Source organism: Papaver somniferum, chromosome 6 (genome assembly GCF_003573695.1).
Source record: "Papaver somniferum cultivar HN1 chromosome 6, ASM357369v1, whole genome shotgun sequence".
NCBI classification, from domain to species: domain Eukaryota; kingdom Viridiplantae; phylum Streptophyta; class Magnoliopsida; order Ranunculales; family Papaveraceae; genus Papaver; species Papaver somniferum.
The window spans coordinates 178,148,253-178,220,341 of record NC_039363.1 but is presented as its reverse complement, the minus strand read 5'-3'; the positions used below and the strand labels follow the sequence as shown (position 1 = coordinate 178,220,341).

Below are 72,089 nucleotides of genomic sequence, written 5' to 3'. Positions count from 1 at the left end.
AGAGATATGATGAGATCTGCTTGTACAGCGATAAGAATTGCCGAAAGAGACTAGGATTTTCATTTAATGGAAGGAAATAGATCGAGATGGTGACGGTATTGAGAAATTGGTTAAGATTCTTGTTTTGGGGTTCCTAATAACAAAAATGAGAAAATGAGGGGTCGAGACTGAGACTGAGAATGAGATAGACTCACTAACAAAACAGACCCACTAACAAAACCGCCATATAGCAGATAACCATATAAGGGCTCAAACTACCTACATCGTGCGCCTGAGAACGCTATGGTTGCATCATATGAACGGTAACCGTTTTTGATCATAAGTGTCATTATAAATGGAGGTGGCGGTAATTCAAAGAACTGTTACTTATAGGTTTACACTTAGATAACAGTTATTTTATAAATCAGTTATAATAGATTAAGACTAGTAACAGTTTCATAACTGTCACTATACATCAGCGTACTGTGACCTTTTTTTACAAGAATTGTCGTTGTATAGTCATTCAGTAACAGTTTGAAAACTGTCACCATTATTTACCATTATTGGTGTGAGTTTTAGTAAGAAACTGTTACCTATATCTCATAGGTTCTTCTTTTGTAACATTCCATTAGTGAACTGTCATGGTTTCGAATATCGAACTGTCACCAAAGCCCATATTTGGACTAGTGACGGATGCTAGAAAATAGTTCTAAATTTATTTGTGCTTTCGGTTTTATATCGTAAATCTTTTTTTTTTTTTTTTTTTGCAGGATGATGAAAATAAGCATATTCGATTGCTAATGTTAAAATTAGGCCCACGGCGTAAGGTTAAATCTTTTGTGAGTCATTTTTTGGATATATATATTCGTTACTCATTGTTCCATTTGTACAATGAGTATAATGAAAATCATTAGTTGTATTTTTTGATTCTTCCCTTTAGACAATGAGTACAATGAAAATTATTTTTATTATTTAAAAAAAAATTGTTTGCATATTGCAAGTTTTTAAAAGATGGATATTTTTTATTTTAAAGATATGGGTCAAAGATTTTTTTTTTTTTTAATCTCAATGGTTGAAACATGGTTGTAACATTTATTTTTTCAATTTATTTTCTTAATGGCGCATTTTGATTTTTTCAGTTTATTAAGAAGGTTATTAATATCTCCATAATGGAAGAAGGTTACAAACTCCGAAATACTTTGCTAGAGAATCAACTAGACAGTCAGACTCAATCTAGATAAAAGTATCTCAAGGAGTTAATATCTCTCTCTTGATTTGATTTTTACTCAAGCTAAAAAAAATAGCGAGTCTTTATCAAATACAAGGAATACTTCGACGGTACCAAAGACCAATGTCCAAGGATCAATCAATATCAATCAACAACCAAAGGTTGGATTTCCAATTGATGATCACGAACACACAGCCTGTATTATTTCAATTATATAAAATATAATGCGGAAAAAGAAATAACACAGACACCAGAAATTTTGTTAACAAGGAAACCGCAAATGCAGAAAAATCCCGGGACCTAGTCCAGATTGAATACACACTGTATTAAGCCTCTACAGACACTAGCCTACTGCAAACTAACTTCAAACTGGAATATAGTTGAACCCCTATCAATCTCCCACTGATACAAGGTACAATTGTACTCCTACGCTTCTGATCCCAACAGGATACTGCGCACTTGATTCCCTTAGCTGATCTCACCCACAACCAAGAGTTGCTATAACCCAAAATCACAGACTTGATAATAAACAGATCTGTCTCACACAGAAAAGTCTATAAAAGGATAAATCTGTCTCCCACGGATAAACCCTAGGTTTTGTTCCGTACTTTGATATAAAATCAAGGTGAACAGGAACCAATTGATAATCCGGTCTTATATTCCCGAAGAACAGCCTAGATTAATCAATCACCTCTATACAATCCCTCCTGAATACACAAGCGGATTGTCGAGGAATCACAAACAGTGAGAAGAAGATGTTTGTGACTTCTTTATCTTGCCTATCGAAGAACTCTCACGATCTCAAGCCAATCAATCGATTGTACTCGTACGATTGAAGATGCAAGATCAGATCACACAACTATGATAAAGTAATACCGGTCTGGCTTCACAATCCTAATGAAGTGTTTAAGTCATTAACCTGATTTTAGAGAAGAAAATCAAAGGTTAATGAAGATGGACTCTAGCGTGCGCACTAGTAGCACACAGACGTGTGGGGATTAGTTTTGTACAATGCTAGATGTCTCCTTTATATAGCCTTCAAATCAGGGTTTTTCCTTAGTTACAAAGCAATCCTTATTCACCGTTAGATGAAAACCTGATTTAGATTCAAGCTAATATTTCTCAACCGTTAGATCGAAAACTTAGCTCGTCACACACACTTGGGTAGACGTTTACTGGGTTCGTGAAAACCATGCCCAAACGTGTACGTGTATGTTGGTTCAACATAGTAACCCAAAAGGTTAACCATATGAGCATTTCATATTAACCTTGTTCTTCTTCACCATAACTGGTTCAATTGACTCAAATGAACTAGTTAAAGAGTTGTTCAATTGCTATGAGATCTTATGTAACTACACAAGACACAGTTGAAGCAAAGATGATTCGATTCGATTAAATCGGCTCATGAACATTATAGCCACGGTTTGCATAAAGCATTCCTTAGTAATTTAATGTTTCATGTTCAGAGCACATCTTTAGATCATAACCTCTTAAGTTCACAAAAAAGTTCGCGGACTTAAGTTAATCGGTTGAGTTTTCCAAACTCAGCAGAAATTCTCGGAAAGAGAACTTCCGCCAGTTCGCAGACTGGGTCCGCGGACTAAGCACACAAACGAGTATTTGGAAAATCCCAGCTGAAATTCTCGGTCGAGAACTTCCGACAGTTCGCGGACTTGGCAAGCCAATTCCACAATCCTCCCGATTTCTCTTGATAAAAAAAGTTCGAAAACTTCGGTTCAAGAAATACATGGTTATGTAATCTAAACTCTCATTTCAACCTTTCAGACATTCTCAGAGGACGCTATGTAGCCGTTATTCATAGACCGATTCACGTCAGAGCAATTCTCAAAGTGATTGAAACTTTTCATGACTTTCGTCACTAGGTGAAGATAAACTTGATCAAAGCAAAATGCTTTACCAACACACGATTTCGATAAAAGATAAGCAATGAATGCTCAACTCGAAATGTCAAATGTGTATGATTTAGTCGATATAGCATACGACTTTTGTCTCATAAGAAGTAGGAGATAGAAGAGATAGAATTTTGAGTGATAGATAAATTCAAGTATCCACATACCTTTTTGTTGATGAAGTTCCACGGTTCCTTGTATAGATCTTCGTCGTTGTATGATGAATCGCCATGAAGTCCTTGAGATCAACTACACTTTTTTATCCTAGTCCGAAACTTATGTAGGATAGAAATCAAGACTTATAGTTTTGATCACTAACATTGACAAACATGCTTGAGATAGCAACACATGCGAGGTTGACCGATCTATGCTATAACAATCTCCCCCTTTGTCAATTTTAGTGACAAAACTATTAATACATATGGAATACACAAAAGATAAACTTTAGTGGCTCCTGTTACATAGTCTAATCTTCAACGTTCCTTGAAATCTTTGTCCTTCCAAGTACTCCAATGATCCCAAAGGTTGTAAGTTTAACACCATCGTTGTTGAAGATCCGTAGCTATAACAATGAGAGAAATCGAGATTCTCGATCATTATTATACAATGTCATAGTATTATTATATAACATCAAATTCCAATTGTATCACGACTTTAAAAATAATACTACGGTGATATGTATCACTCCCCCTTAGTCAATACTCCATATCGATCATGGAAACCACTTCCCCTTACACAATGATCCGAAAACCATATGTATTTTTTGTCAATAAAATTGGCAAAGGTACAAGAATGGGATCATAATGAAATTTCCACAAGAGATATTTCATGACCAAAAGAAAAAATACATACCAGCTTAATTTAGATGCAATCTAATAGCCGAAGCTAACAACATTCATCAAGGAGTTTTAAGATACAAGATAAACCCTATAAAATTCCACAGCCGCACTCCCCGCAAGATATTACCATTAAGCACAAGTTCAAAAGAACTCTCCCCCATTTGATGTCATTCCCGAGAGAACAACAAGAGCGACCTTAATTTCGATAGAAAAGAAGGATTTTTTATTGGACACCAAAAACCATAAGAATGATTTTCTATATCCAAATCTCAACCAAATTAACCACAAGTAAACCCATGCACTAGTACAACTATGGGCTTTGGTGACAGTATCACTACGGGAAAAATCATCATTGACGACACAAGATAAGAGCTGTAGTACCCCTACGACAACTCCATTCCATGCATTGTGGAACGGGGGTATTGTAGAAAGTCCAAGTTTTTCTACAATGGATGACAAGTGTTGTAAAGGGTGATGTGATTCATGGTTCGACAATAGTTTGTCAATGTTGTGATTCTCTTTCAATTTTTTTGATAACCTAACACAACTCTTGCTTGTATTGTAGAACAATCGTGGACAACATAAGTTGCATATCGTAGAAACATATGCAACAACAATTACCAGTATTATGAATAATATTTGCACAACACCTGTATGAATTGTCGAACTATCTTGGACAACACAAACTTATGTTGTAAAGTAACTGTTTCACTATATCTAGTTTATGTAGTTAAAAACCTTTTCACGATGTCTATTAGTATTGTGAATACTCTTCTCACTACACTTCCTTGAGTTGTATAACTATTCTGAACAACACCTGCTGATGTTGCAAGATTTCATTTTACAATGATTATGGTATGAAGTAGAAATTGTTAACACAACACTTACTAGTATTGTGAATATTACAGTCAGTACACTTGTTAGCATTGTAGAACATTTGTTTTTACAATTATTGTCATGGGTAGCAGAAATTGTTAACACAACACTTATTAGTATTGTGAATATTACAGTTAGTACACTTGTTAGCATTGTAGAAGTACCTTGATACAACTATACTATGTGTAGTAGGACTATCTTTTACAATACTTGTGAATAAGATCAAACCCATATTTCAGAATATATATTTCACTTTTGTCACTACTATTTGTGAAATGTAAAGAAACAACTAGATTAAACTGAAATGTAAATAAAAAATTGGATTAAACTGAAAGATTCATTCAAATTAAACCAAACCCAGAGTTAAAGCATTCACATACCAATGTGATATACACAAAACATACAAAAAAGTGGCAGTGATATGTTTGTTACCAGAAGTTAAGTCTCCAAAAAGATCACAGAAGATTAAGAAGTCTATTGGTAGATTATTCTATCTTTGGGCCATGTGATAAAATTTGAAACAACATCATGAAAAGTTATGACTTCTGAAGTAGCTTGGTAGACAAGAGCATCATCCACATAAGAAACCTTCACACATACAGTGTAGGCTCCAAGACCGATTGGTTTTCCATGTATCTGCTTACTTGGATCTGTTTCAGCAATTTCAGCCTCTGCAACCACCTCGTCCTCCTTGTACCAGCTTAACAACTTGCAAACTTGGAATCTCTTTGGCACTTGAACCTCATCTTGTTTCCTGACATGACTTGGAGTGATATCAGTTGAGACTCTTTCATTATAGATAACATTTATGCTAGTGCTAGCCTCATGATTGTTGCTGGGACTTAACATGTGAGAGGGTAAGACTCCATTGCACACACATTTTGATTTCGTTCCCTATATTAAGACCAATCAGCAGTATGAGGGGCATTATCGAGTTTGAGTTTATCAAGAAAAGGAGACCTAATAAAATACAAGTTAAATTCTCACCTCTAGCTGCACCACTCGATCACTCAATGCTTTATAGGATTCTTGACACTCTTTAATCATCATCTTATAGTGGGACTGCCCAACAACCTTTTTACGTGTCGCTCCAAAACCAATTCCTTTAAGTCTCCCTTTAGTTTTCTTGTCCTCACCAAAGGCCTTTGCAAGAATATCATCTGTCACGGATGATCCACAATCAGCATGATACTTTTCTCGAGCTTTTTCAAGTTTTTCCTGTGTAAGCGTGTAAAACATCAGATATTTTTGACTTTTTCAAGCACACACAAATAAAACAAAGTAACATGAGAAGATTTCTTACCAAAGCTTCTACAACACCAGGATGTGGTTTCTTTCCTTTGCGCTGTTTATGACCAACTTTCCAGATTATAGCTCTATCAATCTCTTTGGTTGTGTTTTGCTCTTTTGCTGCCAAATAAATGTATCAATACATGAGTCATCAAGAAAGCATAACAACATGGTATTATCTCAGAATATTTCTAAGATAAAACTTTGTAGAGAACTTCAAACAATTATATTTTAACGATGCAATAGCTTTCACATGGTGAATATCAAGACTGTAGAACATACCAATTTCACCTCCAATCGGGCGTAACCTTCTCGACTTATGGTATGTGGGGTGGGTGTGTTTTGAACGATTTTCTTGCATTTTTATTCTTCTGACCTGAATAGAAAAGTAAAAAAATCATTTGACAGACTTTAAAGTTTTTAATACAAATATATAGGCATTCTATATAATAGAAATTACTTACTCTGAATTCAATAGAGTCTACATGTTTCACAAACTCTTCCCACTCCCTAACTGTCATGGTCCTGGGCATTAACTTCTCCAGCCGTTTCTTTTGTTCTTCCCCTTGTAGCCGATCCAAAGCGTCGAGTACCAAACCAGCTTTCCTTGACCTTGCTTCTCTAAGATAAGTTCCCATCTTGCTGAAATAATAGTCTTTGTAATACTCAGGCACAATGAATCGGTTCTACAAATAAATTTAAATAATTGAATTAGAATACGCTATGAATTAAATAATTGTTGACTATGACTTAAATAATTATTGACGAATGAAAAGAGTTAAAGAGTTATCAATTGCGAACCGAGACTATCTTCCATATGTTTTCTTTGGCTTCATAAGGGACAAGTCTCCAATCCTTGTACGTTAATGGAAGTTTCCGAACAAGCACCCCTAGCACACTGGCAAGTTGCACAGATGGATCACCAATCGGTTGTTCATTAGCGTTGAAGGAAATTGTTCTTTTCGGATCAGCAGAATCTAACTTCAGTGCATACATCTGGGTTGGACCACGTGGAACATATTTTCTTTTCTTCTTTCTTTTCTTCACCTTCCTCATTATCATCATTACCATTATCATTTTCTTCTTCCAATTCAGGCTCATCATTACCATTATCATTCTCTTCTTCCACATCAGGCTCCACATGATCAGAGTTATCCTCTTCCACAGCTTCCTCCTCCTCTTCCTCTTCTTCTTCATCTTGAAAATCTGCGAGAGTGTCGTGTGGATCCCTAAGTTGAACATTCAGACATGGGCCTGTGCTTGTGTCAAGTTTTCGCTTTACATTCTTTCGCCCCACTCCAGATTTTTCAGTATCTCCTTCAGAGCTTTTTGATTGGGACTTTGTAGTTGTGGTCTGTGAATGTTGAGCACTTTCAGATTGCACATTCTCTTCCTAGTAGCCTGTCTCTTTGTAGTTGGTGATGACATTTCAGCACTTTCAGGTTGTAGACGACGCTTTGGAGTTGTTGCATTTAGTTAGAGAAGAAACAACACACTTGGTTCTAACTTCTTGTTCCTTTGTGATGATCGCCTACTTCCAGGTGAAAGAGATGGTTCTGCGGACTTGGTTTGAGTTGGGGGTTGCAGCTTTGAAGTGAGTGAAGCACTTTCAGTTGGGGACTGTTGAGTGTTCTGCTTGTTTTTCATCTGCAAAAAGTGTAGCTTAGTTAAAATGAGAAGGTAAGTAGTTTTTGTGAAATTGAGATGAAAAGTCTTTACCTTTATCGCAAACTTCTTGTTCCTTGGTGATGATCGCCTACTTTCAGGTGGAAGGGATGGTTCTGCAGATGGAGAACCTTTATCAGTTTTGGACTGTTTGTTTTCATCTGCAACAACAATGCATATAGGTTAGTTAAAATGATATGGTGAATAAATTTATTTACACTGAAATTGAGATGAGAAGCCTTTACCTTTATGGCCAACTCCCTGACCAGCTTTTTCTTTATTGTTTCCTTGTTGTCTTCATTATTGCAGTTATGCCTTGCAAAAATATAATCACAGTGGCTAAACTTCATGCTTTGGCACAAATATAATCAAATCATACCTAAAGAGAATAAGGCTACACCTATCAAATCACAAATTCTTACGAATTCTAAATTATACTTCATGCATCACAGTGGCTAAACTTCTTCACTAGTACTACATATCTTTGCTACTACAATTATTACACTAAAGATGTAGTCATGAGCCCATGAAGAGCACCTCCCCGTTAACATGATTTTTTATTCTGTTGCTAATGGGAATCATGGACATCTAGGGTTCTCTGTATTTGCTAATTGAAAGATGGAGAGAGGGATTGGAAATAGGAAGGAAGAAAAGGGGGGATTTTTTTGTTATAACACAAAACAAAGACCTAAAAAAAAAACTAGAACATGAGCTGCAGAGACAATCATCGAAATGAAAATCATCATAAAAAGACCTAAAATCGAAAATTCCCAAAATTAAATAGGACCCAATACCAATTTCATCATGGAAACAACAAATCCTAAATTGCATGTGAAGATCTGAACATTTATGTGAAGAAAAAAAAAACTCAAAATTACTAAAATAGAAAACTGGAACAAAGAGATCTATTTTCTTAAGATTTGAGAGTATGAGAGATTACCCCTTCGTGAAATCATTTTCTAGAAAATTTGTTAGGGTTTTCTTCAAAGTTGAAGAGCTCTGAGATTAATAGATAGTTATGGTTTTCTGAAGAGTTTGAGTGACTGAGAGATTGTTAGGGTTTCCTGATGAGAGATTGTTAGGGTTTTCTGATGAGAGATTGTTAGGGTTTTCCGATAAGAGATTGTTAGGGTTAGAGCTTCATAGTTGCAGACATGGCGAGGTGAGATATTTTTTTCTTTTTTTTTTTGGTGAGAGAGTTTTCTTATTTTTGTGAAGAGTGAAGAGACTAATGATTTTGGGCGCGTTGTGAAAATACTGGGGGGAATTAACATGGGATAGGACACGTTGCAGTGGTCAAAAATTAAATATTCTCTGAAAAATTCTTGGGCAGACACGTGACCAAATTTGGGCGGGATTTTGGGCGGGAAAGTGGAATATTCTGATTGGTCTAAGCAAAAGCATACGGATTGGCAAAGAAACACAATTTTTGACAAACAAACACAAGATTCCCACCGTTATATTTAGTAGCAGTTGCTTCCCCTAACTTTGGTACGTTGGATTAGACAAAATTACAACAACAAAAAAATTGGTGATAACACTCTAAGTAACATAGATGTAACCTGGCTCCGAGCTCGAAACCTAGCGGTAACTAGTAAGTGGACTATTCTAAGTCAGAGACTTCGTAAAAACGATGAATTCGTCTATCTATAAATAATATCGGTGCCATTAGAATATTCCTCCAACCCTTAAACCTGTCCGGTTTTGGCAACTTCGAGATATAACATGGCTCTGAGATCGAAACATGGCGGTGAGTGGACTACTCTAAGTCGGGGACTTCGTAAGAACGATGAATCTGTCGATTCATAGGTAAGATGCTTTCATAATATTCCTCCAACCCATTTTTGGCAACTGATGAGTGCCAAATATTGTATATATTTATCCCTTTTTGTTAGCATTTTAACTCATCTTTTATGCAGTAATTCTACATTTTATCCCATATTCTGTATTTTCATTGTTTTCAAGAATAAATATTTTTATTAATTAATTTTGCATTTTTAGGTAGTAAATAAAGTTCGGATGAGTCGCGGAGCGAAAAGAGCAGAAAAGTAGTGAAAAGCCGGGAGAAATTACGCAAGGAAGCCGCGAAGAATGGTGCGCACAACCTCATTTTCTACACACAAAAGCGCCTCCGTTCTCAGCCATCAGATCATTTCTCAGAAGCATCCGACGGTCGCTCCTTGCTGAGCATCAAAATCTGATGTCTCTGCCAAGCACCACAGCGCTGAAATTCCAAGCCTTCAGATTAGATGGTAGTTGAATCCAACGGTCGCTCCCTTGCTGTGCATCGAAGTTTGATATCTCCGCCTTACACTACAGTACCTAACTCCATCTGGCATCGTTGATTTTGTTGTATCATATAATCCAACGGTCGCTCATCGCTTTCCCCCGCATCACCGTCCGATCTACCAACCATCTTCGCATCTCGCAGCTCAGAGTCACAGAACATCGAAACTAGATACACCTGCCTTACACCCTAGTGACCGAGCACCACCCACCTAACCAGACACACCCCCCTTCTCTCCCAAACCATCGAGCCATACCCTCTCCACCATCTTCTCCACAGCAGAACCACCGTACACCACCACCAGAACACCACCTCTGCCACTGCCGCTTCACCACCACACCTCCACCATCATCACACCTATCCTCCACCATCATTACCCCCTTTGTTCTAGCCTCCTATTGTATAGATTTCTCCCCTAATTTCTCTCTGAAAACCTAGGGAAGAAATCAATAAAATAGGACGAGTAGAAATACGTAATTGAAGGCATGGAGTGATACAGGGGAGTCAGAGAAGGGATGGGTCGGCGTCAATTGGACGTTTAGGTGAGCTAATTTTAACTGTTGAAATTTGGGGATTTTTCTATAAACCCTAATTTTATAATTTTGAGAAATTTGGGTCTGTGACTATAAATAGCACTATGGGTTGTGTGTAATTTTCATGTTGGGATTAGCCTGCATCCAGAACTGCTAAGTTCTGTTAATTCACATGTCCTGTTAATTTTCATGTTACTACTCAATTTCAATTTCATGTTCAGTTCACTATTCAGTTCAATTTGCTGCTAATTTTCATATCCATGTTTCAGTTAAAATTCAGTCATGTTCATTGTTAATTGTTCATTGTTGATGCTTATGTTCACTGTTATGTTAAACTTGCTAAACTTGCATGCTGTTAGTAACATGTTAGTTATGAGCTAAACTTCATAGCTAAGGTTCAATGAAACCATTAGGCAAATGCTAGTCAGCTCAGTTGTGAATTGGAATGCTTGTGTGCTTGAGTGCAATAGGTTAGCTAGTTGTGCTAAGTGAACAACTACACTTGTGATTGGTTGTGCCTTAAACAGACAACCAATGCTAGGGGTGTATGAGTGAATTTAGAAGATTAGCAAACTAGTATAAAGAATCTTGGAACACTAGGAGGACTAGAATCCCAACCTTTTGTTCCTTAAGAACAAGAATTCTAAAGAATAACTAAAACTGGTTAGCTCAAGCCAATAGGTGGATTTGATGACCTTAGTTTCACTTTCTCACTATTCATCCCCTGCACTTCCCCTCCACATTTTCTTTCCTATGTTTACTTCATTTCAGTTTCTTTATCAATCCTGCCCTTGGCCTTAGGCCTTGGTTCATTTTGTGCTGTTGCTGCAACTCTGTTGCATTTCTCTTTCACTGCAGTTGTTTGCAGCTGCTGCTGCAACTCTGTTGCTGTTGCACTGCTGTGTATTTCCTACTGCTGCTGCACTGCTCATCTTGTACATTCTATTGCATTGCTGCAACTCTCTTGCTCCTGCTGCTGTGTGCCTCTGCCAAGGTTGCTGCTGCTGTTGTTGCTGCCAGGCTGCTGCTGCTGCCACTTCTTCTCCTGTGCAGTCTTGCCACTGCTGCTGCCAAGCCAAGTCCAGTTCTTTCAACAACTGAGTCCAAAGCCCAAAAGGCCTAGTTCAATAGCTAAGCCCAATACATCTCAAGCCCAAGGCTCATTTCAAACTGAAGCCCAATTCAGTCATTTGTGGGCTTAACCAAAGCCCATTTGTTTAAGACCAAAGCCCAAATTTCATTAAGGCCAAAGCCTAGTGTATTGATAGGTTAGATCTAAAGCCCAATTCAATTAATTGTGGGCTTAACCCAAAAACCTGAACTCACTTTAAGGCCAAAGCCCAATTTGCTTTTCAAAGACCAACTGAGCCCAAGCTCAGTTCATTTTATTGTAAACAAACCCAATAGTACATTAAGCCCAACACTTCCAAAGGGCTTCTAAGTCCAAAGCAAATCTAGGAACCCAAATAGCTAAAACACTTCCGAAACACACCCGATCTCTGTGGATCGACCCGTACTTGCACGAGCTACAACTGACGACCGTGCACTTGCGGTATTACTGTAGGCCCGTTTTCATTGCATCATTTCTAGACACCTTTCCGGACCCAACAAGTTTTTGGCGCCGCTGCCGGGGATTGGTGCTGTGTTTTATCTGTGTTTCTTAGCTATTTTGTATTTCATTTCATAGCATTTGCATCTGCATCTGCTTCATTTCATTTGCTGTTGGACCTGCTGATTCTGAACCTGTTTTTCCTCTGCTGGGACGCCACCAAGGAAAAGAACCAAAACCCAACTGGGTTTTTGCAACAATATCAGAGCAGCTGGGCTGTGCTAAAAAGGTAAGCCTAAATCCATTCCATTTGAGAGAACCCAACCTGTGGGCTTCCAAATTTTTAATTGTGGGCTTGTAATAATTAACCCAATTTTTTGGGCTTTTTATTTCCTCTATTTTGGGTTTGTAATAATTTATTTTTGGGCTTGTTTGTTTAATTTGTGGGCTTGTATTTATTTTGTGTGGGCTTGTTTAAATTCTTCCATTGGACTTGTATTCTGGACTCTGGTTTTAAACCCAGCTAAGCTTATAACTGATTATGGACTTGTAAGTGGACCTCGAAACCAAAGTTTTAAAACAAACGTCGGGCCTTAACCAACTGGGCCAAATTAAACTTTCAAAATTTAAAACTTGGATTTTCGTAGGCCGCAGCCTTCCTTTCATTTCATCAGAGGCTTGCACAGTGGGATCGCTCCCATTTCAAAAAAACCAAATTTTTATTTTCTTATTTTCTTAATTTTACATAAAAAAAAAAAGTTCAAAAAAAAAAAAAAATAAAAAAAAATAAAAAAAAATAAAATTTTAAAATTTTCTTTTGCTCCCAATTTTAAACCAAATTTTTCTTTTATAGCCCATCAAAACCAAAATTTTCCCATAAACCAAATTTTTTTTAAAAAAAAAAAAAAAAAAAATTTTCCCATTTAAAAACCAAATTTTGGGCTTTGTAACATAGTTGCTTAGCTTTTTGAGTCAATCATGTCTGGATTTTGGTCTGCTCCTGGAGATGGAAATAAAACTCTTAGAGAACTTGCTTATGGACAAACTTCACATTATGAACCTTCCACGGACCATGATGTCAATAGTCATAGGAATTATTATGGACATTTTCAAAGTCCCGAGCCGCAATACATGAACCCTAATGACTATTCATACATGCATCATTCATCGCAACGTGAAAATGAACATTTTGCTAGTGCCTCACTCACCCAATCATCACTTATGGATCAAATAGAAGCTCGAATCGCAGCTTTAGAAATGCAATCACATGAAGAATCTGTCACATCTAATTTTCTTAGGCAACCTGAAATCTATGCATGTCCCGCATGTGGTAGTTTAGACCACCCTGTTGAGCATTGTCATTTTTGCATAATTTTAGGCCATCAAGAGAAAATCCAATGTATGAAATGCCCATGAATTGTGAGAATGGTAGTCATTGGGACCATAATCAATCCTTTGAGGATTGCGACCAATATTTTGTAGACCCTAATGACCATGCACATGTACCATTCACCACAATTTGAACATGAAGAATTTTGTACCCCCATGAATTTAGACTCCACCACAGAAGCTTTAAGCTGTAAGCAAGATTATGATAGATCTACAGCACGAATTCATGCACATTTAGATCAGATTTTGCTTCACAGACAAAAGGAGGAAATTCATGAGGAAATGTATGTTGTCCCTAATGAAGTGTCTAGTCCCATTCATGTAAATAATGTTGAATATGAACCTAATTTAGAGGAACATGAATCGACTAATGACACCACCACTGTTAATGAGGACCATATGCATGCTACCATGATGATGATTATGATGATTATGATGATATGTTAGAAGAACATGAAAATATTGTGGAACCTGTTGGTTCAATAACATATGGCTTCTCGCCCTCGACCTTCATGAATGTTGTTCTTTCTAATACTCATTGTAATATCATATGATTTTGATATTGACATGGGATTCGTTACAATTCTTCTGTGAAGATGAGCATGACATAGGAATAGTTGATATTCTGTAGACACCAAAATGCATGAAAATATATTTGATGTGTTGATTCTCTACCTAGGTCACATTGTGATATTTCTCCTGATTTGCCAATGCATGAGAATGAATTTATTGATGATGTTGATGATTCTGAGTGTGAACTTGCTAATTTGATTGATGATTGTGAGCATGATGTGACATGTGTAGATGATTTAGGAGATTTTGATTTGATTGATAATGATATTCCTATTCTCCTACATGAGTCACAATCTGTTGGCCTTCCACCCAACCTAGATTTGGTTTGTACCAATATTGTAAAACCAATTTTTCTGAAAATTCCTAACCTAGGTTTGGAACTGTGTGCTTCCCAAGTCCTCTTGGACTATTTTGCTTCCAAATATAACACATTTGAGGAACCACAGTTGGAAATTGCATGTTTGCCCGTCCCTAGCACAGTTCATTTCGAGCTAGACCTTTTGCATGATGAACCCCCGAAACTGAGCGATTTTGTTTTCAAAACTATGTCTTCTGTAAAATCCAGGTTTGGGGGTAGCTCATTTTGTTTCACAGTTTCACTTGCGTTTCTTTCCTGTTATTATTGTGTGAAGCTGTTGAAATGTCTACACTTTGTCTTTTGGGTTGATCCTCAACTCTTTAGACTGTTAGTGTATGGTGAATATTTTTGTATATAATCCAGTAGATAAAATTTTTTTAAAAAAAAAAAAAAAAAAACCCTTTTGTTCCTTTTGTATATATTTTGCTAATCCAATATGATCTCGGCTGAAATATGTTGGATTTTTTCCTTGAATAACGGAGTTTTAATTCTGCTTTCGCCGAAATCGGGTATTCTCTCTCCTTTTACTCTACTCAGCATGTCCCTTTCCATATGTTGCATTTTAATTCTTTCCATATTTTGAAACATTGAGGACAATGTTTAGTTTAGGTTTGGGGGTATAGAGTAGATGCCACGATAATATGCTATAATTAAAAACGAACTCCTTCTTCTTTTTGAAAAAATTGAAAAATTTCAAAAAAAAAAAAAAAAAAAAAAATTATTAAAAATTCAAAAAAAAATTAAAAAATGAAAAAATCATAAAAATGGAGCTCATTTACCTTGAAATGTTGACTCTTGTGCAAATATGTATTATTATTAGGAGTCTTAGTCTAGATATTTAGGCACCCTGATTCTAGCACAATTCACATAGTGATAAGAAATTTGCACGCGCACGATCTACCAATACATGTATGGCCTCGATCTTCAAGGTGTTGGATAGGAAGTCACGATTGCCAATCACTTTAGAATACTGAACGAAACTGGACTAGCTTGTTCTTTGGTTGATTGGGATAGAAGATGGAGGTTACATTAAGAAAGACAACCATCGAATTTAACTGGGTGCATCAAAAAGGGCTACCTCTTGCAAAGTGTCATGTAATCTTTTGTTTCTTTATTGTTATGTATCAAATTTTCTTTTCAAAAAAAAAAAAAAAAAAAAAAAAAAAATTATTAAAAATTCAAAAAAAAGTTAAAAAATGAAAAAATCATAAAAATGGAGCTCATTTACCTTGAAATGTTGACTCTTGTGCAAATATGTATTATTATTAGGAGTCTTAGTCTAGATATTTAGGCACCCTGATTCTAGCACAATTCACATAGTGATAAGAAATTTGCACGCGCACGATCTACCAATACATGTATGGCCTCGATCTTCAAGGTGTTGGATAGGAAGTCACGATTGCCAATCACTTTAGAATACTGAACGAAACTGGACTAGCTTGTTCTTTGGTTGATTGGGATAGAAGATGGAGGTTACATTAAGAAAGACAACCATCGAATTTAACTGGGTGCATCAAAAAGGGCTACCTCTTGCAAAGTGTCATGTAATCTTTTGTTTCTTTATTGTTATGTATCAAATTTTCTTTTCAAAAAAAAAAAATAAATAAATAAAATAAAATAAAATAAAATATCGATGTATATATTCAGAAAAAAATATCAGAAGAAGACCAAAAAAAAATCAAGTATTTATCAATTCCATCATCTCTTGTTCCAAAAATAAAAAGAGATTTGTCAATGTAAATAAGAGTCATGTAAATAGTCATCTTTTGTTGTTTCGTTGTAATAAGCAAGGAGGGTGTATGCCATTGATGTACAACGCGAGAAATTGTGAAATACCTCCAACTCATTCACAATTCTCGTAAAGTCGGACAGCTAGCTAGATTTCGACCTCAGTTCTTACAGATGAAACTATCTCTTGGTGATTAGTAGTCATGACTTCAGATCTTTCTTTACACATGTGTAGATACACTTACACTTCTTATCACATGTCCTTATTTGTTATCAGTGCTAGGATTGTGCCTTCGATAGCTAGATTGACATCTCCATTTTGCTGTGAGCTTAAACTGTTTTGCACATGTCACGTTTGATGGAATATGAGCTTATATTTTGACCTAGAACTTTGTAGGTACGTTCTAAGCAAACCTTCACGAGACTTCAACTCGTCCACTAGGGACACTTAGTGGTTTAAAAGGCTTAGTGCATACGCTAAATGCATTCGAGAGACCAGCGACAGTGGTATAGTTAGGATTTCCTTAGTTTTGTTTTACTTGAGGACAAGTAAAATTCAGGTTTGGGGGTATTTGATGAGTGCCAAATATTGTATATATTTATCCCTTTTTGTTAGCATTTTAACTCATCTTTTATGCAGTAATTCTACATTTTATCCCATATTCTGTATTTTCATTGTTTTCAAGAATAAATATTTTATTAATTAATTTTGCATTTTTAGGTAGTAAATAAAGTTCGGATGAGTCGCGGAGCGAAAAGAGCAGAAAAGTAGTGAAAAGCCGGGAGAAATTACGCAAGGAAGCCGCGAAGAATGGTGCGCACAACCTCATTTTCTACACACAAAAGCGCCTCCGTTCTCAGCCATCAGATCATTTCTCAGAAGCATCCGACGGTCGCTCCTTGCTGAGCATCAAAATCTGATGTCTCTGCCAAGCACCACAGCGCTGAAATTCCAAGCCTTCAGATTAGATGGTAGTTGAATCCAACGGTCGCTCCCTTGCTGTGCATCGAAGTTTGATATCTCCGCCTTACACTACAGTACCTAACTCCATCTGGCATCGTTGATTTTTTTGTATCATATAATCCAACGGTCGCTCATCGCTTGCCCCCGCATCACCGTCCGATCTACCAACCATCTTCGCATCTCGCAGCTCAGAGTCACAGAACATCGAAACTAGATACACCTGCCTTACACCCTAGTGACCGAGCACCACCCACCTAACCAGACACACCCCCCTTCTCTCCCAAACCATCGAGCCATACCCTCTCCACCATCTTCTCCACAGCAGAACCACCGTACACCACCACCAGAACACCACCTCTGCCACTGCCGCTTCACCACCACACCTCCACCATCATCACACCTATCCTCCACCATCATTACCCCCTTTGTTCTAGCCTCCTATTGTATAGATTTCTCCCCTAATTTCTCTCTGAAAACCTAGGGAAGAAATCAATAAAATAGGACGAGTAGAAATACGTAATTGAAGGCATGGAGTGATACAGGGGAGTCAGAGAAGGGATGGGTCGGCGTCAATTGGACGTTTAGGTGAGCTAATTTTAACTGTTGAAATTTGGGGATTTTTCTATAAACCCTAATTTTATAATTTTGAGAAATTTGGGTCTGTGACTATAAATAGCACTATGGGTTGTGTGTAATTTTCATGTTGGGATTAGCCTGCATCCAGAACTGCTAAGTTCTGTTAATTCACATGTCCTGTTAATTTTCATGTTACTACTCAATTTCAATTTCATGTTCAGTTCACTATTCAGTTCAATTTGCTGCTAATTTTCATATCCATGTTTCAGTTAAAATTCAGTCATGTTCATTGTTAATTGTTCATTGTTGATGCTTATGTTCACTGTTATGTTAAACTTGCTAAACTTGCATGCTGTTAGTAACATGTTAGTTATGAGCTAAACTTCATAGCTAAGGTTCAATGAAACCATTAGGCAAATGCTAGTCAGCTCAGTTGTGAATTGGAATGCTTGTGTGCTTGAGTGCAATAGGTTAGCTAGTTGTGCTAAGTGAACAACTACACTTGTGATTGGTTGTGCCTTAAACAGACAACCAATGCTAGGGGTGTATGAGTGAATTTAGAAGATTAGCAAACTAGTATAAAGAATCTTGGAACACTAGGAGGACTAGAATCCCAACCTTTTGTTCCTTAAGAACAAGAATTCTAAAGAATAACTAAAACTGGTTAGCTCAAGCCAATAGGTGGATTTGATGACCTTAGTTTCACTTTCTCACTATTCATCCCCTGCACTTCCCCTCCACATTTTCTTTCCTATGTTTACTTCATTTCAGTTTCTTTATCAATCCTGCCCTTGGCCTTAGGCCTTGGTTCATTTTGTGCTGTTGCTGCAACTCTGTTGCATTTCTCTTTCACTGCAGTTGTTTGCAGCTGCTGCTGCAACTCTGTTGCTGTTGCACTGCTGTGTATTTCCTACTGCTGCTGCACTGCTCATCTTGTACATTCTATTGCATTGCTGCAACTCTCTTGCTCCTGCTGCTGTGTGCCTCTGCCAAGGTTGCTGCTGCTGTTGTTGCTGCCAGGCTGCTGCTGCTGCCACTTCTTCTCCTGTGCAGTCTTGCCACTGCTGCTGCCAAGCCAAGTCCAGTTCTTTCAACAACTGAGTCCAAAGCCCAAAAGGCCTAGTTCAATAGCTAAGCCCAATACATCTCAAGCCCAAGGCTCATTTCAAACTGAAGCCCAATTCAGTCATTTGTGGGCTTAACCAAAGCCCATTTGTTTAAGACCAAAGCCCAAATTTCATTAAGGCCAAAGCCTAGTGTATTGATAGGTTAGAGCTAAAGCCCAATTCAATTAATTGTGGGCTTCCCAAAAACCTGAACTCACTTTAAGGCCAAAGCCCAATTTGCTTTTCAAAGACCAACTGAGCCCAAGCTCAGTTCATTTTATTGTAAACAAACCCAATAGTACATTAAGCCCAACACTTCCAAAGGGCTTCTAAGTCCAAAGCAAATCTAGGAACCCAATAGCTAAAACACTTCCGAAACACACCCGATCTCTGTGGATCGACCCGTACTTGCACGAGCTACAACTGACGACCGTGCACTTGCGGTATTACTGTAGGCCCGTTTTCATTGCATCATTTCTAGACACCTTTCCGGACCAACAAGTTTTTGGCGCCGCTGCCGGGGATTGGTGCTGTGTTTTATCTGTGTTTCTTAGCTATTTTGTATTTCATTTCATAGCATTTGCATCTGCATCTGCTTCATTTCATTTGCTGTTGGACCTGCTGATTCTGAACCTGTTTTTCCTCTGCTGGGACGCCACCAAGGAAAAGAACCAAAACCCAACTGGGTTTTTGCAACAATATCAGAGCAGCTGGGCTGTGCTAAAAGGTAAGCCTAAACCCATTCATTTGAGAGAACCCAACCTGTGGGCTTCCAAATTTTTAATTGTGGGCTTGTAATAATTAACCCAATTTTTTGGGCTTTTTATTTCCTCTATTTTGGGTTTGTAATAATTTATTTTTGGGCTTGTTTGTTTAATTTGTGGGCTTGTATTTATTTTGTGTGGGCTTGTTTAAATTCTTCCATTGGACTTGTATTTGGACTCTGGGTTTAAACCCAGCTGAGCTTATAACTGATTGTGGACTTGTAAGTGGACCTCGAAACCAAAGTTTTAAAACAAACGTCGGGCCTTAACCAACTGGGCCAAATTAAACTTTCAAAATTAAAACTTGGATTTTCGTAGGCCGCAGCCTTCCTTCATTTCATCAGAGGCTTGCACAGTGGGCTTGCTCCCATTTCAAAAACCAAATTTTATTTTCTTATTTTCTTAATTTTATAAAAAAAAAAAAAAAAAAAAAAAAAAAAAAAAAAAAAAAAATTAAAATTTTAAAATTTTCTTTTGCTCCCAATTTTAAACCAAATTTCTTATAGCCCATCAAAACCAAAATTTTCCACATAAACCAAATTTTTAAAAAAAAAAAAAAAAACCCATTTAAAAACCAAATTTTGGGCTTTGTAACATAGTTGCTTAGCTTTTTGAGTCAATCATGTCTGGATTTTGGTCTGCTCCTGGAGATGGAAATAAAACTCTTAGAGAACTTGCTTATGGACAAACTTCACGTTATGAACCTTCCACGGACCATGATGTCAATAGTCATAGGAATTATTATGGACATTTTCAAAGTCCCGAGCCGCAATACATGAACCCTAATGACTATTCATACATGCATCATTCATCGCAACGTGAAAATGAACATTTTGCTAGTGCCTCACTCACCCAATCATCACTTATGGATCAAATAGAAGCTCGAATCGCAGCTTTAGAAATGCAATCACATGAGGAATCTGTCACATCTAATTTTCTTAGGCAACCTGAAATCTATGCATGTCCCGCATGTGGTAGTTTAGACCACCCTGTTGAGCATTGTCATATTTTGCATAATTTTAGGCCATCAAGAGAAAATCCAATGTATGAAATGCCCATGAATTGTGAGAATGGTAGTCATTGGGACCATAATCAATCCTTTGAGGGTTGCGATCAATATTTTGTAGACCCTAATGACCATGCACACATGTACCATTCACCACAATTTGAACATGAAGAATTTTGTACTCCCATGAATTTAGACTCCACCACAGAAGCTTTAAGACTCTGTAAGCAATATGATAGATCTACAGCACGAATTCATGCACATTTAGATCAGATTTTGCTTCAGACAAAAGGAGGAAATTCATGAGGAAATGTATGTTGTCCCTAATGAAGTGTCTAGTCCCATTCATGTAAATAATGTTGAATATGAACCTAATTTAGAGGAACATGAATCGACTAATGACACCACCACTGTTAATGAGGACCAATATGCATGCTACCATGATGATGATTATGATGATTATGATGATATGTTAGAAGAACATGAAAATATTGTGGAACCTGTTGGTTCAATAACATATGGCTTCTCGCCCTCGACCTTCATGAATGTTGTTCTTTCTAATACTCATTGTAATTCATATGATTTTGATATTGACATGGGATTCGTACAATTATTCTGTGAAGATGAGCATGACATAGGAATAGTTGAATCTTCTGTAGACACTAATATGCATGAAAATATATTTGATGTGTCTGATTCTCTACCTAGGTCACATTGTGATATTTCTCCTGATTTGCCGATGCATGAGAATGAATTTGTTGATGATGTTGATGATTCTGAGTGTGAACTTGCTAATTTGATTGATGATTGTGAGCATGATGTGACATGTGTAGATGATTTAGGAGATTTTGATTTGATTGATAATGATATGCCTATTCTCCTACATGAGTCACAATCTGTTGGCCTTCCACCCAACCTAGATTTGGTTTGTACCAATATTGTAAAACCAATTTTTCTGAAAATTCCTAACCTAGGTTTGGAACTGTGTGCTTCCCAAGTCCTCTTGGACTATTTTGCTTCCAAATATAACACATTTGAGGAACCACAGTTGGAAATTGCATGTTTGCCCGTCCCTAGCACAGTTCATTTCGAGCTAGACCTTTTGCATGATGAACCCCCGAAACTGCGCGATTTTGTTTTCAAAACTATATCTTCTGTAAAATCCAGGTTTGGGGGTAGCTCATTTTGTTTCACAGTTTCACTTGCGTTCTTTCCTGTTATTATTGTGTGAAGCTGTTGAAATGTCTACACTTGTCTTTTGGGTTGATCCTCAACTCTTTAGATTGTTAGTGTATGGTGAATATTTTTGTATATAATCCAGTAGATAAAATTTTTAAAAAAAACCCTTTTGTTCCTTTTGTATATATTTTGCTAATCCAATATGATCTCGGCTGAAATATGTTGGATTTTTGCCTTGAATAACGGAGTTTTAATTCTGCTTTCGCCGAAATCGGGTATTCTCTCTCCTTTTACTCTACTCAGCATGTCCCTTTCCATATGTTGCATTTTAATTCTTTCCATATTTTGAAACATTGAGGACAATGTTTAGTTTAGGTTTGGGGGTATAGAGTAGATGCCACGATAATATGCTATAATTAAAAACGAACTCCTTCTTCTTTTTGAAAAAATTGAAAAATTCAAAAAAAAAAAAAAAAAAAAATTAAAAATTCAAAAAAATTAAAAAATGAAAAAATCATAAAAATGGAGCTCATTTACCTTGAAATGTTGACTCTTGTGCAAATATGTATTATTAGGAGTCTTAGTCTAGATATTTAGGCACCCTGATTCTAGCACAATTCACATAGTGATAAGAAATTTGCACGCGCACGATCTACCAATACATGTATGGCCTCGATCTTCAAGGTGTTGGATAGGAAGTCACGATTGCCAATCACTTTAGAATACTGAACGAAACTGGACTAGCTTGTTCTTTGGTTGGTTGGGATAGAAGATGGAGGTTACATTAAGAAAGACAACCATCGAATTTAACTGGGTGCATCAAAAAGGGCTACCTCTTGCAAAGTGTCATGTAATTTTGTTTCTTTTTGTTATGTATCAAAATTTCTTTTCAAAAAAAAAAAAAAAAAAAAAAAAAAAAATTATTAAAAATTCAAAAAAAGTTAAAAAATGAAAAAATCATAAAAATGGAGCTCATTTACCTTGAAATGTTGACTCTTGTGCAAATATGTATTATTATTAGGAGTCTTAGTCTAGATATTTAGGCACCCTGATTCTAGCACAATTCACATAGTGATAAGAAATTTGCACGCGCACGATCCACCAATACATGTATGGCCTCGATCTTCAAGGTGTTGGATAGGAAGTCACGATTGCCAATCACTTTAGAATACTGAACGAAACTGGACTAGCTTGTTCTTTGGTTGATTGGGATAGAAGATGGAGGTTACATTAAGAAAGACAACCATCGAATTTAACTGGGTGCATCAAAAAGGGCTACCTCTTGCAAAGTGTCATGTAATCTTTTGTTTCTTTATTGTTATGTATCAAATTTTCTTTTCAAAAAAAAAAAAAAAAATAAAATAAAATAAAATATCGATGTATATATTCAGAAAAAAATATCAGAAGAAGACCAAAAAAAAATCAAGTATTTATCAATTCCATCATCTCTTGTTCCAAAAATAAAAAGAGATTTGTCAATGTAAATAAGAGTCATGTAAATAGTCATCTTTTGTTGTTTCGTTGTAATAAGCAAGGAGGGTGTATGCCATTGATGTACAACGCGAGAAATTGTGAAATACCTCCAACTCATTCACAATTCTCGTAAAGTCCGGACAGCTAGCTAGATTTCGACCTCAGTTCTTAGCCTGAGAAACTATCTCTTGGTGATTAGTAGTCATGACTTCAGATCTTTCTTTACACATGTGTAGATACACTTTACACTCTTATCACATGTCCTTATTTGTTATCAGTGCTAGGATTGTGCCTTCGATAGCTAGATTGACATCTCCATTTTGCTGTGAGCTTAAACTGTTTTGCACATGTCACGTTTGATGGAATATGAGCTTATATTTTGACCTAGAACTTTGTAGGTACGTTCTAAGCAAACCTTCACGAGACTTCAACTCGTCCACTAGGGACACTTAGTGGTTTAAAAGGCTTAGTGCATACGCTAAATGCATTCGAGAGACCAGCGACAGTGGTATAGTTAGGATTTCCTTAGTTTTGTTTTACTTGAGGACAAGTAAAATTCAGGTTTGGGGGTATTTGATGAGTGCCAAATATTGTATATATTTATCCCTTTTTGTTAGCATTTTAACTCATCTTTTATGCAGTAATTCTACATTTTATCCCATATTCTGTATTTTCATTGTTTTCAAGAATAAATATTTTTATTAATTAATTTTGCATTTTTAGGTAGTAAATAAAGTTCGGATGAGTCGCGGAGCGAAAAGAGCAGAAAAGTAGTGAAAAGCCGGGAGAAATTACGCAAGGAAGCCGCGAAGAATGGTGCGCACAACCTCATTTTCTACACACAAAAGCGCCTCCGTTCTCAGCCATCAGATCATTTCTCAGAAGCATCCGACGGTCGCTCCTTGCTGAGCATCAAAATCTGATGTCTCTGCCAAGCACCACAGCGCTGAAATTCCAAGCCTTCAGATTAGATGGTAGTTGAATCCAACGGTCGCTCCCTTGCTGTGCATCGAAGTTTGATATCTCCGCCTTACACTACAGTACCTAACTCCATCTGGCATCGTTGATTTTTTTGTATCATATAATCCAACGGTCGCTCATCGCTTGCCCCCGCATCACCGTCCGATCTACCAACCATCTTCGCATCTCGCAGCTCAGAGTCACAGAACATCGAAACTAGATACACCTGCCTTACACCCTAGTGACCGAGCACCACCCACCTAACCAGACACACCCCCCTTCTCTCCCAAACCATCGAGCCATACCCTCTCCACCATCTTCTCCACAGCAGAACCACCGTACACCACCACCAGAACACCACCTCTGCCACCGCTTCACCACCACACCTCCACCATCATCACACCTATCCTCCACCATCATTACCCCCTTTGTTCTAGCCTCCTATTGTATAGATTTCTCCCCTAATTTCTCTCTGAAAACCTAGGGAAGAAATCAATAAAATAGGACGAGTAGAAATACGTAATTGAAGGCATGGAGTGATACAGGGGAGTCAGAGAAGGGATGGGTCGGCGTCAATTGGACGTTTAGGTGAGCTAATTTTAACTGTTGAAATTTGGGGATTTTTCTATAAACCCTAATTTTATAATTTTGAGAAATTTGGGTCTGTGACTATAAATAGCACTATGGGTTGTGTGTAATTTTCATGTTGGGATTAGCCTGCATCCAGAACTGCTAAGTTCTGTTAATTCACATGTCCTGTTAATTTTCATGTTACTACTCAATTTCAATTTCATGTTCAGTTCACTATTCAGTTCAATTTGCTGCTAATTTTCATATCCATGTTTCAGTTAAAATTCAGTCATGTTCATTGTTAATTGTTCATTGTTGATGCTTATGTTCACTGTTATGTTAAACTTGCTAAACTTGCATGCTGTTAGTAACATGTTAGTTATGAGCTAAACTTCATAGCTAAGGTTCAATGAAACCATTAGGCAAATGCTAGTCAGCTCAGTTGTGAATTGGAATGCTTGTGTGCTTGAGTGCAATAGGTTAGCTAGTTGTGCTAAGTGAACAACTACACTTGTGATTGGTTGTGCCTTAAACAGACAACCAATGCTAGGGGTGTATGAGTGAATTTAGAAGATTAGCAAACTAGTATAAAGAATCTTGGAACACTAGGAGGACTAGAATCCCAACCTTTTGTTCCTTAAGAACAAGAATTCTAAAGAATAACTAAAACTGGTTAGCTCAAGCCAATAGGTGGATTTGATGACCTTAGTTTCACTTTCTCACTATTCATCCCCTGCACTTCCCCTCCACATTTTCTTTCCTATGTTTACTTCATTTCAGTTTCTTTATCAATCCTGCCCTTGGCCTTAGGCCTTGGTTCATTTTGTGCTGTTGCTGCAACTCTGTTGCATTTCTCTTTCACTGCAGTTGTTTGCAGCTGCTGCTGCAACTCTGTTGCTGTTGCACTGCTGTGTATTTCCTACTGCTGCTGCACTGCTCATCTTGTACATTCTATTGCATTGCTGAAACTCTCTTGCTCCTGCTGCTGTGTGCCTCTGCCAAGGTTGCTGCCAAGGTTGTTGCTGCTGTTGTTGCTGCCAGGCTGCTGCTGCTGCCACTTCTTCTCCTGTGCAGTCTTGCCACTGCTGCTGCCAAGCCAAGTCCAATTCTTTCAACAACTGAGTCCAAAGCCCAAAAGGCCTAGTTCAATAGCTAAGCCCAATGCATCTCAAGCCCAAGGCTCATTTCAAACTGAAGCCCAATTCAGTCATTTGTGGGCTTAACCAAAGCCCATTTGTTTAAGACCAAAGCCCAAATTTCATTAAGGCCAAAGCCTAGTGTATTGATAGGTTAGAGCTAAAGCCCAATTCAATTAATTGTGGGCTTAACCCAAAAACCTGAACTCACTTTAAGGCCAAAGCCCAATTTGCTTTTCAAAGACCAACTGAGCCCAAGCTCAGTTCATTTTATTGTAAACAAACCCAATAGTACATTAAGCCCAACACTTCCAAAGGGCTTCTAAGCCCAAAGCAAATCTAGGAACCCAAATAGCTAAAACACTTCCGAAACACACCCGATCTCTGTGGATCGACCCGTACTTGCACGAGCTACAACTGACGACCGTGCACTTGCGGTATTACTGTAGGCCCGTTTTCATTGCATCATTTCTAGACACCTTTCCGGACCCAACAGCAACTTCGAGACATAACATGGCTCCGAGATCGAAACTTGGCGGTGAGTGGACTACTCTAAGTCATTCAAAATTAGAACGATGAATCTGTCGATTCATAGGTAAGATGCTTTCATAATATTCCTCCAACCTAGTTTTGGCAACTTCGAGACATAACATGGCTCCGAGATCGAAACCTGGCGGTGAGTGGACTACTCTAAGTCATTCAAAATTAGAACGATGAATCTGTGGATTCATAGGTAAGATGCTTTCATAATATTCCTCCAACCCGGTTTTGGCAACTTCGAGACATAACATGGATCCGAGATCGAAACCTGGCGATGAGTGGACTACTCTAAGTCGGGGACTTCGTAAGAATGATGAATCTGTCGATTCATAGGTAAGATGCTTTCATAATATTCCTCCAACCCTTAAACCTGACCGGTTTTGGCAACTTCGAGACATAACATGGCTCCGAGATCGAAACCTGGCAATGAGTGGACTACTCTAAGTCGGGGACTTCGTAAGAACGATGAATCTGTCGATTCATAGGTAAGATGCTTTCATAATATTGCTCCAACCCTTAAACCTGACCGGTTTTGGCAACTTCGAGACATAACATGGCTCCGAGATCGAAACCTGGCGATGAGTGGACTACTCTAAGTCGGGGACTTCGTAAGAACGATGAATCTGTCGATTCATAGGTAAGATGCTTTCATAATATTGCTCCAACCCTTAAACCTGACCGGTTTTGGCAACTTCGAGACATAACATGGCTCCGAGATCGAAACCTGGCGATGAGTGGACTACTCTAAGTCGGGGACTTCGTAAGAACGATGAATCTGTCGATTCATAGGTAAGATGCTTTCATAATATTGCTCCAACCCTTAAACCTGACCGGTTTTGGCAACTTCGAGACATAACATGGCTCCGAGATCGAAACCTGGCGATGAGTGGACTACTCTAAGTCGAGGACTTCGTAAGAAAGATGAATCTGTCGATTCATAGGTAAAATGCTTTCATAATATTCCTCCAACCCTTAAACCTGACCGGTTTTGGCAACTTCGAGACATAACATGGCTCCGAGATCGAAACCTGGCGATGAGTGGACTTCTCTAAGTCGGGGACTTCGTAAGAACGATGAATCTGTCGATTCATAGGTAAGATGCTTTCATAATATTCCTCCAACCCTTAAACCTGACCGGTTTTGGCAACTTCGAGACATAACATGGCTCCGAGATCGAAACATGGCGATGAGTGGACTACTCTAAGTCGGGGACTTCGTAAGAACGATGAATCCAACCATATACTGGGAATATTCCTTTGGAATATTCTATGTATATCATCACATCATAACCACCCAGTCATTTAATTTTTAATTCTATTTCATCTACAGCCGTTAAGTTTTTTTTTTTTTTTTTAACATCATTCTCATTTCTATTCCTTCCTTATCCTTTTTTTTTTTCCCTCAACTGCATCTCCCCAGTGTGTTCGACGGAGAAACTTCACCTCAAACCACCATTAGTCAAACCACCATCACTCAAACCACTTCGGTACAGCAGCACCTCCATAACTCAAACCACTGGCAACTTCACCGTCTACGACTCCAACAGCTCCGTTCATTACCATCGTTTTTAACTTCATCGATCTCAGGATTTTACTTCACCAACTTCATCATCACCACACAATGTTGAAGATCGATCTGTAACCCATATCTCGACTAACCACCTCCACCAATTTCCCGAAGTTGAAGATCGATCTGTAACCAAAGCTCAATTTAGGGTATATTGCTTTTTTTATTTTTGAATTAGGTTTTTTTCAGTGACTTTTTTGCATTAAAATTTGAATTAGGTTTTTTGATAATCAACACAGAACAATATGGGTTTGGTTTAAAATTTCATTAAAATCAACAATATGGGTAGTTTGTTCCTTTCTTATTTGCATGACCGTAATGAAGAAAAGAGGGTTTCATGATTCTAGAGAGTTTTCAATTGCTTCATTTGTGTGTTCTGAGTTCAATTTTGTTCTGATCCAATGTAGAATAAGAATTGCCTGCTCCAATGTGTTGAATGTCTAGAATTAGTACTCACATATGTAGTTCATTGAAGGGAAGTTGAACTGGATTAACTAGTATTGACATATGTTGTCTAAACAGTGCGAATAGTTTGTTTGAAGGACGTGATTTCAATTTGATTGGCCAGTTTGTCTAAAGCTTTTCCTGTGTAGGATGTAGAGGCACTCTTAGTAGCAAATTGTTATACATGTGGCCTGATGTACTCATGTGAGCTAAATATTCATATCAGTACCTCACTCTGGAATATGTATTCTTAATCCCCTTTTTGTATATGTAAATATCTTATGATTTGTTAATCCGTTGTGGTTACTTATGCTGGTTATCATATTTTGATTGCGCCAGGTGCCATTAATCTTTAATAAATTCAACATTCCAACCAAAGAAGTGGCTCCAGTGGTGGTTGAGAAGGGAAATTGAAAGGTTTTTTTTAACTGGATTGAAGAACTGAACAGATTTGCAGATTCAAGTCATTCAAAATTATGAATAAAGATTGTGTTCATTGGCCAAGGTTAATATGTTGTTCACTGTAGAATATTACATTCTTTACATTGGTTTTCCCTCTTTTATTGTGTTATTCCGTGATTAATTATTTTGTCGTTCTTTCATGTATGGGTGATCTTCCATATCATTAGGCCTTGAAGAATTTCATAGATACCGTTTGTCAGAGACTTGGAAATCCTTCTGAATTCAGTTGTTCTTGTGTTGATTGTAAGAATCTCACTTTCCCACTTCCTCCGAAAGAAGTGCATATTCACTTCCTGAAACGAGGTTGGGATCCTACATACACTGAGTGGGTTTTTCACGGGGAGACTATACACACTTCTACTGATGTACACCAAGAGGGAGCAACAAGGGGATCATATCATATAGATGTCTGTTGAAGCTGATGCACATATCGATCAGGGACATGAACCTGTGCAAGATGAGGGTTTGGAAAACCATGTGGAAGAGGCGGACCCACCGTTATATCCTAATTGTAAAACACACACAAAGTTATCCATCACTGTTGAATTGTATAGGCACAAGACAGTAAATGGTTTATCTAGGAAATCTTTTGACGAACTTCTCAAGACAATCGGTTCCTTGTTGCCGCCAGATCATTGTCTTCCTTGCTCAACATATGAAGTGAAAAAGCTCCTGAAATCTTATCAATTGACTTACCAGAAAATACATGCTTGTATTAATGATTGTTGTTTGTTTAGAAAAGATTTGAAAGATGCAGACGAGTGTCCTAAATGTCATTATTCTAGGTGGAAGGCAGACACATCTAACATGGACGATGCTGAAATGATAGACAAGCCGCAAAAGAAGATACCGGTGAAGGTGCTTAGGTACTTCCCCATTGTGCCGAGATTGAGAAGATTGTTTCAATCAGCAGCACTGGCTGAGCAGTTGATATGGCACGCGACGAACAAGAGTAAGGATGGGAAGATGCGTCATCCAACAGATTCTTTGGCTTGGAAGCACATAGACACAAAGTATCCCGAGTTTGCTTCAGATCCCCGTAATTTGCGTCTTGGGCTTGCTGCTGATGGATTTAATCCATTTGGTGATCTTTCCGCAGCCCACAGTTGTTGGCCAGTGATGCTCGTGGTTTATAATTTCCCCCTCAGTTGTGTATGCAAGGTGACAACATAATTCTGAGCATGCTGATTCCAGGAAAAAAACAACCGGGTAATGACATTGATGTATACTTGCAGCCCTTGATTGATGATCTTTTTGAGTTGTGGGAGAAAGGGGTGCAGGTATATGATTCGTTTACTAAAACAGATTTTAACTTGAAGGCGTTATTAATGTGGACAATAAACGATTTCCCTGCATATGGTAATTTATCTGGATGTACGTATAAAGGGAAGGCATCATGTCCTCTTTGCGGTGAAAATACACTTTCAAACTGGTTGGCATTTAGTCGTAAAACTGTCTACTTGAATCATAGGAGATTTCTTCGTCATAATCATCCTCTTCGGCAGAAAAAAGACTGGTTTAATGGAGAGATTGAGAGGAAGGAAAAGCCACCTGTTATGTCTGGTGCTGCGACACTTGAATGTCAGAATAGTATTACAAATGATTTTGGGAAAGAGGAGAAGAACGAGGAGGAGATAAGGAAAAAGAAAGAGCAAAAGAAGAAGAATAAGGGCAAGAGTAGTGCGGCAGCAAGTGCAAATGTGGGTAATTCTAAATGTGGGAAGCGGAAAAGGGATGCTGTTGCTGATGCGGCTATTTCTGGTGCAAATGATGATGAAACTGAACTTCGGGTGTTTAACAAACGGTCAATATTCTTCGACTTGCCTTACTGGAAGGTTAGTTCCATAACTTCAAACTTACTTGTTAATATTTGGCTATGGGTTCTTCTGCTTTGCACCATGTTAGCCTCTAAACTTCACATTATCAACAAATGCAATCTAAATGGCACACTCGTTCTTTTGATATAGTGTTTGGGAAGTATAATGCATCTGAGTACTTTTCCCAATGTGATAAAGCATCAGCAGCATCAGTTTGATTGCACCATAATTGACATATAATAGTGTATTTTCAGTACAATGAGCATTTTGTTTCTGTTTTTTTCAGCATGACATTATAATAGAATTAATTACTTACCTAAGATTCGACAGCATGACATTATAACTTTCACATAGATTAAATGTCTGATCTTTTATTTCTTTATAGAATTAATTACTAATGTTGGGTTTTTCCATCTTCCTAGGATTTATTACTACGGCACAATATTGATGTTATGCATACAGAAAAAAATGTTTGCGAAAGTATTATTGGTACCATATTGAATATAAAGTCCAAAACAAAAGACGGTCTAAAGTCCCGCAATGATCTGAAGAGTATGGGAATAAGACCAGAATTACATCCAGTAGAGATAAATGGAAAAACGATCCTTCCACCAGCACCATACTGTTTAAATGACAAGGAAAAGGCTATATTGTATAATAGGATGAGAAATTTAAAGGTTCCATATGGTTTTAGTTCTGATCGTAGAAAGCATTTCTCAAAAGATGGTTGCTTAGGTGTTCTTAAGGCTTATGATTACCATGTTCTTATGCAACAAATATTACCCGTTGCTTTGCAAGGACTTTTACCTGTAGGGCCAAGGGAGGCAATTTTCAGGTTATGTTCTTATTTTCACGAAATATGCCAAAGGGCAGTTGATCTCCATAGATTAATAGAACTTGAAGTAGAAGTTTCTGAGACTTTGTGTATGTTTGAGAGGTACTTCCCTCCGTCACTTTTTGATGTCATGATGCACTTGACAATTCACCTAGATCGAGAAGTGCGATTATGTGGACCTGTACAATATCGTTGGATGTATCCATTTGAAAGGTATGCCAATTTAATTTATATTACTTCTGTTTTTTGGTTTCGTGTAGAAAGTTATGCCCTTTGTATCTTAGAGATACTAATATTTAATTAACTAGTAATTGTTGCATACTCGACTTTCCTAGGTATATGAAGACATTCAAAGAATATGTAAAGAATTATGCACAACCTGAAGCTTGTATAGCCGAGTGTTATCTTGGAATGGAGTGTGTTAGGTATTTTGATATTCGTAAGGCCCAAGCAGCTGAAACAGGAGTAGAGCAAAGGCGTAACAAAAACACTCAAAATGGTTCCACACCGGCAGCACGTCCTCTTTCTAAAGGTGTCCAAGTGTGTATGGATAGTGAGAAGTTAACGATAGCTCACAGATATGTTCTTTTTAACACACCCGAAATTGACCCATATATGATGTAAGTATGATGTTCACGTTTATTAAAAATGGTCTGTCAATTAATACTTCATTTTCTAATTTGAATTTTGTCTTAGAATGCATATGGACGAGTTAAAATCTCCTGCTGGGAGGGCAATTACTAGTGAAGACCAACTCAATTCCATAAAGTCTGACACATTTGCAGATTGGTTTCAACAAAAGGTATGTTTAGTCCAATCTTAGTCAGATTATGCATCTTAGTATAGTTTAAACACTTGGACATTTTTCTGCTGCGGAAAACTACTACAAAAAACACGAATGCGTGTGATTTTGTTTCATTCTATCACATAGAACAATCCATGTTCGGCACACCATCATATAAATCTAACTTCTTATGCTTAGATAACAAATTTAGTTATATTCTTATGTCCTGAGATTATACATTTGTAGGTTAAGATGCAAATTGAACAAGGCATGCCAATATCACAGACGGTAGAATGGTTGTCATATGGGCCGTTGGAAAACTTCATATCATATAAAGGCTTGCTTATCAATAATACTAGGTTTATTACGAAGGATGTTAAGAGAGTCACACAAAACAGTGGAGTTTCAATTGAATCAACAACCTTAGTTGCAGGATTGTCAGAAACTAGTGGGTTCTACGGTGTTTTAGAAGAAATTCTATTGTTGGACTACAATCATATGTTTCAAATTCCAATATTCAAATGTGATTGGGCTCACACCAATTTTGGTGTGAAGGTAGAAGATGGCTTTACATTAGTCAATTTAAAGCAGCATAAGAACCAATACTGTAACGATCCATTCATTTTAGCAAAGCAAGCACGACAATTTTTCTATTCTCGAGAGTCAAATACATCTAACTGGTATGTGATGGTGAAACCACCGCCCAGGGGTTTCCATGAATTAGAGGAATACAATGAAAAGCATGACACAAATTTCTAACCAGTGGATACTTCAACTCTTGGTTTCCAAATGGATGACGAGAACGAGAGTTACTTAAGAGAAGATGGGGAATATACCATAGTGGTTCCGACAAAGAAGAAGAACAAAAAGAAGAAGAAAAAGAAGTTCACAAGTTAGATCAGTAGCTAATTGTTTTTACGGTATTGTATTCTTACTTTAGCAATATTTGGTGTTATTTGCCTTCTCAGTAATCTACTTCAACTACTATTCTCAAGTTTCTTGCTACATCTGAGTGTGTAGTTCTGTATGAGTTTCCTGCTATTCTCAAGTTTCTTGCTACAGCTGAGTGTGTAGTTCTGTATTGGCTTGTGTATTTATCACTTATCAAACTCTATGTTCTATTGTTGGTAATTCAGGGCTGCTTTTGTTATCATCATTTGTGTGTGAATATCGGTTTGGAGATGGTAATTTTTTTCAGAATATTTGTTTGTTTGATGATACACTTTTGCCATAATTCCCCAGTTGCATGCTTTGCTTAAAGCGGGTGGTCTTATAGAATATATGTGATTATTTACAGAGAAAATATATATGGTTACAGAGAATGCTTCGCGCTCTTTGCGGCTCAGTCGGCTTTGAGCATTATATTTTGTTTTACAACGCTTATGAAGGGTTGTCATAATAGTATATTAAAGAACCACCAACTTTACAGAACTTGTGATAGTGTAGGTATGGTTAGTGGTGTAGACTTCCATATAGGAGGCTCAGGGTCGAATCCCCCAAACCTAATTTTTTCCCACACTCTATATTTTAACTTCAACAACACTTATAAGTGTCGTTATACGTTTCTATTAAAAAAAAAAAAGAAAAAACCCAAACTTGTGAACTGTAAGGATGGTTGATGAGCTATACATCCATGCATTAGGTTCATGTTCGAATCTCCCTTCTAACGTATTTTTCATTATCATATTTTTGTGTTCTTCAACAACACTTGTGAGAATTGTGATAGGCTAAGTCACTACACTTATGAAACGAAGTTGTTATACCTAAATGTCGTCACAACAGTTTTGCTAAAGGAGTTGTCGTTTGTTTTCTTAGCGCAACCCCTTGTTCCTAAGGGTTGGTAGTGATGATATACGACAACTCTTTCTTTGAAACCAGTTGTAAAACATAGGACTTTCTACGATGTATAGCGAAGTGTTGTAAATCTCCAGTTGTAGATGTATATTTTTCCCGTAGTGTATACTATCCAAAACTATGACAGTTCACATATGAACTGTTACAAAAGAAAAAGCTCAGAGACATAGGTGACAGTTTCTTACTAAAACTGACACCATTAGTGTTTAACAACCATGGCAGTTTTTAACTGTTACTGAACAATTATAAGATAACAGTTTCTGAAGAAAACTGCTACCATGCACTGATGTATAATAACAGTTTACAACTGTTACTATTATCGAGCTATAGTAACTGTTCCATGTGAAAACTGTTACCGAAGTGTAAACATATACATATAACAGTTTATTTAATTACCGCCGCTTCAGTTTATAGTGACTGTTCAAATCCAAAACTGCTATTATACATATATCTCCCGTAAAGAATTCTGAAACACACGATGCTGGTTTGCGCTCCTTTCCCAGCAGTAGTGGGTCTGTTCAGTTAGTGGGTCTCTGTTGAGTCGATCCCTTTGCCTCTCATTTTTATCGAAAAACCCGTAGGAAGAACTTAAAACTTATTATTTTCTAATTACCATCGCCCATCTCTCTCAAACAACCCTTCTCTCACTAGGAAGATATCCTCCTTTCACGATTTTTTCTTAGAAAAATTGGGGATCTGGGTTTCATGTTTTTCTTCGATCCTTGTCTCACGATCACTCACAGTTTCGCTCTGAAAAATTTCAACTTTGATCTCGTGTGCAGAATCAAGCTCTCTCTCTCTCTCTTTATTGGATAACCAGATGAATTGTTTCCCATCTCTATATATCTCGATTCATCTCTAAGGAAAAATTATGGTCCTTTGTTGCTTGATTGAGTTGATGCTGGACGTAAAGATTCTAAAGCATATGATGTTTCGAGGTATATGTTCTAGTTTTTTATTTTGATGAAATCCCTAATTTATGATTGGGTATCTTATTTTTTCAATTTAGGTTCGTTTTCCAAATCTGTTTTTTTTTTGTATGAAGGCCTAGTATTTAATAGAAAAATCTGATATTGTAGGATTCAAGCTTATCATTCACCGGGTGGAGGACCTTTGTACTGGATTCCTCATAGTTTGGTAAAAAATTCTTTGCTTATGCTACTTTCGTTTGATTTTATGACAACAAAATATCTGGTTCAGTCCCCGGTTCAACTCTTGTTTTCCCTCCTTTATTCGAAACAATTGACATCGCCTAATATTTGATTTCCTATAAGTTTTTCATTTTATATTGAGATTTTCCTTTTCCTATTTTTATAAAATATTCTGTTCACTCTTTCAGTAGTTCTAGCGCCTCTTTTGATTAGGCACTCAGTTTGGTATTGGATTTGTTGGTTCTTACTACACGGCTCTATTCATTATAGAATTCGGAATTCACTTAAGAAGCTTTTGAGCATGAAAGTGCCGAGCAGAGAAAGGAACTTGCATATCAACTTGTTGGCCACTTTTTTCCTTCAAGTCTTCAGATGTATGGATGTCGTGTAATCCAAAAGGTATTATTGCAGTAAAGTTTATGTAAATGAAAGCTTCCGCTATTTCTCTAGATGTTATGAACTTATTTACCTACGAAGAGTATGTGTAATCCACGCATCATATAATCTTCTGAATACTTGAAAACTTTTCCTTTTGGGTCTAAATATTATACCCCTTACTACTCGACTCTCTGGAATTAGTACTTTATTGTGTTATCAAGGCTATGTTTAATCTGCAGAATACTTGAGTACTGCTTCTTTTGAGACTAAATATGATACCCATTACTAAGTACTTATTTGAGATGTTTGAAGATATTTCTCAATTGAGGAGAGGGTTTTCTTGCTTATTTACCTACGTCTGATATATAGATTATCTTTGAAGATGCTAAACAATGGACGATCCCTTATGGTGGATAAAATTATCCGGGGACTTGTGGATATTGAGTTTGATCAGAAACCACAGCTTGTTTATGAGCTTGATGGATTTTTATTGAAATGTATGCTTGATGGAATCATGTGATGCAGAAATGTGTGACTGTGTTCCAACAGAGGAAACTGGATTCGTAATTTCTGCATTTCGTAAACAAGGTGCAGCACCATCTACATATCCCTACGGTTGACGAGTTATTCAGGTAAAAACAGAATACTTTTGTGCGTCGTTCCTATTTTCCTTCACTTTTGAACAATAACTGTTAAGTTTTTCATTATATTTGTTTTACAATATTATTTATTTTGTCCTCATGAAACTACTTCAAGTCTCTTGTTTCGGATATCAAGTCCTGTATAGATTTTTGCGTATTTGTCACTACTCATCTATTCTTGTGCATGGTTTTGCCCAGCATTTTATCATTTTTTCATAGTATCATACCGTGGGAAACTAAGACAGTAAGACATTGATGTATATAAACTGTAACGACACTTGTGCGATTTTAGTTAGAGATTGCTAGCTCAGGGCTTCTCATTTATGATTAGTAACCTTTTGACTTTAAATGATTTCCAGGGACTTAGTTTTACTCTAGAAATGCAATTGAAGGCGATAAAAAACTTTTCCAGACTCTTGCTCGTGTGATTTTTCTAAATCCTGATTTGTTACTTGTTGAGAAGCTTACGGTATGTGCTCTTTATAAAGATATTGATCAGGCTGTTACTTCCCATTGTGGTTTGTTAATACGAAATCTAATTTAGGTCGGCAGCGTATTACCACGAGGAAACTTTTAACAGTTCAATCGGTGTATGAATTAGATTGATAAGAGTGCAAAATTCACTTAAAGGTTTGTGGCCTCTTCAACTTTTGTTGTTATAACATTTGTTTTTTACATCGGTGCGGTTACGATGTGGTCGTGCCACATCATTCAAGTATGTGGCCCATCTTTAAATAGTGACACATAGTTTTTTTGTTCTCCAAAACAGCTTATTACCTAACTTTTTGTCTTAACTTCCTACTTTTTCTCAAAAAGGTAAAGCAATTACGGATATTTAGAGGGGGCAGGTTTTGAATATGAGTACGTGTCAAAATATGAAGAGGGGCCACGTACAAAATATATGTGGCCCGAACACATCATAATCCGAGCGTTTTTACATAGTAAGTACCAGCCTGAAAAACACCAGAAAACATACATCTAGGCTATCTAGCCCAGTGGTTACTTCTGACTTAAGACTTCAGTATGCTATATTGTTATATATGCTATTTACCTTGCTCTTATCAGCACTGTTTTTTCCAATTGAAAACTAAAGTCATGTAGATCGGAAATCAACAAAATTGGAATATGTATGGGCTAATTAAAATTTCAAGCCATTTAACTACAATTTGGAATCATAAATGGGTTATTCAAAATTTTGAACTGTGAGCTTACATTCTGGGATATGAAGTATTAGAGATGTCATGTGAGATAGTTTTAAGAGAGATAGGGGTGGTTCAGTTAGAATATGTGGTGAGATGTTTGGGAAATCTAGGAGTCTGAGTATTAGTAATTTTAAGTTTTTAAATTCTTGCTTACTGCTAACGTTTTCTTCTGGCACTGTTTAATGCTATTCGTTATTGTATTAATAAAAGAGCTTGTGTGTTGTTGCTTTAAAAATGTAATTTTGGGTAATTATCTTGTATTCATTTTTCGGAGGAAGTTCGAGTGCTATGAAGAAGAGACCATGGATAATAAACCAAGTCAAAGTGTTGGTGACATGATTGTGTTTGTCCAAATTTCGGTTCAATCATTGGTGCATGAAGTTGCAGGTGTGTTGGTCCATCTTTGGGTATCAAAACATGAAGAAAGTAGATTCCGATGAACTTTACGAAAAATGGATATCCTTTCCTATTTCTTTGTCAATTTCTTTTAGCCAGCACTAAGAATACTTTCCTGTTAAGTATATTGAAATATGTAAACTACATCTTACATTAACTTGTAATCAACTTATTTATTCGGAATTTTTAGTTCCCTACTAATTAAATCAATTTAAACACTACGATATTTCCCCAGTTGTAATTTCGATATTAATTTTCTCACTGAGCATGTGACCAGTAACTTTAACAGGAAGACGTAATAAAAGAGGGTCTACTCTATAGTGACAGTTTTAACAAATAATGTGTCACATAATAGAACTTACGGTAGCAGTTTTACTTCAAAACATGTTACCGTAACATGTCAACAATGACAGGTTCAGGAAAAAACTGTTACTTCAGTTCAAGAATCTAAGTTTTTGATGACAGTTTTACTAATAAAAGGTTACCGTAAGTCTTCAATAATGACAGATTGTGAAATAAACTGTCACCTTACAATCATGAATCCGTAACAGTTTCTTAAAGACCTATTGTAACAGAGGCTTTGGTGACAGTCCAAATTTTTTCGAGAACTGTCATATAAGTATTACGGTGACAGTTTTGAACTGTCACCTAAGCCTATTTTTGTACTAGTGATGATTAATTCAATTGGAATACGCAACTAAATCAAACCACAAAAGTGATCAATTTAATTGAAAGTTCTCAACATAAGTAAACTCACGGAGCTACGACTAAGTCAATCACATGGAGATGACTAACTTAACCGTTCAAATACTCAACATAAGGAAAATCTTACGGAATAAATGACTACATTAACCAAAGAACATGATAGTGTAGCCTTTCATATACTCAACACAAGAACTTGTGGAATATATGAAAACTCAACTAGATTAATTACAAGAGAACCTATAATTAATCTAATTGGAATACAAACAACCAAACTAATCACCGAAGTAATCAATTTAATTATTTTGGGCTCAACATAAGAGAACTTATGGAACCCCGACTAAGTTCATCATAGAATATGACAACCTTAACCGTACATGTACTCAACATAAGAAAGAAGACTTATGGAGTACTAACTAAATAACCAAACTAGTTGATTAATTTAGTTCCTAATCCTCGACATATAGCATTTTATGGAACAACCAACAAAGCCAAGGTAAATCGACTTAGTTGTAAGGTGCTCAACATAAGACACACAATGGAGCCTTCATGATAAAACATAATAAAATGGATCAATGAAGATCAATACCGTGGATAACATACAAGGATCTATTCTATTTTCCATCATAACGACATAATAGGCTTTATCCTTGTTGAACAAAAGATTTTATCCTATTTTCCATCAAATACATGATTGCATAGGCATAACTTTTTTATATGTCAAAAGTCCGTTCGTCCTTTCATCAAAAAGATTACCGATTCATGAACGACTTTACTTTTAACAAAATATGGGACCTTCAAGTTCACGGACGCAAACAATACATACCCCATCAAAATATTGCAATATCACAAACCATTAAAATACTGCAATAAACATCATCCTCCAAATATTTTTAGAATTTAAAACCAATAAACCTAAAAAAATAACATAAGAAGATGAAAACAAAAATAGATATGTGTATTCACAATCATCGTTATTCAAAGCACTAGTTATTCTTCCAACTAATCCAAAAAGAAGACTTACTAGGCATATAAGACTCAGTTTTCCTTGATGATTTCATACCTCTGAAATGGTCCATCAAAGTAGGAGTCACTGATATCCTTGATCTTGTTGACCGTAGAGACACCATGTTCAAAAGTTAGAACGTTGCCTTTTCGATCAATAGTGCGAGCATAATGACGAGCCTTTGCACAATCAAGGATAACTTTCTTCTGATTTCTGATCAAGATATTCTGAGTACCAAGGATTTTCGCATGTCCATCAATCAGCTGGTTTATCTGCAATTGAAGGTTATCCAGTTCGTTCTTAACTTCATTCTGAACACGAATCAAATCCTTGACTGATTCACCAATCCAAGTGTTATACTCGTTTCTATCAAGCATCTTCTTCCGTATAAACTCTTGACCAGAATCACATCCTTTGAGATCATCCTCAACCATAGAGCTAACTTCTTCTTCGGGAACAGTTTCCATAGAGCTCCTTTCTGAAGAAAAATGAGACACCTATAAGATTTATATATGTTCGTGATGCCCTAGCTGGAAACCCTGGATTTCCTTGAGGAGATACAGGCGTTTGTGGCCGACCAAGAATGGCCCTAGAAAGAGATACTGCGCAGCTTCCAAAACTTCCACCATCCCAGAAGATCAAAGTGACAATGAAAATGATACTAGAGAAGATCATTACAACAAGGGATATACATCGTTCAATGCTGACAAATTGCAGATGATTGTCCAAGGAGAACACAGCTAAGACAACTAGTGTGCCAGTTGAGCAGCAATGTCTTACTTTTAGGGGAAATATTTTGAAGGACAATCAGTGCCTCTCAGAATATCGTATCCTAACATGTTCATGTTTCAGAACTTCGATTTGAGTAGTACTTATTTGCAATGACCAAGGATCAAGGTCTCATATTTAATTTGTGATTTTGGAACTGTTGCCTCTGCATAACTAAATTGATATTGTCTTAAAAGATTTAGCAAACTGACTTACTACCTTAGCAATTTGTTTTTCTATTCTGAGAAATAGTATGAGAAATCGACACCCTAATAGGGTTGGATCAATCCATCAGAGAGATGAGCGAACCAATGATAGAATAAATTAGTCTACTCGCAAATGACTTTATTTTGTTGATATGAAATGATCCTACTACTGCTGCTCCGATCAGGTTGGTCAAGTTTCACATAACGTAGTTCTTGGAACGTTTAATCTTGGGGACCAAAGTCAAAATGGTGTTCCTAACTTTAGTCGGGTATAAAACTCTTTGGTCATTGGGCTTATGCCTTCTATTATTGATTCATTTTGATTTATGCTTCGAAATATCTGTCTCTTCTGTAGATTGTTGACGCTGTTTTAAATTCTATTGGGCTTGGGAGCCAGATCCCTATGGGCGCAACAAACACATCATCCAGTGTGCCTGTGAGAAACTCTTTTTTTTCATTTATGAAGTAGAGATATTTATTGAGCCGTTGACTGAGCAATTTTTTAGCCAATTTTCGTTATGTGCTTTTAACCAAGTTATTAATCCTTCTCATATTAATTAGTTTCGTGTATGTTGTTGTCTTGTTGATTTATTTTGGTAGTACCCAGTATAAAGTACTGGAAAGATGTTTTTCCTTCATTTTTTTTGGCTTTCTCGGAGCTACGACCCTAAATTTTTTTGGTTCTTGGTTTGCAAAATTAATAAGTTTGCTTGCTAGATAGCGGAAGCATATTCACTGTAGAGTTGTGCTTGTTCCATTCCAGATTCATCATGCATCCCAACATTCTTAACTGAGCTTCTTCTCATATTTGACATGATTTTATCCATTGGCCAATAGATCTATGCATGGTAGATTCAAAATGGAACTGTAATTTGATGAATTGCTTATAATGTTAATGACGAGAAAAGCTAGCTAGCAGTGACTTAGCAATTAGCATTCTCCCGAAAGAAAGAATATCTATCAACGAATTATTATGCACTTATGCAGTATAAGATCTTTCATTGTAACTTGACCATGACATTTTGATTTATTTTTCTCTTCTTTTGCAGCTAAGTGACATCCTATTGGCAGAATTTGGAGTAGCTCTTGCAGTGTGAGTGCACAAGATTCTTCAGTAAACCAGACCTCGAGTAGGCACGCAAAAGCAAGTGCATATGTCCTCTGAAACTTCGTTTGTGGCTACCCTTCCTGCTCTTTTATGCTAAGGTGTCTACATGTTCTGATCACCATGAAGTAAAGCCTGCATAGTATGAATAAGTATGTCAGTTGGCTCTTTTAAGGTGCTGCCCTTTTATCCATCAGATTTTCACTTGTCTGTTTGTTTTAGTTTGTGGAAAGTACTCTTACTGTTACTGGATTGTGCTGATCAGAAAATTGTTGAATTTTAAGTTGCAAGGGTGCAAGATGAAGCTAAAGTGATGACTATAGAGAGTGGAACGTAACTTGGGATGGCCTGAGGTCAGCATTGTTAGTGTTCTCTTCTAGTTTCCTGCAGTAGTCATAAGACTCATAACCTTCCGAGTCTTTCCAGACAGGAACTTATGTTACTACATTGCGTTTTTCAAATTTCTGACATTTAGACATTCATCTATATCCTCCATGTTGGTTTCTATGCAAATTATGATTAAGACCCTAGCAGATAGGCATTAAAAATTTTGATAACTGAGGTTACGTCGCAACCACAACATGTAGGTCGTAGAGCAAATCCTTAGGATCACAAGGCGAACATTTTCAGTTTCACAATTGTGTTGTAGGAGATGCTAACTAGAAAGGTAAAAACTCTAGTAAAATTTTGTTTGGAAACTGAACTTGGCAAAAATTCTTGAGTAAAATATACACTTCACTTCAAATATACAGTTTTACTAATTGTTACCATTTGCCCTGTAACAGGCAGCTTCTTTACGAGTACTTATCATACTTATCATGCCTACGGTTTTCATTGCCTATATATGGTTTATTTGTTTGGAAACTGAACTTGGCTTTTTACTCTTCTTCTGGATGTAGTTCGATACCTTCATGGATGCCGTCACTCTCTTCCCGATGGTCTCATGAGGGTTGCTGATGTCATGGTTGATGGTGAGATCGTTGTTGCTGCTGGATAAGGAAATGTCGGAAAGGGTTGTGCTTCTACAGGATCTTCTCTCAAGCAAGCTGGTGCCAAGGTCCTAATGATTGAACTTGTGGTTGAAATTTTTAGGACTTGTTGTATCACTTCTCTTTAAGAAACTTTAATTATAGGGAGTTGAATCCTTTTTTTTTATGGTTTTGGACTAAATTTATGAGCACAGTTCAATGTAACGGAGCTGTCATTTGGTATTAGATGATTCAGGTTTTATTTGGAATTTGAATTTGAATTTTAGTATTAATTGTCATTTGAATTTCACTTGAATTTGAGAATTTTAGTAATTTTATTTGAATTTGAATTGTCATTTGAATTTCAGTGCAATTTGAGTTTCATTTTAATACAATTTGAATTTGAATCAGAACTATTTCAGCCCAGTCAGAATAATTGGAGTCATCCAATCAGATCTGACTTATTTTTTAATATTAAAATAAATCAAATCAACGACGTAATCAAGGTGTCGTGCATGGCGGCGCTCTGAAAGCATCGTAATTAAAGGGCAACCAGATAGTGTCGTTCTAGAAAAAGACACTGAATCTGCAACACTTTCAGCAGCAGTCCGAAAGTGCCGTTTAACTCGTTATAACGACACTATCTGACTATCTTAAATCGGCTGTTTTCCACTAGTGATAGCTGTTATTCACAGACCGATTCACGTCAGAGCAATTCTCAAAGTGATTGAAACTTTTCATGACTTTCGTCACTAGGTGAAAATAAACTTGATCAAAGCGAAACGCTTTACCAACACACGATTTCGAGATAAAAGATAAGCAATGAATGCTCAGCTCGAAATGTCAAATGTGTATGATCTAGTCTATATAGCATACGACTTTTGTCTCATAAGAAGTAGGAGATAGAAGAGATAGACTTTTGAATGATAGATAAGTTCAAGTCTCCACATACCTTTTTGTTGATGAAGTTCCACGGTTCCTTGTATAGATCTTCGTCGTTGTATGATGAATCGCCATGAAGTCCTTGAGCTAAACTACACTTTTCTATCCTAGTCCGAGACTTAGCTATGTAGGCTAGAAATCAAGATTTTATAGTTTTGATCACTAATATTGACAAACATGTTTGAGATAGCAACACATGCGAGGTTGACCGAGCTATGCTCTAACAGTGTTTTGCTGGGATGAGACTGAGATGGTCGGATCACTTGTTTGTCTTTCAAAATATTATCCGTCCCTCCAAAGCTCAAAAACCTATTTTGTTTTGTATTATAGATTATATGTAGTTAATATTAATGTTTCAACAATTTCCAATGTTTCATTGTGTAGAAATTTCTACCAAATTAGTCCATGGTTACACATCCTAGGTATTTTGTGTCAAACCACAATGGTAATTTTTTTTTAAAATATAGGAATTATTCTTTAAATTAATATATTATTGATATATATCTATAAAATAATAAAATTTTAAATTATTGATTATGTGATATCTCTGTAAAATAATGGGATTAGGGTGGTCCTAAACCTATTATTTTACAGAAGTTTTACTGTAGATTTCATTTCGAATTTCGATTGAAGTTGATGTGGAGAAATTTTAAAGAAATAATTAGAATATATAACCTCAATCGATAATATCGTAATCATGATTTAGGAAAATTAACATCATTTTAAAGAAGAAGTGATTTAGGTCTAGTTTGTTTTTGTGAAAAAGTAAAAAATAAGGTTTATGACAGGGCAAGTTGTAAGAATAGTGAGAGAACAAATATAAATAAACTAAAGTATAACTTAGTTTGGATAAAAAGAAAAAGAAGTTAAGAGTTTATAATTTGATACTGCTGAAAAGATAGGATTGTTGGTAAAAAAATTAAAACTTGTTTGGTAACTTAAATTTTTCGTTTTAACTTAAACTTTTAGCATAGGCTACGTTTAAAAGAAGCCTAATTTAATTATTTTTTGTGCATAACAAGGCATGAGATTCGTACTTACTTAATACCGCTTATTTTATTTTATTTTTCTGAATAAAACCGCTTATTTATTATCATGAAAGCACAGGGAAACAGGAGACAGTTTTTTCGCATCTAGCTTATAAACCGCGTCCGCATTCTGATGCTTCCCGAATCCCTTTGGATTGGGAAGGAAGGGTTTGCTAGAGCGCCTCTTAAACAGATCTCTTGGAAACGAATTAACGAAGATTTGAACATTGAGTTCAAGGGAACTTTACCATATGATATAGATCAAAAAGCTTTAAAATAACCACTGGGACTCCCTGAAGAAGAAATATGCAGTGTGACTCCCTTGGATTTTTTTTTTCAAACAACAGGAATGGCAGGCTTAACCCATTTGTTTGCTTTGTCCACCAGACAATACCCCAATAACGAAGACTTCTGGCCGGTAGTAGATCCATCTGCAGAATGATAAGCACACCCTTGAATCTCCCATTACCTATTACCTGCATAAAAAAAGAAAAATCTCCCATAAATTACCATAGAGCATACTTTTAGTACAATTTTAAACATTCAAAAAAAAAAAGATCACATTTCATAATGGAAATGTGCAACGACATAATAAGTATCATGTAAAGCGATGTCTAGCCCCAAATTTTCCAAAGAATTCCAGTGACTCTCCTACGGTGAACAAGAAGATGAACCCTACTACAAATAACAGGACAGAACAAAAGCAAGATTCATTAGAATGACGTGCCATGTTAAAAGGGATGAAATTATTTGGAGCTGGTGCTGCTCTAGTAATTCAAATGGACCCGATAGTGTACTATGATTCTTGCAAGCTTCGGCTTGTGGTCATGTTTACAACGACTCAACCGGAGGATTAGACTAGCCTGAATCAAAATGCAAAGAAGTACTTAAGGTAAAAAAAAAATATTTGATAGGTATTATTTATTTTATTGTTTGTATTCTAAACTTTTCTGGTGCTAACAATAAGAGGGCTACACTAGATTAGTTGTAAGTGTTAGTTACTATATCATTGAACAATGGATGGGAATTTGCACTCTGTGCTTGTTAGTTATAGTTGTGGTTCATGACTAATATGTGTACAATTTTGTGTGCAAAATATAACTTCGACCAAGATATTTTCAGTAGTATATTGGCCTCGCTGAGCTTCTCTTCTGTTCACATATACATAAAATATACTGATTTAGCTTTCAATGTGCATTGAATATACTGATATGGTTGTTGTACTGGTCTCATCTCTATGAACAGAACACACCAAATGCGGCACAATTCAAGAATACGGCGCTGAAGCATGCAAAGGAATTATTTCATTTTTTTGAAGGAGTGTTGGCCTTTGGAGGTAACTCATATGTTCATGTGGATACTGGAAATCTACATCCACACCTAGAAACAGAGAAATATAATGCCGATGTAGGAGATGAAAGTGAGACATGTGATGGTTGTGTTGAGGGAGACTATAGTAATTAACAGAGCTGTGGAGTTTGCACTCAGGATGGGGACTCTAGTAATACCAATTCTGGCACACAAAGCACTGCTGACACATAAAACAGCTCAGGAAAGAGGAAGAAAGCTGAATCATCCAAAGATGGTTATGTGAAACTTGATGACATTGTGGAGCTAGCTAAGGAGCAGTTTTTGTTCTACATAAAACAAAAATAAGAAAATAAAGTTGAGCGATAGGCTAGGAAACAATTAGAAATAGTTGAAATGAATGCTTATCTCTAAGAGAGTGCCTGGTATACATCAATAGCATCAAACGCTCAAGAGCAAGTCAGTTAAAGATGGAAGATTATAGTGTAGCAATAGTCAAACTTGCCCAAAATCTTGACATGAGAAAGACTTTTATGATGTTGGAAGCGCTTGATGAGAAAGCACAGTAAAAGATAAGACATAATTCTCAAACATCGTTGTGGCATCACCCCATCTTGACCGGATATAATTCAATGATAATGGACCCTCGTTTTCTCAAGGGGAAAGGAGGTGACGCCACATCGTTGAACAGGGATCTGGGCACAAATTTTGGGGTTTTCTTGCGAAGTCGGTCTAGGAGTCTTTGAATATCTCATCAATTTTCGATACCAACTTCTTAGATCTGTAGACAACTCAAACACACCGTAGATCCACATGCAAACCACTTATTCTGGATATCCATTTATCGCATAATTGATGACAATTATTAATTATTTTTCTTGAAAAATCCATGATATCTTATTTTTATACCCACTCGGTCCTTATTATAAAGGCTTGTAAATTTTGTGGTCTCATTAGATAGACAGAGTTCCAATTTTAATGATAATTTTTTCACATATATTCTTATTTATTATGTATGATATCATAAAAAGTAAATTAATATTTTTTATCATGTGAATGGATAAAAGATAAAATAAGAAAAACTATAGAAATTTATAGAATCTATATTTTTTCTATTCTACAAAGATTGGTAATACCGTCAGAAATTTGTGCACCTTCTAAACTAGAGTTCACGTTCCAGCCCTCCCTATTGGTGGGTTTTTCGGTCTGAATAACTATTGTATTTTATTTTCTTATATTCCATTTAATATAATACTAACCAATACTTTACTAATTTCATTATAATAATTTATAGTATCTATCTAAGTTTTTCATTTTTTTTTCTTCCGCCTAATTCCACAGAGTAACTGTGTTAGCAGTTAGTAACTAGTGATCAGGGTAAGATTTATGAGTTAGGTTTTTATATTATCAAATTTCAGTTGTTGATTATCTCATTATTTGTTGATATCTACGTTTAGAAAAAAATCAATCAAAAACAACTCCATATTTCCAAATCGTAGATGTCTTTTATATTATTCTTTTTTTTATTGTTTACTATTTCTCATGTTAATAATTGCCTCTTATCAATGCACAAGATAACACAAATCATGTCAATGATTATCCCTCATCGATGCACAAGATAACACAAAACGTTAAAAATATCAATGTTCACAACTCCAGTTATTATTAGTAACGTGAATAGCTTAAAATGCTTGATTTCCATTAACCAGTGTAACCAAAAATTCATTGTACAATGGTTCTGATCAAAGCCCAAAGCTAGCGCAAAACACAAATTAAGAAATTCCATGAAAAAAATCAAGATGAAACGGAATCTATAGAAGCGAGTTCATGTTAGGCTGGAACTGATGGCATTCCAAGTACAGATTTGCCGGCCGGCCAGAGAAAATTTCCAAATTCTAAATTTTCATATCAAATTCTATTTTTCAAGGACATAATACCCCAGCGCGCGGGTAAACCATAACATCCAAACCATGACCCAGAAATGATACTAAAATGCATAATAAATTTTGATTTGGCCTATCAGACGGTCTAAATCAATTAGGTACTTCCTTATCCATCAATCAACATTGTGATGGTATGTGATTACATTACAAAATATTACTTAATGTGTTCGCCTGCAATTCTAATAATTAATATAAACTATTTTCGTTAATTACCTACAAACTTTTGTCTTTTATTTTCTAAAATCCAAAGACGGGCGATAGTAGGATCTTTCAATCAATAAAGACAAGACAAGTTAATAGTAGTCAGAAGGATCTAAAATTTATCGAATCAATTTCTTGAGGCATCTCAACCAAAACTGCATACACTTCACATTTAAGATCATCGCAAACAGTTGTCAACACTATAAATAGGTCGAGGAATTCTGTGTCGTTCATGTATAACATAAAATTTTATCATTGTAAAACACTCAGTAATACTTGCAATACAGAATGTCTAAGTCATTCATCGTAAACGCATGCGCAACTATCTTCTTTGTTCTTCTCATTCAGTCTGCTTTTGCTCAAGGTAACAGACTCTTAAGAAAGAAATTACCATGCCAAACATTTACACTATACCTCCACGAGACCATTTTTAATGGTACGAATGCAGCTAATGCAACATCAACTGCAGTAACTAATGCTACGGGTATAAGCAATTTTCAGTTTGGTTTAGTCGTAGTGTTTGATAATCCGTTAACCCTGGATCGACATATATCGTCTAGCCCAGCGGCTAGAGCTCAAGGTTTTTACTTCTATAACATGAAAACTAGATACAATGCTTGGTTTGCATTTTCGATAGTATTCAATTCTACCGATTATAAGGGAACTTTGGAGCTTATGGGTGCGGATTTGATGGATCAAGAGACGAGAGATATTTCTGTTGTCGGTGGCACTGGTGATTTTCTTATGGCAAGAGGGATTGCAACTTTGAAAACAGATGCCGTCGAAGGATTTGCGTATTTTCGTCTCCAAATGGACATCAAACTTTACGATTGTTACTATTAATATCGATCGATCTACATATAGTTTCTTCTGATTTTCGTTTTGCATGATTACTACTGGTTTGTCTTAATGTAATTTCTTTTGAGCATGATGTTGACCAAGTGTTTTTTCTTAATGTAATAAGTGTTGATTCCTAGAGACGATTTCTTTCTCTTTTTACCTTTCTCTAGTGGTGCTCCGGGCAAGAAATTGAGATACCTAAAAGAAAAACTTCCCAATTGGCAAACACTAGCTAGGATCTGCCGGAAACCAACCTCACAAGATAACGTCTTTAGCGATGATCTACCAATTCGGGGGTATGATATTTGACCACAACCATGTTTGATAATTTGTGGACAAACTGGTCTGTTAGCACTTGTGCTATTATGGCTGTTTGTAGTAACCTTCTGTGTGTGTTTAGCAAGGCCACACATGTGGTTAGTCTGCTGTGTCTAACGATCACTGCCTTGCCGGGCTGTCTCAGTGTAACTGAAACTGTCATTGTCAGACAATCTATCAGTCTGTGTCATCATCTCTTCTTATCTTCTTTTGCTTAATAGGCATTTAAATAGAGTCCTTTAATTTCTTAATGAAACCTAATACAACCAAATACAGTTTCCACATGGTATCAGATACCACAAGGGGAATTTTCAACTTCCGCCATTAAACATCCGCAACTTTTCTTGATCATGTCTACAACCTTTCTTGATCTATCATGTCAAGAACAACTCAAAATTCAATGAATTCCGCTGCAAATCACAACAACATCAACAACACAAATTCAAGAAACAACGAAAATCTCAGCATCAACAATCAAAATTTTCCACTATTAATACCACCGCCACAACCACCACAGCATCCACAATCATCACCATTACAACATTTTTTTTTGCTTGGTAATAAAATTTTAGAACGACTTATTAGGGACCATGGTTTTCTTGGGGACCATGGTCTTATTAGGCCAACCTCCCTATACTTATAAGGAGTGTCCCAAAGTTAGGTAAATACCCATTTACCCTTTACTTTAATTTAAATTAAAACTAACTTAATAACTATATAAATCTAATCATATACTCCTACATCTAATTTAAATGAATTTATTAACCAAAATCAAAATCAAAAGAGCAATCGAAAATTTTTAGTTTTGAAAAAAAATTTATTCTCTTCTTCTTCTCTCTTTCCTTGACGTTCCTCGTTCGATTGAAAAACCCATCAATCTTTTTAATTCGTTTTTGGATAGGAAAATTGAGTAGAAATCATCAAAATATGGTTTAAATGGATGTTAAAGTGGCATGTTCGGTTAGGAATAGTTTTAAAAAAACTAGTTTTGTAACCGAACATTCTGAAACCAAGAACACGAAGAACACTTCGGTTATCACGAATTTAATTTTTCATAACCGAACTCCGAGTTTGGTTGGTTCGCAAAAAATTCTAAAACTAGTTAGTAACCGAACTGTACCCATAATACAAAAAAAAATGTAACCGAACTGTGTTATTTTTCCTACTACGTTGAGTTATGATATAACCGAACTTTACCTACCTTGTTCGGTTGGTTCACAAAAATTTCTAAAACTATCTAGTAACCGAACTCTACTTATATTCCAAAAAGAATTTTTTTTTTCCAATGTAACCGAACTGTGTTATTTTGCCTAATATGTTGAGTTTCAATTTAACCGAACTTGTTCCACTATGTTCAGTTTGTTCACAAAAAATCTTGACAAACCGAACTCTTCACTAATTGCATACATGTGGAGTTCGGTTAGATATGTTGTTGGGTTAAAGTTTGCGAACCAACCGAACATTACTCTGTAAGTCCTATAAACAAAATTTGGTAACCTGCGTGTATGGAAAAGGTAACCGAACAACTACAAACCTCCATTAAAGAACGAGTTCGGTAACCTGCATATATGGAAAAGGTAACCGAACTACACTTTCAGATGAGTTCGGTAACCTGTTCTTCACATAAAGTAACCGAACAAGCCCAAATCTACCCTAAAAATTTACAATTTTTTGAAAATTTGGAGCAATTCAACCAACATTATCGAAGTTTGAAACATACCTGGGTACCCAAATACTCTTCCTTCGGTTGTGGTTGGTAAAATCCTTTGTTTTTCATGTTTTCCTTCTTCATCTTCTCCAACTTTACTCTCTCAATAATTCTGCTTCTTCTTAAAAAAAAGCCATCTGATTTTTTAATCTCATTAATTATCTTTAACTTAATCATTTTACTAATGACTACACTAAGTATTATTAACACTAACTAATCATTACCAAAAAATTAATCAAGAGGGTAATTTAGGTATTAATATAAATATCTAGATAAGGGGTGACCTAGATTTATTTCTAATGTCTTTACCCAAAACCATGGTCCCCCCAAAATAACCATGGTCCCCAAAAAACCGTTCAAATTTTATTCAAACCAAAATAATAACAGAATGTTACAAAATCAAGCCCATATATGAGCCTTACAGAAACAAGCCCATTTTGGACTTTTGTTTGAACGATTTTTTGGGGATCATGGGTTTTTTGGGGGACCATGGTTTTATTTTGGGTAAAGGCATTAGAAGTAATTTTAGGTCACCCCATATAAAGTTATTTGTTTAATACCTAATCTACCCTCTTAATTAATTTTAGGTTATGATTAGTGAATGATTTAGTTAAAAACAATTAGTGAGATTAAATTAAAAGATGGATTTATTATTAGTTGAATAGAATTATTGAGAGAGTAGAGTTAGAGAAGATGAAGGAGAAAAACATGGAAAATAATATTTTTTTCCAATTCGCTAAGTTTGAGTATTCAAATGATGAAAACTCATCCGATTCTTCATCTCCGTCCTCTCCTAGAATATTTGTTAATCTTCAAAATGATTCGGATTTGAACTGGATTTTGAACAGTTCAGTTACTTTATATGAAGAATAAGTAACCGAACTCATCTGAAGTTGTAGTTCGGTTGCCCCGTGAGATGAACAAGTAACCGAACTCATCTGAAAGTGTAGTTCGGTTACTTGTTCCAAACACGCGGGATACCGAACTCTCAAATAATAGAATTTATAGGAGTTACAGCGTTATGTTCGGTTGGTTCTCAACTAACCGAACTTTGGTGTACAAAGTTCGGTTGGTTCGCAAACTGCATGCACTTTTGATCTAACCGAACTTTACGTAATATAAGAGTATATAAGTTTACAAAGTTCGGTTCTTTCGCAAACTTGAAACTAACAGCTAACCAACCGAACTCTGAGTTCGGTTTCTGCGATAAAATTGTGAAGTTACCGAACTTAACAAACAAAAAAATGTGAAGTTCCAGCGTCTATTGGCTAAGTTCGGTTACTTTGTAGTTTTAAAAGTTTTTGCGAACAAACCGAACTCTATTGGCTAAGTTCGTTTATTTTGGAACTCAACGTAGTGGCCACAACAACATAGTTCGGTTAGACTGGATTTGTTTTTTTTTTCGGTTCTAAGGGTGGAGTTCGGTTACTTTGTAGTTTTAAATTTTTTTGCGAAACAACCGAACTGAGAGTTTGGTGACTTAGTTTTAAATCCAATAGAACCGAACCGTTCTTCGCGTTCTTCATTTTCAAGAAGTTCGGTTAGTAAACTAGGTTTTTTTGGAAAATCGGCCTAACCGAACATGGCTCTGTAACTCCTATTAAAACCCTATTTAGATGATTTTTATTCGATTGAAGCAATCAAAATCAAATTAAAGTGAAGGGTTTGTTGGAAAATACCTCCGGAGTGGTCTCATGGCAGAATCAGGTTACGGCTGGCGTCTTTTATACTCGATAAAATTATTATGTAACCAAACTTAATTGTGATTGCATTGATGTTGTTACATTTATTAAATAGGCGGTGGCGGTGGCGGTGGTGGTGGGAGGAGGTGGTGGCGGTAATCGGTGGTTGGTGGTGGTGATAATCAGAGGTGGTGGTGGTGGTAATCGGCGGTGGTGGGCGGTGGTGGTGGTAATCAATGGTTGGTGGTGGTGATAATCGGAGGTGGTGGTGGTGGTAATCGACGGTGGTGGGAGGTGGTGGTGGGAAGAGATGGTGGTTATATATATAGGTGGTTATTAGGTTGGTTTTAAATTAAATTAGGTTAAGGGTAGGTTAGTCACTTTAACGTTTTAGGACACCCCTTATCACTATAGGGAAGGTGGCCTAATAAAACCATGGTTCCCTCAAAAAAACCATGGCCCTTAAAAAATCATTCTTTTGTTTGGAAAAGCTGAAACTAAATAAAAGCCCAACAACCTTAACCAGTTCTATAGTATGGTTTATCAGGGATTTCCATTGAACTAATGAATTCTGGTTTTGAATTATACTTTATTCTTTCACCTTTTGTTAGATTAGATCCTCTTTTCGCCATTGAATCTGCTGAAAAAATTTATCTCTCTTTAACCATGTGGAAGTACCATTCTTGTAAAGAATTTTTAATCTTGTTTCATCTTGTCATACTCCACCAAGGAACTTCCCCATTTTGAAATGCTTTCATTGCAGCTTGAGAATCAGTTTGGAAAAAGACTTTGAGAAAGTTGTTGCTAACTGCCCGCTCACCTGAACTTAAGATAGCAAAGATTTCTGCTATAAAATTTGTATCTAGACCCAATCCTCCAGACTCTGCATATAAGAACTCTCCCCTCCAGTTTCTGCAGAAAAATCCATAATATGATCAACAACCGATTCAATGAGATCCACAAACTTCTTCACCAAAACAATATGATCAACAACAATCATAGCACTTTCAATCTCAACAACTGCAACCACAAATTCGTCCACATTGTTCAACAACCAACACTTCAACCTCAATCATTTCCTTTTATTTTTCCACAATTAACACAACTATAACCTTACAACACTAATTATGTTTTTTGGTTTAATCCTCTTTCTTTACTGAATATTTCTAGTTTTGTTTATGTTAATCTAGATGAATCTAACTTTCTGGTCTAGAAAGATCAAATGTCTTATGTTTTGATCATCACAAATTTGTATGGTTTTGTTGATGGTTCAGTTGAACCTCAATCTCAGTTCTTTTTTTCAAAGCAATGTGCCTCTGGCAAATCCGGTGTATCTTGAATGGCGATCTTTAAATCATTTTGTTCGTTCCTACATTAATGCCACTGTTTCACCTTCTCTTTCTACGAAACTATTGGGGAAATCTACTACTAGAGACAAGTGGACTCTATTAGAGCATTGCTTGGTCGAACTCACAACTGTTGCTATCTCAAGCTTGTTGTCAAATTTCGTTGTCAAAACTATATCTTGATTTCTAGTCTACAATTAGTTAAGTCTAGGATTAGGATAGTAGTATAGTGTAGTTGAGAAATGGACATCACCGCAATCATCATTGTGTTCTACCGTTTGAAGGCGAAGATCAACCGAAGCTTTTGGAGAACTTCTTAAGCAAAAGGTAAGTGAAGACTGAACCACCTATTTCTCAAGTTATATTCATCTTTCTATTTATGAGACGATCGCATAACTAATTAGACAATTGTAATCATATCAAGAATTTCGAGTCAAGATTCATCTTATAATTAGTCCTCGAAACATGACTAAGCTTAATGAATATTTGTTCATGAATTTTGGTTAAGGACAATTTATTGTTTACAATCAAAATTATGGTTCAAGAATTATCATTCAAAAATAGCCTAGAACAGTGATATGTGTCACTGATGTTATTCGTGAATGTTTTGAATCGATTTGGAGAGAAATATAGAACTACTGTAGATTCAGATGTAAGACAGTGTACATATTAGTCTTACAAACTGGGAAAACTGTTATAAGTCTGAAGCTGTGATACATGTACTCAGTACACGTGACGGAGAAGCTATATGTCGACAAACAGATTTTTGGTACGCAAATTAGTATGCACATCGTTAAAAGTTTGTGAATGCTAGGCTTTTAAAAAGGTCCTAAAAATTATCCCCGGCCAAAAACTTGATGGGCCCGGAGATATGTTATAAAATTAAGCGCAATAAAAACGGGGGCCTACAGTAATACCGCAAGTGCACGGTCGTCAGTTGTAGCTCGTGCAAATACGGGTCGATCCACAGAGATCGGGTGTGTTTGGAGTTTTCTAGCTAATTGGGTTCCTAAATTGCTATTGGGCTATGAAGCCTTTTGGCTTAAATTGGGATTTGAGTACTAATGGGTTTGATAACAATAAAATGAACTGAGCTTGGGCTCAGTTGGTCTTTGAAGTGTAAATGGGCTTTGGCCTTAAACTTAGGCTTTTGATTAAGCCCACAGTTGACTGAATTGGGCTTTTGTTTGAGCTGGGCCTGTGGTCTTTCAACAATTTACAATGGACTTTTGGTCTTAGAAACTGGGCTTGGTTTAACTAGGCCTTTGGGCTTCACTGAAGTGAATTGGGCTCAGCTTTTGAAGTGAGCTTTGGGCTCAGTTGGCTTGTATGAGGACCTGGGATTGACAGTGACAGGGAGGCAATGAAGCAATGCAGAGGAAAGCAGCAGTGGAGCTGCAGCAGACAACAGCAACAGCAGCAGCAGAAGGGAAGACAATGCAACAGCAGCACAAGTGCTGCACAGCAGCTGCAGGGCAGTGGAATAAGAGAAGCAACAGAGTTGCAGCAAGCCAAGGGAAGTAACAAGAAAAGAAGTAGCAGCAATAGCACCAGCAAGGAAGAAAACAGCAGACAAAATGAACATGGAAGTGAAAGTAAAACAATGGCAGAAACAAAGAACAAAGCAAGTGAACCAAGGCCTAAGGCCAAGGGCAAGGATGATAGTGAAACTAAAAGAGCAAGGCTAAGGAAAGAATACAGGCAAACAAAAATTGAATGGCAAGATAATCAGCTTGCTATGAGCACTGATTTCTTCCATTGCACAATCAGCACATTGCATCCTAAGCATACAAAAGGAATGGCAAGATAATCAGCTTGCTATGAGCACTGATTTCTTCCATTGCACAATCAATTTAATGCTTCAAAGGTAACTAGCTTAGCATTCCATCAAACTAACAGGAACATTAACAAAGGAAAAAGCAATCAAAGGAACTTATCAACACAATGCATCAAAACAGGCACATTAACAGGGTAAACACTAACAATGAATACATTAACAGAAATTAACAATGAACACATTAACAGGGTAAACACTAACAATGAACACATTAACAGAATATTAACAATGAACACATTAACAGGGTAAACACTAACAATGAACAAAACTGAAATTGAACTGAGCTTGAAAATTTAACAGAACTTGAAAGTTCTGGACACTGGCTAGTCCAGCATATCTTTAACACAACCCAACAATACATATTTATACCCACAGACCCAATTTCCCAAAACTACAAAATTAGGGTTCTTCCCCAAAAATCAGTTGAATTAGGGTTACCTAATTTTTTGAAATTGATCCTTGAAATCGTCGACCCATGCTTTGTAATTGCTCCCTGACCTCTTCTCATGCGCCAATTGCAACTCTAGGTTACCTAATTCATCAGTTTTTCACGCCTAGGGATTCAGGCAAAGAAGCGTGAAAAAGTGAGAAAATAGGGAACTAGAGGGTTAGGGGGGAGATGGGTTTTGGTTGTTGTTCGATAGGGTGATGATGGTGGAGGTGTGGTGGTGGCAGTGGAGGTGAAGAAGGTGGTGGTACGGTTCTGTTGAAGAAGGTGGTGAAGTTGCAGAGAGGAATGGGGGAGGTGAAGTCGATGGTTTGGGAGAAGGGTGCGTTTGGGTAGCTGGTATAGGGTTTGGTTGCTAGGGTGTTAGGCGGCTTCATCAAATTGGATGAACAGCGAGGATGAGCCGTGGGATGTGGAGCTGGTAGGTAGATCGGACGGTGATGCGGAGGCAAGCGGGGAGCGACCGTCGGATGAGGGGATACAACGAAACGAACGGTGCTAGATTAGGTTAGGTGCTGTAGTGTAAGGCGGGGATATCAAACTTTGATGAACAGCAAGGGAGCAACCGTTGGATTCAGCTACCATCTAATCTGAAGGCTTGGAATTTCAGCGCTGTGGTGCTCGGCAGAGACTTCAGATTTTGATGCTCTATGAAGGAGCGACCGTCGGATGCTTCTGAGAACTGATCTGATGGCTGAGAACGGAGGCGCTTTTGTGTGTAGAAAATGAGGTTGTGCGCACCATTCTTCGCGGCTTCCTTGCGTGATTTCTCCCGGCTTTTCACTACTTTTCTGCTCTTTTGCTCCGCAAGTCATCCAGACTTTATTTATTACCTAAAAATGCAAAATTAATTAATAAAAATATTTATTCTTGAAAACAATGAAAATACAGAATATGGGATAAAATGTAGAATTAATGCATAAAAGATGAGTTAAATGCCAACAAAAAGGGATAAATATATACAATATTTGGCACTCATCAGTGAACCCATGAATCCGGATCGATACGCAAACCAATACGCGTACTACAAAAGAACTGTTGGTTACGGAACCAGTTTGGTATCCATACCGGTACATGTACCAGAAAAGGTTTTTGGACTCCTGAACGTGGTAGTGTTTAAATGGTATCCAAACCAGTATGTATACCATAAAAATTATGTGGACTCTAGAACTCGTTATGTTTAAATGGTATCCATACCAGTACTAATACCGAAAAAGTTCTGTGAACTCTGGAACTCTGTTATGTCTTAAGGTTTACTTACCGGTACACGTACCATGACATAATTGTTCATTAAAAGGTTAAGTATTTGCACCTTGTATGCCTAATTACCATGTCGATTAAATTCATATGCACATAAAATTATTTCTTCGAGATAATTAGCATTTGAATATCTCTGAAAACACCATAGACATATTTGATCACATGATTGTGTTTCGAGTTAATTCTTAAGTGTTTAATGAAAATGCTCAAGCTTATAGTTCAGTTGGAATTATATTTGAGTTTGTCCAAACAGGTTGCCTAAGAAAAATTTGGTGGTGTATTTTGGTACCCCCGCGTTTTCAGTCTCATCTCTCAAAGATATTTACTCAACAATTGTTTTCTCGAAAATCTCATCTCGGATGTCAATTACACTCAAATTAGAAGAGGTAATTCTTCCATATTAGATTTCCTTCATCAGATCAAATATATATCTGATTCTTTGGTTGAGATTGGTGAACCTGTTCAAGAGGATGACCTTGTTATGTACACTTTGTCTGGTTTTGGAAGTGAATACTCTCACTTTGTTATTACAACTCAAAATCGTGAACTTTCTCTGTCTTTTGTTGAGTTAAGATCCATACTTATTAACCATGAGCAATGGCTTAAAGAAAAAGAATATGAATCTTATTCTCATCTTATTGTAGATCTAAGTAATTCAGTCTTCTTTGTACGTAACTATAATAAAAATTTCAAGAAACCACAATCATCCAATCCTTCTTACTCGCAAAAACCTTCTCCTTCAACTTCATCAAATGTCTCTACTGCTCTTCCTGGATTTATCTTCAAGAAAAAAGAGTTTAATCTTAATCTAGTTGTTGATTATAGTGCAATTTCATGTCAGTTTTGCAACAAGAAATTAAGGTCATTTTGCAAATAGGTGTAAATTTAGGTATGTTGCATCAAGAAAGATCAATCCACCATTGCAAAAAGCTTTTGCTGGTCTTGAGATTTTTTCTCCTGCTTTCAATCCATGGATTCATGCTGAATAAAAGGAAAACCAATATGGACCTGGTGAGTCTTCTTCAACGGTATCAACTGGTCATTGGAGTTGCAATGATCAAGGACCAATCGGGATACCTGACTGTGGAGTCACTAGTCATATAACCAATATAATATAACAATCATGACTGACACTGAGGAGTTTGCTGGTGATTAGAAAGTTATAGTTGGTGATGTCTCTTCCCAATACAAAATTGCTTCCTAGAGGACCTATGCATCAGAATTTATATCCACTCCAGTCCTCTACACTCAAAAGGAATGCTGCTCTTAGTACTTTAGTGATATCTTCCTCAATTATTGCTTCTTTTACTTCTTTACTTCTTTACTTGCTTTTTCATCTTTATGTAATCAAAGACTTGGCCATCCAAGTTCTAAAGTTGTGATATAGCTCCATACTGCATGTGCCATTCAGCTATCAAATAAAGATTTTGAGTCAGTTTGTACTTGTTGTCAACTTGGAAAGAGTCACCCTTTACCTTTTTTTGGTATCTCCTACTCAATCTAGTCAGCCATTGGCTCTTGTGCAGTATGAAATTTTGGGTCTTGCACCTAGTTTGTTTTATATAGGATTCAAATACTTCATTCTCTTTGTTGATGATTTTAGCAAGCTTAAATGGATTTTTCTAATGAAGTATAGATCTGATAATCACAACTGTTTTATGTTGTTCAAATCTGGAAAATTTATTGACCTTCAGAATAAAGTAATTTCAATGTGATGGTGCTTGTAAGTTAGTTAAGGGTCCATTTAGATAATTGTTGACAACTAAGGGTATATCTTTAAGAATATCTTGTCCTAATCGTTATCAACAAAATGGATCTGCTGAAAGAAAGATAAGACAAATAACAACAATGCGAAATACACTCACTTTCAATGCATCTCTAAAAAAAAGGTTCTGGTTTGATTCATTTTTTACTGCAACTTATCTTATTAACAGAATTCCTACAAAATTATTGCAATACAAGTGTCCCTTTTAAATTCTTTGAAAAGAATCCAGATTACAAGTTTCTCAAAGTATTTGACGGCTTATGTTTTCCACATCTTGCTCATTGCAGGAAAGATAAGCTCATTCTCAAATCTGTTTCTTGTGTTTTTCTTGGTTACATCCCTTTTCATAAAGGCTATAAATGTTACGATCTTGTATCCAAAAGAGTGGTTACCTCTGTTAATGTTACCTTCAATGAAGTGTTTTTTCTTCTTATATCTTCATCTGGTTAAGCTGCTTTTATTACTCAAGACATATCTACTTCTTTGTCTACATCTCCAGTCATTTTTACTACTTCAACAGAACTGACTTATTCTTTAGCAAGTATAGAGCATAATAAATCTCTTACATCACCACTTGAGTCCACCCCAACAGTGATAAATACTTCTCAACCATCCTTTTCCGTTACTCCACATATTTAGGTACCTATTTCTACTCATAGCATTCGTTCTAAATCCAAACTAGGTGTTAATAAGAAAAAATCTTTAGGTCCCAATTTTGTGGCTTACTCTTATGCTGATTTGGAAGAGCGTATTTATATACAACAACCAAAAGGGTTTGAAGTTCTTGGAAAAGAATACCATGTATTTTTGTTAAATAAATCTTTGTATGGGTTGAAGCAATCTACAAGGAAGTGGTATTAACGTTTTAATACGTTTATGTTAGCAAATGGATACGATAGGAGTGAGTATGATAGTTCTTTTATATCACAAGAAACTCCAAGGTGGTTCATTTGTGTATTTGCTCTTGTATCTTAATTGATGATATGTTGATTGCATGCAAATACATGTCAGAAATACAAAGGCTGAAGGTTGATGTGTTCCCAAAAGTTGTTGTAGTGATAGTGGTAAAAAGATTCGTTTCAGACTTGTGAAGGAAATGGAATTTTATATTTAATAAAATTATATATAAAAAATATTAACAATGAACGAGAGGTACTGGGACTAAGGATTTGTCCGAATTCACTACACAAGGTTCATTCATATATTCTTTGACAATTTAAAACACAATAAAATTAACATGGACTCTGATTTTGCCAAGATAGATTCTCAAAACATCGATTGTAAGTCCTAAGAATAATGTATCAAAACACCTAAGCTAAGCATACATCATCAAATTAAATAACAACCAATTAATTCAAATCATATTTCAATTTTAAATTAATGCAGAAGTCATAAAAAAAGAATAAAATAAATTTACCCGTGTATGAAATTCACCCTCCTCCGTCGTCCCAGTGTTGGGTTTAGCTCATCATGATAAAAACACGCTCAAAATATTTATTTATTGCTCAAATGGTGTTTACAATGAAGAGAAGAAGAGAAAATGGTGTAAACAGCTAACGTGCGACCCACAGGAAGCGTCACAAAAGAACGATAAAAGAGAAATGCTATTGTCGATGTGGTTCTAAGACCCACACCTATGACCCACGCTGACCTGTCGTTGTCACTGTTGAAGAACGACGGTTCCTGGACGTCCGTTCTTCATGTTCTTCGCGTTCTTCAGCAGCAGCAGCAGGAACCGAGTTTCTGCAACTCGTGATTTCTGCTTCCTGAGCTCTCCTCTCAACCCCAAACTCTCGACCACGCCTCTAGGACACCCAGGGAACCTATTTATACCCAACAACGACAAGAAATCACGCTCATTAACTCTCCATGATCCTCCATTACTCGGTGATAAAAGAAAATATTTTCCGAATATTTTCTTCCCTGAAATGATTCTCTATGCACGCGTAAACAGCTTCTGATACTCCCTTATTTAACTTCTACACGCATCTTCAATGACTAAGTGTCATCCAAACACGAGCAGCACACATCAAACTTGCTGAAAATCCGTGAATATCATTTTCAAACCTGTGTTGCCCTGATTTCTTCCACGTGATTATCCAGCCAAATTCAGTCGAAACAATCACCCATACCAGCTCTGTTATGATATATTACATCTTTCCACAAAGTTTCAACGATTGAATCGCACAAAATCACGTCCAAATTCAATCGAGAAAATCTGCCAGTGAAGAGCAAATATTTTCCCGCCAAAATATTTTTTTGAATTTGTGAAGAAGGTCACCCCTTATTCAGTGGTCGCCCCCTTATCCGTTGCTGGAGTCCGAATAACACATGTCCCTTGGGGTGCCTTTAGTAATTTTTCTGGGGTGTTTCCAACACTTTTTCTGGGTTCCTCCGGTGCATTTCTGGGGTGTTTTTAGTCTCTATCCCGGGGTGTAAAACACCACTTTTCGAGCCAATTTCCGCAAGAGCTTATTTTTCCAAAAACATCTACAAAAACATAAAATAACACAATAAGTATTTAATCGAGTCTAACAATACAGAACATTGAGAACAAAATAGACACATAAATGCGTCTATCAAAGGTGCAGTTGAGTTGTGAGTTTGATATGAAAGACTTAGGTGCATCAAAGAAGATATTGGGAATGGAGATTCATAGAAACCGAGCAGAAGGAAAACTATACTTGTATCAGAAGGCTTACATTAAGAAGGTGTTGGAGCGGTTTGGTATGAAAGATGCAAAACCAGTAAGTACTCCTTTGGCAGCTCATTTTAGACTCTCCAGAAGGAAATCACCTCAAACTGCAGATGAGGCAGACTATATGTCTCGAGTTCAATATACAACTGCACTTAATAGCATAATGTATGCTATGGTTTGTACAAGGCTGGATATCGCACAAGCTGTGAGTGTGATAAGTAGATACATGGAAGTCCCAAGAAGGCTCATTGGAAAGCTGTAAAGTGGATTTTGAGGTATCTAAGGGGAAGTAAATATGTTGGTTTGGTGTTTGACAAACACTGTGGTGATTCAAAAAATGTTGATGGTTATGTAGATTATGATTATGCTGGTAATCTTCATGGAATAATGTCATGCACAGGTTTTAGTTTTACATTGTGTGGTAGTACTAGCAGTTGGAGGCCTCTTTTTAAAGCATGGTTGCATTGTCTACAACTGAGGCAGAGTACATGGCAGCCGCAGAAGTAGTAAAAAGTGCGATTCACTTGAACAATAATCAGATGTATCATGAGAGAACGAAACACATCGATGTCAGGTATAATTTTATTAAGGATGCAGTTAAAGAAGGGAAGATAGCGATGATAAAGGTTCCTACAGCGGATAACCCTGCGAACGTGTCGACGAAGACGGTTCCAATTATCAAGTTCAAGCATTGCTTGGACTTGGTTGGTGTGAACAAGTGTTGAGATCCCTTGAAGGGATAAACGAACACGATGATGATGAATGATGATGGTATCCATGTCAGGGTGGAGACTTGTTGTATAATTTAGTGCCTTGGATACAGGCTTTAGCCTTGTATGGGCCTGACTCCTTTAGAGCCCAGGTGAGAGACTTTGTTTCACGTAACCAAAAAGGCATCAGGAGCTTTTAGATTAAATATAAAGAAAAGGGTCTTTTTATTTATCTTCTTAATAGAGAGAGAAACTTATGTGAAGAGAGTATGAGGCACCAAAAAAGGGTTTAGGGTTCTTGAGAGGGGATGAATTCAATAAATTGTAATGTTGTTTCATCATAGTGGAATCATTTTGTTGTCTTCGCAAGTGGATGCAGATCATCTTGATCGAACCACTATAAATCCATCTGTTTTTTGTGTACTTGATGTACTTAGATTTATTTCTGTTTCATATCTTGATTGATTGTGCTGGCTTGAGCCATTTTTTATAACGCAGCTTGTATTGTGCTGATACAAGCTATATTTCAGGAAGTCTTACCTTGAACACTTCTTCGCTAAAGGAGTTTAGCATTGCTCGTTTTTTAGTATACCGGCAAACTAATGTGTTAAGGACAACGTGTTAAACCTCTGTTTCCTCGTCAAGTTGTTTGTGATAGAGTTAATATTATATACGTATTTTTATATTACTTGATACGTATGTTGTTGTTCACTGTTGCAAGATTCCAACAGTTATAATGACGTTCACAATCCTACAATTACGAATATCCAAAACTAAAACTTATAGACGGTGTTAAAGGATTCATAGATAAATGCTTAAATACTTTCTCTAAAAATAATATTTGTTATCCCTGAACTTGTCAACCGTATGGTTTTGGTTGTGGTAGTGAATAAAAAAACTAGACAATATCTTAGAATTCAGCTTCGCTTCTGGTACCAAGTTAAGGAAAAACCTCACTTTTCTTGATAGTAACAGTATAATTAGCTCATAACTAGCACAAGTTATGGTGTTTGTTGTCGTTGCTGTACTACTATTTACACAAAGCAACATAACTAATAATTCTATAAAGATTATAAGAAATGGCTATCGAAAAAGAAAAAGATTTTGCATACATTATACTCTCAACGGTACAACCAGTCCTATACATATGCTATAACACCGCTGCCACGGTAGGGAGGACCGATAGAACAGAAGACAAATAGGCCAAATTGATGCATAAACCAAAATATGGTTGCATAATGAGTTATGCATACTTTATGGTGGTTTGCATAACGGCTATGTATTCAATTTTCAAAAACTGTGCCTAAAAAGATAAACACTTCCATTTTTTTCCGTAAAAACTCTAATTGATATTGTTGTTTGTACTCACTGTGTAGATGTCTTTAAAATCTTTTCAAAGAGATAAAATTTGTAAAATTCCAATGCACAGATTTTTAGATATGTTATATTCTAGTATGTTTGTCAATTATACCTCTTAAAAAATATTATACATGAAGAGTTATAGTAATTTGACTAAAAGGGAGGGATAGCTTTGAAAAAAAAAAAATTAACTACCAACCAAATCTTTGAGTCAAATTGCACATTTGCGTTACTCTCCAATTTACAAAAAAGTGGCCAGCGGTCAGTTGGCCCAAATATTGGCCGAACTGAATGCACTACAATTAAGATTCACAAATCATTTTTGTTTTAAGTGATATTTTGCGTTTCCTCCCCTGTGAAGATCGCTAAATAGCGTTTCCTCCCCAAAAAGATTGAAATTAGTGTTTCCTCCCATCGTTAGTTTTTCCATCCACTACTCGGTTAGCTGAGTCAGTGCCTATACACTCGTGGCATAGATTGTACACGTGTTTCGTGACCTTCCCAAAATACCCGCACTAAAAACTAGTTCATTATCATCACCAATATACCCATCCGTAGCTGCAAACACCACCTTCTCTGTTAATTCTTCACAGCTCCAAACCCTAACCTGGAATCCATCACCAATTCCTTCGTTTATCACCATTCATATCACCACTTCAAAGTCTTCTCATTCTTCACCTAATTTTTATCAGACCCCTGCAGCACAATCAAAATTCTCAGCACCTTCATTCACCAGCAGCTCTATCAACAACACAAAAACTCTTCTCCATATTCTCAACTATGATTGTATCTTCACCAGTATAACAATACCTCAGCAAACCCATTAAATCCATCGTTCTTCTCTAACACGACCCTCAATTCTATTTCTTAATCCCGTCATAGAACCCTAATTTCTCAATGTCAAGCTGCTGGTGTTCAGTTTCAACCAAAAACTCATCTTCAGCTCATTTCCAATTCCTTATTTTCTATAAACCCATCTTCCGATTCGGATTCGGATCAACCCACTCTTAATCTTCACCAAACATCTTCAATTACGGAAGCAACATCAATCTGAAAAAATTTCCCTCAATCTATACTTGATTTCTAATCACCATTAATGGCAGCAAATTAACCTATTTAAATTATTGAACGAATTAATTAATTAAAACCCTTGTTCGATCGCTTTGCATATACTGGAATCACAATTAACCAGTATTTTCTTTTAATTGGATTGTTACATGAAGTTGCAGAATAATAAGGGTTTGGTGCTGGAATTACTTTGAGTATCTGGGTTTCATGGTTTTGTCTAGGGTTTGCGTTGAATTGAAAATCGAGAAATTGAATTTTGTGAATCGATGAAATGATGATATAGGGTGGTAAAAGATGGATCTATTGATTTTGAGCTGTATTAGATGAATTTAGAGAGTGTGTCTGGGTTTGATTGTTGGTGGTGGTCAACTACAGATGGATAGTTAGGGTTTGTTGAATCTGTTTGAAGCAGAGAAATAGATGAGGCTTGTGGAGATGAGATTGTGTTGCTACGATGAATGGGTGTTCTGAATTAAAAGGAGGTGCTGGTGATGTTTTGTTGCCATTGAAGATGCAGATGAATATCTGAGTCTCAGTTTCAGGGAAGAAGATTGTAAATCAATTCAGATTTACCGAAACAAATGAGGGTTTTTCAGTAATTTTCTTCGACACGTGTACAATCTATGCCACGCGTGCACAGGCGCCGACTCAGCTAACCGAGCAGTGGAGGGAAAAACTGACAATGGGAGGAAACACTAATTTCAATCTTTTTGGGGAGGAAATGCTAATTAGCGATCTTGGTAGGGGAGGAAACGCAAAATAGTCCTCGTTTTAATTTTTTTAATTTTTGTGAACAACCAGCTTAACATTCGAAAACAATCGTATATAGACCACTAGGTATTAATTAACTATAAGCAACCACAAGGGTGTCAGCACCTTCCTTATCGTCGAAAAAAGAAAATAAGAAATGAGTCTGACCAAGACAATAAGTGAACATATGCCATAACCTACTAACTAACATGATACAGATAGGAAGTATTAAACAAAGAGTTAACAGCTATATACATCCGTGAAATCACGTATTAGCACATGAAATTAATCAAACACGTCCGCCAAGATAGTAATCAATTAAGCACGTCCTTATCAGACTAATCTAAACTTCTATTTGAATTCTTATTATTTCGTGTATTTTCTTCGATCATGGTGTAAGCTGTGCTTTCCATGTTGCCTAGCTAGTGGCTATTATTTAACTAGAAATTAATAGTTTTTGTCGAAATGGTATACATTACAGTACATTCTCAGCTTCCCTACAACCCGTAATCAAGGATATCGAGAAGAATTCTCTCAGTTTCTAATTTCAAGGGGACGTACATCTTATTTTCATAATTCGTCCTGTAATGGCAACTGCGGGTGATATCGAAATTTTAAATCATCCTTTATTGCCTAACGTGAAGAATGAGCAGCTATCAATTCCAATTGAAGAAATGATAGCCAAGTTTGACAGAAGTAGTGAGCATGTGTGGCGTCCGTATCAGGAGCTAATTTGTATACGCAGAGTGCACGAAAAGCTTCACAAGATGACGGATCCTAGTTCATATGCTCCATTACTGGTCCCTTTCACATGGGAAAAGAATCACTTAAAGAAATGGAAGAATGCAAGCTGCACTATATGAGTAACGTTCTAAATCGAACAAGAGAAGAGCATAATTTTGATTCAATACAAAGGGTATTCAAGAATTGCGTTGAATCTATTGGGAAGATGGAAGAAAAAATTCGCCAGAGCTACTCGGAACCAATCAACCTCGAAAGCAAGGAATTTATAGAAATGATGGTGGTCGACGGTTTGTTCATCATCGGAATCTTCCAAGCATTAACAGGAACGAAGCTGATAGACGACAAATTTTTATTTCATAATATATGGGCCAAGAATACGCTTCTCTGGGATCTCTTGCTCATGGAAAATCAAATTCCTATGTTTGTTCTCGAACGCTTATTCAACTTAACTGCAGAAAAGAAGAAATCGAAGGGAGTGACCTTTCAAGGGACTGCACTTAACTTGTTCAAAGACAATATTGAGTTGCCGAGAAAAATCAATACCGTAACTAAGTTGCAACAAGGAAGTCTTGGTGAAGGTAATAAGAATTTACTCGAACTAGTAGCTAAATCAATGCACCCTGATCCTGATCCCAATAACGAAATGCATGTTGTTCAAATCCATTCTTCACCCTTCTCAATGTTCACAGAGCTGACCACAATGCTTAAAAATGCGTTACTGCAAGTTTTCAAGTACATCATCATATTTCTGAGCCCTACACGCAGTAGTTGTCATAAATTATCAGGAAGTATAATTCCAAGTGCGACGGAGTTGGCACGAGCAGGAGTTATTTTCGAAATAGGCCCCAATGATGGTAGTTTCCTAGATGTTAAATTTGTCGACGGAGTGATGTCAATCCCTCGTCTTGTAGTCGGCATAAATACTGGACGTTTTTTTAGAAATCTCATTGCTTCTGAGCAGTACTTTGATCAAAATGGATCTCCATATTACATGACCTCATATGCCATATTCATGGATAACCTGGTAAGTTCTGCTGCAGATGTCACTTTACTTCGTAATCAGGGAATCATTACACATACTTTGGGTACCGACGACGATGTCTGCAACATCTTCAATAAGCTTTGTTGTGACATATATTTGAAAGACGACTATTATGCTGATATACATAAGCGAGTGAACATATATTACTGTGACCGTTGGAATTTCTGCAAAGCGACATTGAGTAGCAAATATTTTGACAATCCATGGTCTGGTATTTCTCTGGCCGCTGGATCTTTATTTCTCATTCTTTCTCTTATAGCGGTCATAATAAGATTACTTGAGTATATCAAACCTATAAAGGCAGCCTGAACCGTGAGGTAATTAACGGGGAACTGGATTAAATCCGTTGGGTTAACCTCCAGCTTGTTCGTGCTCATTCGTCGATAATCCATGAAAGCAAGTTGCCCTCACTTGTAATTTTTTTGGCTTTTCACTATCTATGGATTGTAAAAGCAAGCTGCAGTCACCTGTACTTGGTCGTCCAGTTTTTATGGTTATTTGTATCCTCATCTTCTTTACTAAAAAAATGTGCAAGTGCTTGGATTGTTTTTCTTTCCTTTTGTATATACTCAACCTATCCTCATTTCAATACATATATGGAATCAATTGATTTTTAGGTTTCTTTCTGCACATTTTAGCTCTAGCAAGAATCATAAATAAAAAAAGGATCACAATGCTTGACCATCACAAAACAAAACCGGACAACCCCGAAGAAATAGCGAGGCGCAGCAAAAACATAACACTCGAGAAACAAGACTTTAACCCCCCATAAGTGTCACTATTGTGGTTGCGCTGCCATACCAACTAGGTGGCACCACAACCACAACCACAACCAATCATTTGGAAATTAATCACAAGAATAACTGGAAACTATTTGTGTTACCTATGTAGGTAATAGGTATAGAAAGAGAACACAAGGAAAGATGAAGAGAAGGAAACACGAGTTCAAAATCAAACAAAGGAACTGAAAGATGAGATTGTTCAAAGATCCAAATTAGCTTCGAGGAAAAGTGAAATTGCGGCTCTAAGAGAATCTTCAAGAGCACGATATTTAAAAGAAATGGAGAAGAAAAAAGTGGAGGAGTTGTTAAGTTGAGTGAATCTGAATCTCGCAGGCAGAATTACCAACGAAGAATTATTGAGGTGATTCAGAGTCGACAAGTAGATGAAAACAAGGACTTCTATGAGATGCCTAGAGCATATGATCGTACCTGGGTTTTTTATTACGGGCTGGACTCTTGTAAAGTAATTAGAGAAGTGGATCCTGCTCTTCGTGATCATAATATGTCAGTCACCGCCTCCCGATCTTGATAGACTAGGTTGTTTACTACTGTATAGTGTATACCAATTTTATTAGAATGTAACACGTATACAAAAAGTCCGAGAGACCATAAAGAGAAGACCACCGAGGTGTCCGTGTGATATACGTGCACAAGAGACATTAAAGACAGACTTGATGGGTTATCGAAATGATTAAGTGTACTGCTCCAAATACATCACCAAACACATCACAACAAAGGTATAAAAAAAAAGGTCACCTTGATAAGGTGCCCGGATTTCAACTACAAGGAGACATTAGCGCTCCATTAATGCAGAGATATCCTAACAGGTCCGGTGTTAGATTGCTGGGAGATTTCCTTACATGAATCTGGAATTCTTTTTTCAGAAACCAATTCGAATCTAATTTGACCTTTTGAACTCAGAAGTACTTGAACACCACTAAAGAGTCTACGATGTGGAAGTTTGTGTACACAAGTGCTTCATAAAAATCTTCAACTTATAAAGATACACCTTTCAAAGAGGAAGCCATATCTTCAGCATTTCCAAGGCGATATATTAACTTCAGACGATGTATTGCTTTGAAAGAAGTTTGTCGAAACATTCATTTTCCCCCAAACTTGAATGTTAAGTGGGATGTAATCAACTTGTTAGACTATAACGAGTCAATAACTTTGACAATGATATATTGTAATTAAAAGCACACCACACGTTTTGTGGAAAGAAACTCGCAAATTTTTCCATGAGTCAGAGATGTAATTCTGGCTCCAGTAGTAATGATACAAAGTAAATGTATCTAACTATAATGGGACAAAGATGTAATTCTGACTCATACCAATGTGAGTTGCAAATCTTGGTATAAGCATTTTACTAAGAATGATACAAGCGTTGTATGGTTAATACACTTACCCATTTTTTTCTTACCTTTATTCAATCGAATTTGTATGGTTAGATTCTACATTTTGATCCTAAACTGTTGTCTACATGATAGTTTGACGTATATTTCATTAGCTAAAATAAAGAAAAAATTTTTGCGAAGAATTAAATTCATTGTCTGCACTTATGGGATGAAAAGTATATCATTTTCATGAGATTGAAATACTCTGAAGAACTTGAGATATACTCAAAAGTACTTGAGTTATAATGATCATTCGTACATTATGATGAAAAGTATATCATCTTCATGAACGGTAAAACTCTAAAGTAAATGACATAGATTTTCCTTTGTTACGTAATAAGGCCACACCACTTATTACATGAAGCTCTTAAGGAAATATATAACTACTTGTTGAATTGTTTCCTTATATAATACCATGCGATGATTGGATCACTACAGGTAATAGACGAGCGAATAAATGCTCAATCTTTGTTGCCTAATTGGTACAAGGACTAAAAGTCACAAAAGCTCTATATGTACCGAGAGCTAATCTCCTTGTTAAATTCCAAAGAGACCCATGCAAGTGGATATCATATAGAAACTCACAATGATGAGAATGTAATTGATTGCATCTTTTATAGTCTCTAATATATTTGGAAGGAAATACATCTTAGAGAAACTAATGAGTCAATCTAGTGAAATGTAAATCCAGTATAGTATTTGGATTATTGAATCCATATTGACTTCGACGATGAAATATTGGGAATTGAATCATATAGACTTTGACATAACCGTAAAGTAACTTTGGTTGTGACATGATGATCGTTTTGAAAGGACTCATACGAACATCACTTTATTTGAGTGAACGAGACAACGGGAAAAATATTGACAGAATGCGAAGTGACGGCATATGATCAATAAGTGTTTTTTTAAGTACTATATGCATAACCCCCCTTCCCATTATGCTTTTAAATAAGAAAGCATGTCACTAATTTTACAAAGCCTTCAGTAAAACAGGATCGAGACCATCCTAAGATGCAAATAGTAAATAATCCATATTACAAAGAAAACAAGGTGATGTTTAGAAAAATATCCATGTCGAATGCGGACCACTAAAGTGACTTATGGTTCTCGTGGATTTTTTTGACATTTTGGACTAGTTATAGTTCCCAAGTAATGTTGTGTTTGAAAAACTACTAGCACACATTATACATGTAAGGACTCACCACCCCTTGTAAATGCTAGAGAGTATACATCAAAAGGACTTGATGGTTATTGCATGTTTAATAGGATCAATGTAGAGTATCCTATACCCTATGGTCTTGCAAAGGCTATCATCAAAGTTTACATATCGTTCCTAAGGCATAGTTATGCGTACAAACCTACCTTTAACTTCTAGAGGAATATGCAATATTACACGCATCTTCACTTATTCGTTTTAGACCCACAATTGGTCAACCATTCTTTGCGTTCCAGTTGGTAACTGGATATAAGCCTGACATTTTGTGTTCTTATGCATTTTTGGTTGCACTATATATGTGCCCTTACGACTCCACATCGTACTATGATGGGTCATCCAAATGATTAAGTGATTATGTTGGACAAGAATTTCCAACAATTATCTGCATTTTAAACCTTTTGGCAGGAGATCTCTTACCGCTAGATTTGCGGATTGTCATTTTAATGAGACAGTCTTCCCGTCGTTAGGGGAAGATAAGAAAAAGTATTTTCTAAGGGAACGACATGAATTGTCGTGGTGTGTTCCCATTGTGTCTCATATTGAAGCTTGTACTCCACAAATGTAAATGTGAAGTGACAAAGAATAATCGATTTTCAGAATGTACATTGATGTCGCTAAAGTGATGAGATCACACATACCAGCTGCAAACCTACCTGCAAGGTTACAAATCCACAATAAGGGATATACACCATAGACTAAGGTGTTGCAACTACACATAGTGGAAGTGTAGTTAAGGCCGTGGATCCATAAAGGAAAATGGAGAGACCACCAGGTTCGATCAATGCTCATCTAGAAAGGAAATAGGTGAGTAAGGCACACCTTACTTATATCATCAGAAATCATCTCATAAGATTTTCTCTGAATATGTCCATGAATCAAACTGGAGGACGCTCCGAAGTTTAATGATTCCATAGAACAATGACATCCCAAGTGG

The 72,089-nt window shown here is 36.6% G+C and overlaps 3 protein-coding genes and 2 long non-coding RNA genes across 15 annotated transcripts; all 5 read left to right on the top strand.

Annotated features, from left to right (window-relative positions):
• The first annotated feature begins 29,355 nt into the window (after positions 1 to 29,355).
• Positions 29,356 to 33,145, top strand: LOC113291913. The gene is made up of 6 exons (XM_026541394.1): positions 29,356 to 30,102; positions 30,186 to 30,785; positions 31,190 to 31,815; positions 31,938 to 32,222; positions 32,299 to 32,404; positions 32,633 to 33,145. Exons 1-6 carry the CDS (start codon positions 29,356 to 29,358, stop codon positions 33,143 to 33,145), a joined length of 2,877 nt encoding a protein of 958 aa, XP_026397179.1.
• A 1,641-nt stretch (positions 33,146 to 34,786) lies between these two features.
• LOC113290252 lies at positions 34,787 to 38,202 on the top strand. Of its 7 annotated transcripts, none has more exons than XR_003331537.1 (5): positions 34,787 to 35,178; positions 35,320 to 35,377; positions 35,662 to 35,790; positions 36,295 to 36,401; positions 36,770 to 38,202. It is a non-coding gene; the product is annotated as an uncharacterized LOC113290252 (long non-coding RNA). The 7 variants fall into 7 exon arrangements; XR_003331539.1 differs by having other exon boundaries at positions 35,580 to 35,790; XR_003331540.1 differs by having other exon boundaries at positions 35,320 to 35,790; positions 36,770 to 36,879; positions 36,963 to 38,202.
• Positions 38,203 to 40,620: 2,418 nt separating this feature from the next.
• On the top strand, positions 40,621 to 42,998 carry LOC113290251. 5 transcript variants are annotated; one of them, XR_003331535.1, is made up of 4 exons: positions 40,621 to 40,959; positions 41,046 to 41,126; positions 41,740 to 42,148; positions 42,695 to 42,998. It is a non-coding gene; the product is annotated as an uncharacterized LOC113290251 (long non-coding RNA). The 5 variants fall into 5 exon arrangements; XR_003331534.1 differs by having other exon boundaries at positions 40,621 to 41,126; positions 41,740 to 41,947; positions 42,061 to 42,148; positions 42,695 to 42,995; XR_003331533.1 differs by having other exon boundaries at positions 40,621 to 41,126; positions 41,740 to 41,970; positions 42,087 to 42,148; positions 42,695 to 42,995.
• Positions 42,999 to 48,282: 5,284 nt separating this feature from the next.
• LOC113286483 (dirigent protein 6-like) lies at positions 48,283 to 49,155 on the top strand. Its single transcript, XM_026535095.1, has one exon. It carries the CDS (start codon positions 48,474 to 48,476, stop codon positions 49,026 to 49,028), a length of 555 nt encoding a protein of 184 aa, XP_026390880.1. The 5' UTR covers positions 48,283 to 48,473; the 3' UTR covers positions 49,029 to 49,155.
• Positions 49,156 to 66,833: 17,678 nt separating this feature from the next.
• Positions 66,834 to 68,069, top strand: LOC113291912 (UPF0481 protein At3g47200-like). The gene has a single exon (XM_026541393.1). The coding sequence runs from the start codon at positions 66,834 to 66,836 to the stop codon at positions 68,067 to 68,069; it is 1,236 nt and encodes a 411-aa protein (XP_026397178.1).
• Positions 68,070 to 72,089: the final 4,020 nt, after the last annotated feature.

Excerpts from the sequence above, each read along its gene's own strand:
- LOC113291913 (XM_026541394.1), top strand. The coding sequence starts at position 29,356 with ATGTCTGTTGAAGCTGATGCACATATCGATCAGGGACATGAACCTGTG. Across the intron at positions 30,103-30,185 it reads ATAATTTCCCCCTCAGTTGT|CCCTTGATTGATGATCTTTT; the intron begins GTATGCAAGGTG and ends GTATACTTGCAG. Across the intron at positions 32,223-32,298 it reads GAAATTGACCCATATATGAT|AATGCATATGGACGAGTTAA; the intron begins GTAAGTATGATG and ends ATTTTGTCTTAG.
- LOC113286483 (XM_026535095.1), top strand. The coding sequence starts at position 48,474 with ATGTCTAAGTCATTCATCGTAAACGCATGCGCAACTATCTTCTTTGTT.
- LOC113291912 (XM_026541393.1), top strand. The coding sequence starts at position 66,834 with ATGAGTAACGTTCTAAATCGAACAAGAGAAGAGCATAATTTTGATTCA.